At 40.3% G+C, this 70,752-nt stretch overlaps 6 protein-coding genes across 9 annotated transcripts in view; 4 read left to right on the top strand and 2 right to left on the bottom strand.

Annotated features, from left to right (window-relative positions):
- The window catches only part of si:dkeyp-14d3.1 (transmembrane protein 132C), a 141,990-nt gene extending 140,027 nt beyond the window's left edge, over positions 1–1,963 (bottom strand). The window contains exon 1 of the mRNA XM_034871995.1: positions 1,044–1,963. Within this exon, the coding sequence (XP_034727886.1) occupies positions 1,044–1,104 (61 nt within the window). The 5' untranslated portion in view covers positions 1,105–1,963. The remainder of the gene's footprint in view (positions 1–1,043) is intronic.
- An 11,733-nt stretch (positions 1,964–13,696) lies between these two features.
- On the top strand, positions 13,697–20,557 carry asb6 (ankyrin repeat and SOCS box containing 6). Of its 2 annotated transcripts, none has more exons than XM_034872067.1 (7): positions 13,697–13,768; positions 14,170–14,316; positions 15,638–15,819; positions 17,635–17,741; positions 17,839–17,947; positions 18,042–18,128; positions 19,750–20,557. In XM_034872067.1, exons 2-7 carry the CDS (start codon positions 14,207–14,209, stop codon positions 20,469–20,471), a joined length of 1,317 nt encoding a protein of 438 aa, XP_034727958.1. In that variant the 5' UTR covers positions 13,697–13,768; positions 14,170–14,206; the 3' UTR covers positions 20,472–20,557. The 2 variants fall into 2 exon arrangements, with proteins under 2 accessions (XP_034727958.1, XP_034727959.1); XM_034872068.1 differs by having other exon boundaries at positions 13,722–13,791.
- A 16,334-nt stretch (positions 20,558–36,891) lies between these two features.
- Positions 36,892–38,394, top strand: LOC117944872 (immediate early response gene 5-like protein). The gene has a single exon (XM_034872088.1). It carries the CDS (start codon positions 37,065–37,067, stop codon positions 37,941–37,943), a length of 879 nt encoding a protein of 292 aa, XP_034727979.1. The 5' UTR covers positions 36,892–37,064; the 3' UTR covers positions 37,944–38,394.
- A 398-nt stretch (positions 38,395–38,792) lies between these two features.
- On the top strand, positions 38,793–45,129 carry zgc:154046 (uncharacterized protein LOC562075 homolog). The gene is made up of 14 exons (XM_034872033.1): positions 38,793–39,014; positions 40,573–40,842; positions 40,985–41,103; positions 41,919–41,972; positions 42,066–42,231; positions 42,346–42,520; positions 43,040–43,218; positions 43,312–43,412; positions 43,501–43,620; positions 43,715–43,837; positions 43,930–44,065; positions 44,151–44,213; positions 44,312–44,449; positions 44,565–45,129. The coding sequence occupies exons 1-14, from the start codon at positions 38,988–38,990 to the stop codon at positions 44,778–44,780; spliced, it is 1,887 nt and encodes a 628-aa protein (XP_034727924.1). The 5' UTR covers positions 38,793–38,987; the 3' UTR covers positions 44,781–45,129.
- On the bottom strand, positions 45,038–59,390 carry adamts13 (ADAM metallopeptidase with thrombospondin type 1 motif, 13). The gene is made up of 29 exons (XM_034871989.1): positions 59,182–59,390; positions 58,856–58,922; positions 58,542–58,675; positions 57,178–57,261; positions 56,791–56,915; positions 56,542–56,688; positions 55,743–55,877; positions 55,090–55,240; positions 54,881–54,985; positions 54,612–54,763; positions 54,185–54,248; positions 52,927–53,053; positions 52,688–52,836; positions 52,458–52,578; positions 52,217–52,297; positions 51,942–52,123; positions 51,590–51,746; positions 51,033–51,162; positions 50,766–50,945; positions 50,404–50,602; positions 49,741–49,843; positions 49,527–49,656; positions 48,269–48,451; positions 47,992–48,196; positions 46,939–47,215; positions 46,713–46,856; positions 46,454–46,633; positions 45,599–45,774; positions 45,038–45,489 (listed from the first exon to the last, which is right to left on the bottom strand). The coding sequence occupies exons 1-29, from the start codon at positions 59,257–59,259 to the stop codon at positions 45,328–45,330; spliced, it is 4,128 nt and encodes a 1,375-aa protein (XP_034727880.1). The 5' UTR covers positions 59,260–59,390; the 3' UTR covers positions 45,038–45,327.
- Positions 59,391–63,608: 4,218 nt separating this feature from the next.
- The window catches only part of ncs1b (neuronal calcium sensor 1b), a 17,110-nt gene continuing 9,966 nt past the window's right edge, over positions 63,609–70,752 (top strand). For 2 of the 3 annotated variants that reach the window (XR_004656678.1, XM_034872106.1), the window contains exons 1-4: positions 63,609–63,871; positions 64,506–64,626; positions 65,622–65,764; positions 70,042–70,066. Coding sequence is in view for 2 of the 3 variants with exons in the window: in XM_034872106.1 (XP_034727997.1) it covers positions 65,701–65,764; positions 70,042–70,066 (89 nt within the window). In the remaining variant the exon portion in view is untranslated. The other variant, XM_034872107.1, reaches the window with a different exon arrangement.

The raw sequence follows: 70,752 nt of genomic DNA, 5'->3' as shown, positions 1-70,752 counted from the left end.
TTTTTTTGGAAATGAGTGACCTGTAAATTCAGCGTAGGTGTTTTTTTATATTTTGACTTTGAGTGCTTTCACATGCATGTAATGATGCTGAGTCTTGGCCTCAAGGCACAAAAAGCAAACAAGGTACAGCCGCTACGAGAGATGTTTTTCATTGCAGATGGTATTACAGTAAATTGAATATTTGTAGCTACCAAAGCTGAACAAATCTTTTTTTTTTAGAAACTCAAAGTCACAATGTTTAAAGTTCTATTGGTTTGATAAGAAAAAAGCAGCTAATGCCAGGTATTATACAGAGAAAATATTCACAATACTGGACCGGATAGATTTTTCAAATAAAATTTTATGTTAAACCCTTGTCCCACAAAACAGAAGGGATTCATTAGCCACCAGCTCCAGATCTGTGCATTCTGGCTGCAAGGCAGCCAAAGTAAATGTTACTCTCCTCCTTATGGCCCTTAACGGCTAAGGAAATGGCATGTGCACATTTATGTTAGCATTGTTTTAGCAAGAAGTCATATAGATAGAGGTAAATCCAGCGAGGCAAAGAGAAAGAAAGATGGATAGATTGTCAATGTTTATGTCAGGCTGTGATCTGAGCTATTATGTCTCCCCACTGCAAATCTATGCAACTTCTCCCATAAAATAATGATTGTCTGTGAGATGAACAAACTTGACAAGCCAAGAGGTAATAAAGCCACAATGTGTCTGATGTACAAGAGACAACACTGTCATATTGAAATATGCATGAAATACATGTTATTTAAGGTCACAACTGTTTTGGTTATGTTGGACAGGTGCGGTGGGTTCTTCATAATGCATAATGCATAACTGAACAGATATAACTCCCGTCGTTGTCATAGTGTATAACTTAATTAGAAATCTGTGTCTCGGGTTGGATTCGTCCCTCATACCTGGCCTGAACTCGTCCTGTGTGTTTGCTACAAAAGACTTCTACATGTCTGGCTGCCTGTTCTTTGTCAACAAAAAAACAATTCCTCAGATGAAACCTTGGACTATAAGATAAAGGCTGACATTGTGCTTACCTCCAAAAAGTAACACTGCCGAGTGAAGCGCAAGGATATGCAACATGTTTCTTTGAGTCATTAGGCAAAGAAGAATCCCCAAATTGTATGGAAGCCGAAATGGCTTAATTCGGAGAAAAAAATCCTATTTGCAGCATCGTTAGTAAAACAGGAAAAATCATCTTTTCTGGTGAAATTGTCATTGCCTCATCCAGTCATTTGCTTAAAGGGCACAGCGCGTGTGAAAAACAAATCCAAAAAGCCTCTTCACTTGTGTCTTGTCTACTTGTTTTTGTCTGAAAATTCCATGACCTGAAGAGAAGGAACTTGCGCGCAGCTTTGCATCACTCTTTGAAGCATTTTTGGAAGAGAAAGATGCTTAGGCGCCTGACAGAATGCTTGAACCCAAGCTGAAACGTCTATTGTGATAAATCTTCCCAATGCTTCTCAGGAAACTCCAAAACAATGTTCTCCAAAAAACAGCCCAAAAACGGTTTCAATCCCTTATCCTCAGTTGGTCAGTTTATCTGCTCTGTGTCCTTCGCATTACCAGACACCTGAAGTTGGTTGCTATGCAGTGCGTAAAGTCCGACACTTGGAGACGAATAGAAGCAGTTCTGGCATCATGCGTGGTATAATCTCTTAAAGTAAAGAAGTTCAAATTGCAACATAGGTCAGCGTATATCCACTCCAAGGCAAGTCCTGAGCGCAACTCTAGCAGCCACAGCAGGGCGCGCAGAGCTCTGATCCCGGAGCCAAATGTTACAGCTGCCGCTTCTAATTACACTTTAGCGCCAAGTGGCTCCAATAGACTATTAGGCGAAAGTCCGAATTCAAGCCGTCGCCCTCTGATGTTTCCGTAGACATGCAGTAGGCTACACTCTCATCGGAGCTTACGCACTGTCAGCCGTCCAATGCGCTTCATGAGAGGAGAAGAAAGCCTGTAGCAGTGACAATAAACTGGCGCTGGCACACATTGGGAGGCGTGTGGTGCTCCAGCAACGAACCATCCTCCAAGGTAATGGTGAGCATACACATAAATATTTATCTCAACTGCGGTTTGACCAACAGAATTCACAATCAAACCAAAGGCGTCTCCATTAAAGATTATCATCAGATAGAACGCGTTTTTACCAAAGCCATATCTGTCTCCATATTGGATGCCTTTCACACTTTCTCACCAACACCGGTGCCCTCTGTGGACAGAAAAGACTGACTTTAAAAGTTGTCATCGAACATGTCCAATCGACCGCATGATTGCGCCACTCGGCAGGCACTAGTGACCTCGTGTGGCATAGGAAATGAACTGAACAGAGCTGCTCAGGTGTGAAGGTGGAGGACAGAAGGCAACAGATACTTAACACATGCACAGCAGAGAGATCCAAGTAGAAACCGGTGATTAAAGTGACTGATAAAAGCATGACACTGATTACGTCTCTCTGCCATGTTATCCTGAGAGACATGCATTCAGTCACTATGTGTGTTAAGTTATGGCGGCCGTGCTGGACAGCAAGATTCTAGTGTCCTTGTTTGAGGTACTTGTATTTTACTTGAGTCTTTTCTTTTCATGGTAGCTACTTTTTGCTTCTACTACGGTACATTTCAGAGGGAAATATTGCACTTTTTATTCCACTAAATTAATCTGCTGACAGCTGGAGTTAATAGTTACTTTTCAAATTAAGATTTTTGCAAACAAAACACATTAGTTTATTATTATGAATTACATTACACAACCATGTAACGGCCTACACTTGATTGAAATCATTAGTCAATTAAACACTTGTGTCCAGTTATTAAAATGGGGGTACTTTTACTACAGTAACATTTTCAATGCAGGAATTGCACTCATAACAGAGGATGTTTACCGTGTGCAATAAGGATCTGAAGACTCCTTTCACCCCTGCTGACTTTGTATAGCATCTAGTTGTGTAATTATAGTTTGAAAGAATTTTTTTGGGACTCCACAATGTAATTGTTGTCTGATGAATAAAAAACAATTTCAGCCCAGAAAATGAAATACGCTTTATTACTGTAATATTGTTGTTAAACCGTCAGCGGAGATTTTTTTTCTTTTCTTTTCTTTTTTTCTGTGTAGGTCAGATGGTGTTGTGAAGGAAAAATACATAGACAAATGGACTATACATGTGTAGTATCTGGTGGTGGAGGGGGGAAAGGATGGGAATGGGTGTGTTTTTTGCATATTTGTTGTGTTTTAAAAACAAGAACAATTTCAAACCTGCTATCCTTTGTTATTCCCAATACAGCCTGTAATCATTTCAGAGGTTTGAGCAATAAACACATTTGGAAAAATAAAAATAGTGTCAGTAGGATTTAACAAAGGAAGGCCATGTTTCTTAATCAAAAATGATGAACACACCAAGGCCACAATAAATAACCCTTTTAAACTGAAACTGTATGTGAACAATGTTTGTAGTATGTATATTACATTCCATTCTGTGAAAACTCAAATCATCTTTCAGTTTAATTTGTATCACACATTCGTGTAATAAATTGTTACATTGTTTTCCTTCCTGAATATGTATCTGCATGAACCTACCTTGAACCAATCCTCCTTTCTTATCAATACTGTACTCGCACATAATAGAAAATGCATATATTCTTGTGAGTCTCATTAAACCTTTAGAACATGGTGATCTGAACACTGCTTTGTGTCACTTTGTTCTCCGAGCACTGTTAACTGCTTTCGGAATTAACATACACAGGTCAAGCCAACAGATGACCAAAAACCAATCATAAACAGATTGTTTTCTTACGATGTTATAGTACTTTATGTGGTACACAATACATGGTTTAATGCAAAACATTAAGATGATATATTTTAGTTACATGCACATGACTTTATTTACTGTAGCTTTAGGGCCCTACTTAAAACTCATGTCACATGCTGTCAGTCAGTTTATCACAACTGTCAAGCTCGACTAAAGCACATCAGTGAAGCAACCTGTACTTTGACTCTGTATGCAGCCGTTACGTCTAAAAAGACCTGTCAAGCAGAAAAAAGGTAATGACACAAATAGTGTGTGTTTATTACTCACATTGGTTGTTAGGAAGTTTTTAAAGGTAATAGTGAGTTTAAAATCTATCTATCTTTCACAGTTACAGCCACTGCATTTGTCCTAATATAAAGGTATACTTTATAGTGGCTTTACATTTTCTCAAGGAACCACATTATTCTTCCTCCTAAGTGTTGCGCAATTTAATTGTGGAAACATTTCCACTCTAGTACATCTGTTAAAAGCATTAGAGGTGGTGTCGAGGTAGAGCAGTCACTTCACTAGCTGTAATGGTGGGCTGAAACATCACTCACACAAAGGCTGGTAGCTGTCCAAAAGTATCCCGTTAAAGCCTGACACTCAAACAAATCCCCTGAAGCCCACGCTACTCTGAGGTCCCTTCAACAGCTGGAAATCAGAGACAGCCCCGGACAGTGCTGGAACTTGGGTTACGTTGTCTGTAGCTGCAAGTCATTAAAAAAAGTAGCCAAAGGTCTCTCCGTCCTGCATATGGTAAATCCATTTCCTGTTTCTGTGAAAACACTTGCACACAATCCATCTCCCTTAAAGGTACCCTGCTACATGTATTTCATTGTTTTGTGGTAATGTCTGAAGTTCTACAATGGACTCTAACGTTTTATGTGAACAATGCCTTGGTTACCTTGTTTCAAGCCGTTCTAGCGTGGAATAGAAAGCCTGCAAGAAGACACAGCTTGATTTGTGCCAGTTCTCATTAATATTAAATATGCTTGACTCTGGCTAACAGCGAGCCAATGACAGCCTGGCTAGCTCTTCCAGTTCCAGTGGCCTCAGGCATCAGACTGACCAGCTTTTGTAATTAGCTTGACAGCTTTTTTCTTTTCCGTTATGAATTTAGCGAAATAAAGACCCAAACGCAGAGATGACAGGCAGGTGAGTGTTTAGCTGAGGGTTAATTCTACAAAAAGAGTCCAAGGAAACAAGGATCAAAATGTCAAAAACAAAATCCAAAATTTAAAAAATCCAAAAAGGTCAAGGAAAAAGAAGAAAAAAACAAAACAGAACACAGATTCTGGTAAGACTCCCAAGGGGGAGGGAGGACTGTCCAGGGACTGCAAACGTGGAACACACAAACTCACAAAGGATCTGACAAGAAACAAAGGAAACACAGGTTAAACATAGGATGTAACGAGCAAATGAGAAACTGGTGACACACCAGTTGAATCACATCAGGGCGAGGCCGGACAATCAGACAGGCGGGAAAACACCGGAAGTAAAACTAGAAAAGACTAGACAGGGGAACAGACCGAACATACACAAGACCCACACAAGACCATGGAGAAAACATGGGGACTAACAGAAAGCAACCAATGTAGAAAAATGGGCTAATTTTCATGGGCTAGAGCTGACCGAGGAGGTAGCAGTTCATTTTCACATCCATGACAAAACATAAACACAACTGGACCTAACACATTTCAAAAACTGCAAGTTCAAACAGTTTTGTTTGGCAGGGCACCTTTAAGACGGTAAGACACATTATTCTGACAAAATGGGAGTTTTACAAAACAGGTAGAGCAGTTGTAGGTAGAATTTGAAGAGATGTCTAGGAGGCAAAAATACAAGCAACTGTCTTGACACATGTGATATTCAGCGCTGCAGACCTCTCCGAGGTCTAGTTGTAAGGCTTTGATGTTTGGAGAAAGGTCTCAAGCCTTTGATGTCTTGAAAAAGCCCGGGACGCTTTCATACCCAGAGACTGAAATGTCAGATACTCCTTTGTGTCATACTACAACATATTTGAACATTCAACATGCATTTACACTTTCAGACACCGATCATCAGATTTACTTTGGAAAGTTTGGCAGTATTCTGTCTGTTTTCTGTCAAGAATACTATAAACTAATACTAGTTTTACATATTGTGGGGTATTCAGATATTATGAATACCATATGGGTGAATAGAAACATGCTTGAGACTGTGTCTTTTAACTTTACCATTGTCACCCAATGACTTTCAGTGGGTCCCCTGGGTATACACTTTCCTATCCTCTATATTATACATAACGAATGGTCCCTTGTGTCGTCTTCTGGGTGGTATCCTTCATCTATGACCTTAACCAGCCTCCGAGGCTTGTCCTTCAGTCAGTTGGTAGACAGAAGGCCCCAAATTCATCACCACCTTTCATTCTCATCTCCTGGCCTATCTGATCTATGATAGCATTAATAATAACCGCTGCAAAATGCCCTGTCGCCCTCTGTGCCTTGCCCACTCTTGGCCTGCGCAGATTACCACCAGCCATTCACAGCCCATTAAAACTGTATTTACTTATCAGCCTCTCTGGGGCCTTCACTCTGTTTTCAAGACTGATGCCCAGAGGTAAGGCAAAGAGTGACCTTCCCATAGCACATAGTGCTCTTAGTCACTAGTCCCATAGGATTTGTACTTTTATTTTTGCTGCCTAAACTCCACCCTAAGCAACGTTAGGTAGGCCCTTTTCATAAGAAGACGTTAGTCTTATTTACTCACTTACTTACTTTACTCTGTAAATACAATGAGACAGGAAGTGTGTGTCTTTAATCAAAATGTTTCTGTTAAAGTGAAGTAAATGGTTCAACATTTGGTGAATTTTCCATATTTTCTTTCTGGTAATTATTTAAGATACAATTTTTTACACAACTCTATTATCTGTCCATAGTTTGGTTAGCTTAGCTTAGCACCATGACTGCAATGATGGGCGGGGGCTAGCTTGGCTCTGTATAGCTTTAAGAAGAAATCCATCTACCAGCACCTCCAAATTAACACATCAGTTTTGAGCAGTGAATGTGTAACCTTATTTGGGAGCAGTAACTTCCTGGTGTCTCATTAGATGCCTGCTGCCCACAATGTACAACTATTCCTTTAAATGGATTTGCTGGACTACTACTAATAGTGATGAACCCACAGCTCCACAGAGCTTTTTTTGTGTATTCGGCTCATGGTTCTGGTTTTCAGTTTCATTGCTCTCATACACTCTTTTTGATCAACAAGAACCTAGTTCTATTGCTGGTGCTGTTTCACAGTTGGTTCAACCCTTAACCTTCTCAAAATCAGTTTGCTTTTCCTATAGAGACTAAATTACACATGGTCGTTTCTTCAATAGAGGAAGCTGCAGTTTCAGGACCACAATTCTACTACAGCAATTCTACCACTCAAGTAACCAGTCGAAACTGGCATGGGCCTCTGGCACTGGTGTCAACACTTTAACCCTTGTGTTGTCCTCCTTCTGTTTAGTCTGTAAAGTAGAGATTATCACCACATTCTGTATTACATCTTTTTAGCCAACTTCATTCCAACCTATTACCACTAATGTTACACTTATTTCTGAAATTCACGTTCAATAAACCTCATTCATTTTAGCTTATACCTACTTTCAGAGTAAAAAACAAAAGCACAAATTATGAATTAATTTGAGGACAACTAGAGGATGCGGAGTGGTATATGTCAACATTAGGTCAGGAAACCATTTCAATTTATTTTCCAGTGCTATAAAGTTAAACAAAACCCCCACAATTCAATGAGAGTAATGATCTGATCCTTCGTTTTACTTGTAAAAAGCGTTGTATGGAACCATCAATGTTATTTCTGAGGCAATTTGGTTTTAAGTAACCTATATTTCTGATACAGAAACTTTGAAAACAGGTCCAATTTGACCCGAGGACAACAGTAAGGTAAATTAGCAGCTAGCTAGCTATTAAGGGTTAGGTTAAAAGACAGGGTTAGGGTTCAGTAACTACATTGTAGCATCTACCCATAAAACGAGGATCCTAGGAATGCAATCCTTCTGCTTCCTCTCTTGCAGGAACATGCTACTAACGTTTGGCCATAGACAGCCATTTTCAGGGTGGAAAACTGACTGTGTGTATGCTACACAAGCAACTTATGTGATTAGCTTGTGAACATTTAGAAGATCCAGTTATTTTTCTCAGGACTTGGAGGAGACCAGCAGCAAACAGAGCTAAAAGAAGAATTCACATTCATAAATTACATTTTCTCAGTGGCCAGAAAAATACGTCCAAATGAATGCTAATGTTGCTGCAAATCTTGATGCATAAATAGGCAAATGTTTGCCAAATCAGTGTTTTCTACAGCCCACATGGCCAAAAATGAACTTGCTACATGTTTAATGAAATGTTGCTTGTTGACTGTTGACATCTCCCACCCCCTCTGCAATTTCCACAGATATTAATTTAACATATTAACATGCTGAAAAACATAAAAGATGAGATCAAGCTATAATGACCACCACACTATTAGTACTTAATGCATTACACAAAGTATGTTAGCCAGAGCAAAGAGTTTCCTACAGTTGTGCTTGGGTTTGACTGCTTATGTGCCATTATGTTTGACTGACAGTTGAGCAATCATGATAGCATAAATGGGACAAGGTGAACTCTCCTAAGTCTTCCTTGCACAGACATTTATTTCTTATCAGCCAGAATGTGTCATGGTCTACTTTGGGTGTGCTTAACTTCCCCTGACCTTTAAAAGGGCTGATTATTTTCATCCACAATCTTCACTCGGCAATACGCTGCCAGCACAAAAGGACATTAGGACCAGACTCGCTGTTCTGATAATTCAGGGCTCTCGGTATGGAACCGAGGGAAACCAAACCACAATGCAGCGCCACTCTATTATCATTTCACTGCCTCCACCTTCACCTTCACGGCTATTCTTTCACCTTTCCCCTCAGCGTGTGCAGCTTTTTCTGCAGCAGAAGAGTTCTGTGTGTGTTCCGTTTTATTACTTCTTAAAAGTACTTTTGTGTCCACTGTAATTAACTTCTCCTTTATGCGTCACCCTCCCGGGACAAACTACACAGCTTTGCATAGCCCAGAATACTTTGTGGCTGTGTAAATCTCCTCTGTGTTGGGAGACTCCCCGTGCCCCCAGCTCCCCTGACAGCACTATTTGATGGAAATCAAGGGAATCTCAAAGGGCACCAACAGGTCTAAATATTTAATAGATTCTTATTTTACTTGTGGTTATCTCGTAATCAGAGGTTTGAGGGGGTTACATCTATCACCCAGGGAACAAATGAAAGTCTTATTGTGTCCTGTTCCCTTTCACCTCAGGAGGAAATGTGAGCCAGATAAATGATGGCCTTGTTTCAAGAGAGGCTCAATCTATTGCCAACGATTTGTGGCCAACAAAGTAATTTCGATACCGTTCTTTGTATTGATAGATGAGGCCTGAATTTGATAAAGAGCCCCTTTACTTGGGAGGGGTATAGGAATGGGACTGCAGTTATCTTCCCTCTTTTCCCCCGACTTTGCTTCCATCCTACCAATCTGGCTCAAAATTAGACAGAAGGGAAAGGACAAACAGCAAATAACGCTTTTCTTTTCACTACAACCTCTGGTACCCATGATCCCTGTGAGTTCCATTATATATATCGAGAGAGGTTAAATAACTGTATCAATGTGAAATGTTTGTGACTTTGTGAGTTGTTGAACGCTGAACACTAAGCTTTAACAGAGGACCAAAAAACTATAAGTATACCTGCTCAGTAGTTCAGGTCACGGTAACTTGTGCATTTACTCCATTTTCACAGGGGGAATATATCAGTGGCTCAGAAGAATTTTGTAAAAGCCGTTACAAATCTTACATTATTATGACCAAGGACACTTTTTTTCAAGGTATTGAGTTTTAAACGGTTTGAAAGCAATGTATTTCTGTTTATGTATGCTGCAGCCAGGTTAGGAAAATCTGCATTCTATTTCTCATTCTTTGTCTCTGTGAAGAGGTCAAGACTGGCCCTATTGTCTCTCACCGTCCACCTCTCTTCCTCTGTCTCTCAAGAATTGATTAGGCCATATCTATCATTTTGCATACATGATGCAGCTCATTGTTCCCACAGGAAAGGTAATTGCTGTCCTAGCCTTTGGGAGCCGTCCCCGCTGGCCCAGACTTAATTGGAACAAAGAATGTGTATTTAGGTAGTTTGAAAATAGGTGACACTGACTTGGATCCTGTGGCAGGGTGTGGTCTCATTTGACCAATAAGGACATTTTTCCCTTGAGGAACCACCCTCTGCTCTGGGGACTGATCTCATGTGACTTTACTAGGGAGAAGTATGGATCCAGTCCGCTGTCAGCTGCAGTGTTATTATTTTTTGTGTCTTGTTGTCTTTGTCATATCATTTTCATCATGCTGTTTCATTAAACCTTTTGTAAATTCTACATTTATACCCTAGCCTCTCTTCATCCTCATCAAATCAAAGAACACATGTTCGTTTTTTCCAACAAAGGCTAAACACTGGAAGTGTGTTGGCACCTATTGTTACTGTTATTTAACAAGAAACGGTGCTTCTGTGTGACTACATGGTGGCAAAGGTACAAATTATCCTCAGAGTGGGAAAAAATGAGATTGCTTCACCCGTGTCGGGGACACCGACAGGTGTCTGCATAAAGACTTAAGAACTAAACGCTAGCAGATTTGTGAAGAGGGGTAAAGTACATTATTTAAGAGGAAATGGCTCGTAAAATTTGAGGGTAAATTGAGCATGTTTCAAAAATAGCAAAAGAGCTTTCAGCAACATTAGAAGGATTCTGAGCAGGCTGCCATCCGTTCAGGGAGCAATGCTTTATCGACCGGGTGACTTGGATGTGAAAACACTAATGGTCTTAACAGCAAGAAAAAAAATAATGAATCAAGCTTTGATTAAACCACTGCATTCAGTTTGCCACTTCAGCAGAGGAGCTTTCAGTATGGCAAACATTTTGTCCCAGTGTTTGTTTGCATTGCCCATGAACACATTTACATGATGGCTTTGCCTTCAAGCATGTGCTGTATAACAACAGATGTGTACCATTGATTCCGAGCTCAGAGACCCACTGTGTAAAATTGATGGATTTAATTTGCTGGTAAATTGTTCTCCATCAATTTATGGTGCAAATGTATTCATTTACGGAAGGGAAATCATAATTCAATCAGGAGAGACATGTTTGCAGATATGCAAATAAGAATTATTGTACAGCTCAAATAAACTGTACAAAGTCTTTGGCGATTAGACTCCATCGCTCCACGAATCCTTTGTGTATCTTTATATAGGGGTAGAGAACAATCAGATCTCCCCAATGGAATCTAGACACCGGTGGTGGCGACCAAGGAGCCCAAAGACCAGACAGAAGGAAGCACAGGACGAGTCACCTGGAGTGGATGACTGGAGGTGGAATGGGAGGTGGAGGATTGCACTCTGTGCCTGCAACAACAGCTGAATGGCAAAGAGAGAAACAATTATTTAAAGCGACAGTTATACACAGCATGATAAATATACATTCATTAGGATAACAGCTGAATTGATTTAGGAGTGACTCAATTGATAGTTAGGTCTTCCAGAAAGAATTTACACTGAGCTACAGTGTTTTTTTTGGGGTGGGGTGCACTAGCCAGTTTTGATATTGGAGGAGTTGTAACCCCACCCCCCACCACCTGCTATAAATTACGTCTTTGGTAGGCACAGTATGGGTGCATCCCGCAGCACTTTGAATCCCTTCCTCGCGTCTTTGTCCCTCTCATCAAGGAGGCCCGGGAGAGACAGAAGGAAATCCTCGGAGGAGCGTGGCAACAAAATGTGTTTTAGAGGGATGAGACGTCCTTTCATCTTATAGCAACTCCTTCAGCTGCACAGCTTCCGGGAAAACTGCTCTCGTGTACCCTCGCCTATAGCTCCTCTGTGATCCCTACTCGATGCTCGTTTCTCTGTCCTCGGGGCAGAAATAAGAGCTTTGAGACAGCCTTCACCGAGCAGGGTCAGAAAAACTTCCGGTTCAGTCGATGACTGAGGCGTCGAGGAGCTATCAAATAAATGTGATGGGCTTCAGCCTATGAGTGGCATGTAAAGTGCTGCAAACAGGAACTGCTTATCAGTGAACACAATTTGTTTTTATGTCAATTAAAATGTGTCACTTGGTTTGGCAACATTTATCCCTAAGCTGTAACCCCATTATCCAAACATTCCGTATGTGCCACATTCTCTTTGTTTTCATACAATTCACCATATAAATACAACAGCATTTCATTTATTTTACTGGTGGTCAAAAAAGGTTGTGTCAGTTTAACTAATGTGTCAAAATCAGAAGAAAATACATTTGCATTACTTTCTAAATCACAATAAAGTATGTCAGCAAAAACATATGTTGTGTAAAAATGCAGTGTCATTCACGTATGCTCTGTCTAAAATCCGACTCACGGATGTGGTAAAAACAACATCTTCTGTAAGAGAGTACTCGTCAACACCTCTCAAAGCGAGCCATCTGTCACCAAACCCAGACACGGCAGGGGATTGTTTGCTAAACAGGACAAAGGCGACTCTTGCCGACCAGATGCTGTCAGCATAATGGAGTAGTTGTCAAAAGAACATCTGAAAGCACGCTGTCATGGACTAATGTAAGGCCAAGGTAGATTTCTTTAAAGAACTGTTTGTGTTTGTGGTAAAATATTTTGACAGTCACATTCTGTCAGTCAGAGCATCAAACTAAAAATGGCAAATGGTAATCAGTGACTTGATCTCTGGAAGAAATAGACATAAAAAAAGGGTCTGTTATAATGCAGTCAAATATGTGACAGATTATTTCAGTGTATTGTGAATTATGATCTGGGAAACTTGACATGTACGGCCAATTAACATATTATGTTAGACTGAAAACCTAATAGCATTGATAAAACCTGCTGATTTTCTTGATAACATTCATATTGTGACACTTGGGAATTCACAATTGGGAAGTCTGTTTAGAGGGGAATACTTTTTAAAACCTGTTCTGTTTCCTGAGTAAACCTTTGTAATTAGCCAAGCTTATCACCCCATTTGTAATGGTAGCTCCCAATACAGTAGGTCTCAGGTGGAACATATTTAGCTATCTACCAGATGCTGTTGAATTTTTCATGTCATGTATAGCTGATATTGCTGTAAGCCCCACAGGTGAACACCATAGTTTTATGACACCGAAACAACCTACAGAAAACTCTAGTACTACTGAATAAATGTTAAATAAATAAATATTATTGAGACATATAAGTCCTACAAGGTAACTGTTATAATCATTTTTAATGAATATGTTCATATTGTACAAATACAAACAGTGGTTACCGGATAATCAAACTTGCTTTCATAATCTTAAGTGTTATTGTTATTGTTTTACTATTTGTTTTGCTGTGCTTATGTCTGTACTTATGTCCTTTTGTACATTTTACATCAGCCTGCCAGATAAAAGATACAAATTAGCCTATGTGGCTAAATCAGGTACATTTACATCATGGACTCAAGTGCCTATGTTAATTAAGGTGCATTTTTCTTTTCTTAAATAAAAAAAAAAACATTAAAAAGAAAAAGGAAATTACTGACTTTCTGGTGTGATCAAAGGTTGATAAGCAAATTGTTAATAAGAAAGGAAAAACAACATGCCTCCCAATACCTATTGTTTGTTGAAAACTGGAGTAATACCTCAAATGTATTTGTGATTCTCTTTGTAAGCTTAACTACCCTTTTTCTTTTCAAACGCCAAACACGGTTAGGTATTGCCACCTACTGTTACTGTTAGCTGACAAGAAATAGTAATACTGTACAACATTGGTGCAGAGAGACAGAGCGTGAAGAGGAACCTTCATCGCCCTATTGGGGTTTAAAGGGGAATGAAAACACCGTCGGACTGATGTGGGCCGTGAGCTTCCTGTTTTCAAGTGAAACACTTAGCTAGCTAGTGTGTATTCGTCCAAGTGAGTTTCTTAACTTTATTTGGTTTAAGTAATTTTTCTAAAACACTTTAAATCGTAACTTTGCAATTAAATGAGTGATACATTTAGCCACCAATGCTAGCTTGCATTGTCTGCTAAGTAAGCTAACGTTAACTTTTTTTCTTACAACAAATACAATTAACGTTAAATCGGAACGTTAAGTTAACTGATGTAGCTAGCTAAGCCAAATGTAACAGTAACAAACGACAGGTATACAGTCCAATTTCATCGTGTTAGCAGAAATTACAATTCATATTCAATGAGTAGCAAAGCGTCTAACGTTACAATAGCAAGTTTAGAGTGAATAGTCACCTAATATTCATACCACAATTAAAGCCAAGCCCCTGATATGATCTGTTTTCTCTTGTACATTTGTGTTTTAGGTATTGACTTTCGACAATTGTAAATAGCGCAGGAGCCATGCCTTTCCTCCATGGGTTTCGGAGGATCGTATACGAGTATCAGCCGCTGGTAGATAACGTCATGTGTGTTGTTGGACTGGAGGAAGGGGACGGTAGTCACGAGGACAGGTAGCGCAATATTATTTGATAACTTATGTAGGTAGTTGTGTACAGAATTTAATTACAGTAACGTTCTGTTGAATCATTTTAGTACAGTATTTTACAAAGTACTCGAAAGCATCACTTTAGTGCAGTCTTGTATGAAGTATGTGAAATCAATACTTGGGTAAAAGCACAAGTATCTTACCAGAAAATGACTGGTGGAAGTTAAAGTCACCTTTAGCATATTAGTTGAGTAAAACTTCAAAGTAAAAGTCTCACATCAACAAAGAGAAAAACAACCAGAATTGTTTTCATTTTTTTGGAGGAAATATCTTTCGTTCCTACATACCAAAATATATCTTGCAAACACAGCCACATTTTTGTAGCGTTATCGTTATCACCAGCCCATTCACCACTGTTGGTGGGGCGGCCATCGTCTGTTACAGCTGTTTGGCAGAAGAGCCTGCAGCAGATGCTTCCATGAAATTATCAGTTGTTATGCTTTCTCCTCCTCCTTTTTTTTAGTTTTGGCACTTGATGCTTGGCAACAAATAGTCATGAAGTCACCAACAGGAATGGAGTGTGCATTAACTTGCAATCTATGTAAATATAGTTGAGTAAAAGTAAACGTTTCCAAAAACATAAAGTAGAAGTAAAGTACAGCTACTTTAAAAAAATCTACTCAAGTAGAGTGACAAAGTATTTGTACTTAATTATATTACAACACTACTTTAGTGAGCATTTGTGTAACAGCTGGAATAATCTCTACCTTTTTAGTAGTGCCAAAATAATTTATATTTGATCAATGACAGTGGAAAACTAACTGTTCCTCATTTCACAGTCATAACTGGAGAATGTAGTTCTGTTTTGATGTTCAGTTGTGTGTAGCAGGTTGTTGTAGTCCAGCATAAGTGTCATAACAGGACAATCTGATCTAGAACCGATTTATAAAAAATAAAATAAAAGCTTTTCCCCCAGGAAGTCAAAAGCACAAACCCTTCCCTCCACCTCCTTCCTGTGACATGTGTGAGCTATAAACCCCCAAAACTAGAAGTGCAATTACATTATGAATATACCACTTCAGCATGTTTTTTTATCTTGATTGTTTTATTTTACTATTACAATTTTGTTGTTATATTATACTTTTACTATTTTAATTTTATATTTATATAGTTTGTCTGGGATTTAACGGTCATATTGAGAGCTGCTAAACTGTGTTTTGTTGTTGAAACAATGACAGTAAAGATCAATTCCATTCAATAACCGCTGCAGAATGCATTAGGTAGAAAACACTAGTGGCATTTCATACAATTTGACTGAAACAGTGCTTCTTTCTCCCTGTGTCCAGAGTCCAAAGTCCTGAGGATGAGTCTGGTCTTTGTGGCTCCCTTGCAGAGCTTTTGGAGCGGGAGTCCCAGTCAGAAGTGTTTGTGGAAGGCATCAGCTACGCTTTGTTTAAGGTGGCAGAGCGGGGACTGGTGTATGCAGCTGAAATCCTACTACGCTATGGGGCTGATCTAAACTTTGAAGGTGAGAACTAATAATGCGAGTTAGCGAGTAAGCACCTAAAATAGGAGTAGCCAGCTAGATAAATAAACTTAATAATATGGGCTTACACTGGCAATTGCACCTTATACCACTTGTCCTACAGAGTCAACATGTTCTGTTACTCTGAAGTCCCTTTCGCACTTGCACTGCGAAACCTCAAATCGTCAGACAATTTCAAGAAACAGCGAGATACTTTGTTGTTTATGAACAAATTACGAATCGGCAACGTGACCATGGTGGAATGGTGTCAAGTCCTGCTTCCTGCACGCGCTACCAACAAACCACCCCTCACCTAAACCAAGTCGTGTATTTCCAGTGAGAACATGTGCTGTGTAGTGTCAAATCTGTGGAAAGGAAACAATGTCTGGACCTGATCTGTCAGATATTTTCCAAAGTTCATATGAGAAAATAGCTTGATTCTACAAGGGCTTGTTAATAAATTCAATTATATGCCCATTTGAACAATCAGTGTTGATTGTTTTAAACTTAAAATACAATGTAGTCCTCTTAAGTGCAGTACTATCACTAGAAATGGTTTTATGTGGTCACACTTCTCTTATATCTAGGACTTGTTTCTGTAACAGGAGGTGCAACGCTTACAAGTTGTGGGGCAATCAGACTTAGGAGGTGGTTGCAAATTTAAAAGCCCTAACTTGTAAAACATTTTTTCCCCCAAAAGGAAGTATATTTTTGCTGTGTTGGCTAGTAACTAACCTTCTACTGTAGCTTTCCTCTTGCTCCAGTTTTAATGGGTGATCGTGAGTCTGTGCTGCATGCACAACAACTTGTCATGTGAATTCAAAAGAAGAGTTATGATAGATTTTACTTAGAAATATATGGACCTGCCATTTTTACTTAGTACACAAGTAATTGCATGTTGTAAATTGGGCAAGTTGTCGGACATATACACTTAGGAGAATAAGTCACCCTTTAGCAAATTGCAGTTGAAAGTGCGCCATGTCTTGCAGCTGTCAAGTAACCAGCCAGGGCTCAGTCAGACTCTGCTGTGGGGACCTCTGGTGGAAGTAAAAATATCATTCCCCAGGGACATAATTAGGGGAGCCTAGCAGAGGCTGTTTCATTCATCTTTTACATTTCTCAAACGCCTCTTTCCTGCAAGTTAACACTGACAAATTCTCCAACATACCAAGCAAAAATGTTTAACCTTCTCTATTTCTTTCAAGTATTTGTCATCCATTGCATGTTTAAGAATAGCTTGTGCCAGCTTTCTTACAGGCAGCAACTGTGCTGAAACAAGAGTTTTAATTGTTATTATGATAGTTACTAGTCTCATATGTGGAACCTAATAATCTGGACCCTGATTACAATGTAGACTTAAAAGAGAATTTGTCGGTAATATATAGACACGCGCCAAGTAGCAAGTAACAATCAGTAACTGCCACTGTGAAACAGTACGGGTGAAGATCTGTTACATGTAAAACTGAGAATTAACTAAGATGTATTATCTGCTTTTATACTGGATTGCTGCTAACTAATTTAGAAGAGAGAACCACAACAGCTTGTGAAAACACTTGCAAACATTAACCACATTGTCAACATAAATTCTCTATTTGTAGCATTTGGTAAATGTATAAAAAATAAGGAAATACAGAAAACATAATTTATCAATATCCCTTCAAACATATGCATGTGGTTGGGGTCAATTTGCCACCATAGCATTTAAAAACTACATTAAAAGAAAATGTATTGTCAGAAAGCTTCATCTGTCTGATGTATATTTGATCTCTGTAAAACGACTTAATTGGTTTAATATGAATATGTGTTCCTGCTCTCCAGACCCAGTGTCTTACTACAATCCTCTACATATCGCAGTTTTGAGGAACAGGCCCAACATGGTGAGGCTGCTGGTCGGGCATGCAGCAGACATTGAAAAGAGAGACAGGGTGAGGCAACTGTCAAAATTGGATTCAAGCCCTCTTTTCTCATGGTGTCCCCTCTGTTTTCTTAGCATTTAATGTAATATCAATTTTCCTTTGCTAGATCCATGAGAGCAGTGCTTTGGATCTTGCTAGTGAAGAGTCGGAGAGGTTTCCCTGCCTGCTCACCCTGCTGGATCTGGGTGCTGATGTGAATGCAAGAGATAAACGTGGTAAATATTGATTCCCCGGCCTAATCCAAAAATGTTAATTCTGTCACTCGTTTGTTCGTTCTGAAAACTGGTCGCTTTGGTCTTGTCTCCAAAGGAAAAACACCTTTGCTCCATGCCTTGGCAAGCAGCGACGGACTCACTGTGCACAACACGGAGAACATCCAGCTTCTACTCCAGAGAGGTACTGACTGAACACCCTTCTTTTTCCCTGAGTTATTCAACACCCTCTCAAACAGCATCACAGTCAAACCACTACATTCAGAAACTTTTGTTGGTATGCATACCAGCAATTTGAGATCAAAGTAAACTGTCAGTGGCTGTCAGGCTAAAATATGCACATGCAATTTCTAACGCATGTGAAAAGGGAGCAGAACCAATCCTGTGATCCGGTCAGGAAGCCACTGACTGACAAGATTTTTAACTGTAGGCTTTTAACTTACATGATGTATTTTATGTCTTCAGAGTATAGAGTAATCAATCTCCATATATATATATATATATATATATATATGCAACTACAGGTTTAGACTTAGGTTCATGGTCTTCTGTTATTTTTAATATTTACAACCAGTGTACCCCACTACAAAAAAGCCACACATTGTGAATTGTCTCAAAAGACATAATTTCCTTCAACCACTGTTTTGATGAAAAGTGCAGAGGCCGATGTCCAGTTCTTGAGGGTGAGTCTCTTGGCTGTAACCATCTCAAACATGACATAACAGTAAATCAGCGCCACAACAAACACAAGGATCCAGTTCGTCATACATGTGCATCTGTCTGTCAATTATATCAGAAAACCAATGGAAGATATCATCCAAGTACTTAACAAAAAAGGTGAGTATGTGTACCCTTATCTGTCAGAGAGGTAAAAAAAGAATAAAAAAAAAAGAATGTATTAAAACATTTCATGAGTATGCTAATTTAAGAAGGTCAGTAAAGAGTATGGAACAAGCTGAGAGACAGATTGGGAAACTAGCTTCCTGCCTCCTGATAAGACATGATCACATAAAACGTGTGGTAGACTTTGAGTACTAATTAACCTGTGATAACTGGTTTACTTCTGTGGTTCTGTACGAGCTTTGTCGAGCTTGAAATAAAATCCCTTATGAGGTCATAGTGATGTCATCAGGGGTATCTGAGCTTGACTTAGACTTTAAAGTTATAACAGAAAGCCTGCATTACTAACCGGGGTGGTGGGGTTTAAAGACGTGGGCATTTACCGTTAAAGAGGTGTAATGAAAGGTGCATTATGGGAAATGTAGGTTCTAAGGTCGTTAGTCAAACTAGGGCTCATGTTTAAGCTGTAACCACCAGTAAATGCTCAGTTGCGTTAGTTTTATAAAGTACTTGAACAATTACTCAGTTGTCAGATGAGTCATTGATTGATAAGATTGATAACAATGACACAGATGCCATTTCTATTTTTTGGGGGGCTTTTCCGCCTTTAATGGAGAGGACAGCTGGGTGGGAAAGGGGGGAGAGAGGGGGAAGACATGCAGGAAATCTGCATCAAGGCATAAACCTATGTATATGTGCGCCTGCTCTACCAACTGAGCCTACCCGGCCACACTAATGAAAAGTAGTCAGTAAGTGTCATGTTAAAGATGATGTCATTGCAGTTTTACACGCCGTTGCTATGGCGAACAGTGGCGAATCCTGAGTGGGTACTATAGGTGGAAGAGTACGGGTACCATGAAAGTTGAATGCAGTAGAGCCGCACCTTACAAAGGAAGCACGGCGTAAAGCAGATGTAACAGTATCAGGTTTGATCAAAACCAAGACTGATGCTTTCTTCACTACAGGTGCTGACGTTAATGCTGCTACTGTAGATGGTGAAACAGTTGAGTCCTCGTTGGTGTTTCTGGTTAAGGAGGCTCTGGAGGCCACTATAGAGGACGCTGCTGAGATCGGTATCTTCTGCTTGAAAGCCACCCAGCTACTGCTGGCTCACGGTGTGGACCCCAGCTGCTGTCTGAACGAGGATGGCGAGCCCTCCCTGACACAGACTAGCCTGGAGCATTTTGACCTGCTCTTCCCTCTGGCTGTGCTCCTAATCCAGAGCGGAGCGTCTTTGGTTTGCTCCTATCACGGCGACTCCTGTTGGTCACTCTACAGCCTCCTTTTCCAGAGGCTACAAACAGCCCTGCAGCAGTGCTCTGATCAAAGTCATGCCTCAGAACTGCTGGAGCAGGCCGAGGTGTTGCTTGACTTAGCGAGGGTAGACGACCCCACACCGCATCTGCCTCTGAGGCTGGAGCTCCCCGTGCCTGGTCGGGACCCTCACCCTTATGCTCAGGCTCTGGTAGACCTGCACAACCGCATAGTAGAGCACGAAGTGAACCCTCCTGCTCTGCGATGCCTTTGTAGGGCATTCATAAGAAGCCACTTACAGCCTTGGCCTCTGGAAGACAAAGTCAAAGCCTTGCCATTACCAGCCAGACTAAAAGACTTTATTCTTCCTGAGCACACGTATACTCCTAAGCCTGGCTGGGACCGCTTCAAGCCCCAACATAGCCAGCGCTGACGTAAATAAGCTAGTCTAAGTCTAGTTCTTGTGCTTTCTAAATCTAAATAAAAGATTGAACAGGCCTGTAATAATTTGTATAAAATGTCTGATTCTTATTGTTGCTGTCTGTGCCAAACTTAAAGACAAATGTGTGAATGTTTACTTTAAAATAGTTTTGTCTGTACAAATTAGCCTGTGTTAAACTAAGTTTGTACTGTTATGCTGAAATTGCTGTACAGTTGAGTGTGTCATATCAATGTGTAAAGGAAGCTGCAATACAACTTAAAATCCACCAGATGGCAATGTGGCTCTTGCAGCTCAAAAGCAGCTCAGATGTCAGGTACAAATATGTAGTTATTCACAGCGCAGCCTATTACAGTTGTTCCAGCGCAGTAGGCTCCATCTATATTTCATCTCCTCAACAGGATGGTGGTATATTGTAGAATTTGAGCATCTTCTCGCTGAACATGAATGTGTACCAATAAAACCTGGCATGTGTCTCCACGTAGGGTGTCTTTATAACCCCCCTTTTCTATCCAGAAATATCAGTTTGACATTATTTTGTTTAGTTTGTCAACATGTTACAGGGTGAAAATGACAAGTTAGTGGCAGTGCCGCGCTGAATGTGACTCTGAAACACACTGGCTACTTGTTTATCGTGGAATAATTGTGTCTATATATGTACCTCATGGTTGTGTTCATACCCCCAACATCAGTTGAGTGAATACTCAAATGAAGAATCAGGAATATAATGCTACAACACCACAGAAAATGTGTAGATGATTTGACATGGTTTTACTGTGACATAGTGTAGCTGCAGTGGCTGCTGGTGGGAGAAGTTTTACAGAGCATTCTTAATGCTAATGTTTAAATTCAAATGAATTTTGGGCCCCTTTACAGCTTCCTTTTTTGCTGCTCAGTCGCACGTACAAAACCTTGCACATCCAGTCCTTGGTAATAAAAAAAACATTGTACAGTGGTACAGGAACACCACGGTGTAGATATGTGTTTGCGTCCATGTGTGTGTGTGACGTGCAAACTAAATAGGACATTGTGTTACACAACTAACCCCTTCCTGACATTGCTGGAGCTGGAGGGGCTCCAAGGCTTGCGAGCGCTCCAGCTCCTCTTGGTTATCTAGGTCACAGCCTCTGAGGAGAAGAGCCTCAGCAGCCCTGCATGACACACGCTTCACTCTCCTGTCTGTCTGGATCTTTTGACAAAACCTCAACCATGGCCCTGGTCGAATCAGGGAGGAAGAGAGGGAGGGAGGGCGGGGGTTGCAGGAGGCTGGGAAGAAAAAGGGGAAAAAAAGTTACAGAGATGGCATGTGTGGAGTGGTTGTGGGAGCACTCATGGAGGACACATGGAAATTAAAATGGCAACGTTGGATTACATTTATACGATCTGTAGGAGCATAATCCACCGAACCAACAATCACAACGCTGGCAAAAAAAACAGCCTTCTTCCATAGAGTCCAAGCCCTGCTTGTAGAGGGTGATAAAAAAAAGCTAGTTGGGGGGAGGGCTAAGGCAGCATTTATTGGAAAACAGTGCGAGTGAAGCTCGCTACTGAAATTAGTTATTGATCTATTCTCTCCCTGAAGCCCAGGGGTCTTTCCCACCACACCTGCTCATTCTCTCAATGCTTTTTCCTTTCACTGCAACCCATTGTATCTTTCAGCCGTTGCTTCGAGCTTCTGCTAGTGTTTCTGCTGGTGTTGTGGTTCTTCTATATACTTCAAATCATCTTGTCATGCGGAGAAGTCATTCCAGAATAAGATGTCAATAATATAACCTGATATCCATGAGAACGTTTGATATATACTAACTAAGATCTTTGGAAGGGCAGCACATAGCTCAAGACTTACGTTGACAAAATAACACTTATGTTTTTTAATTACCAAAGTTTACACAATAATTCAGAAACTGATCTTCATGAAACCCTTATATAACATGTGTGGTATGTTACCCTTTTTATTTGAAATTCTTTCTCTCAACAAGAAATCATTTAATTAAATGATCTATTTACCATCAACCAAGTGCTTGATATCTTTCATTCCTAATTCTTGATCTTAACCAGTCCCTGAAACCATCATCATCTTCAGCAGTACAGACGGTGAAAGCTTTAGAAGATTAAAAATGCAGTACAAGGAAATTTTAATTTGATAAAAGCAAGAGGTATTTCTTCAGAGAGATACATGGGAACTACTGCAATGCAGCCATGACCCTACAACCTGGAGAGTAAACGTATTCATTACATACATTTGGACAATAACTGCTTTTCTTTGAAACTCACTGGAATTATTTAAATAGTGCTGTTTTTTTTGTTCGTGTTGGTGCTTGTTGGGTAAGTTCCTAGTCTGGCCCTAACCTTTTCATTAACCACCACGTCACCAGCTGAAAGACAAAGTGGTCTATAGGCCTTTTCAGAATGTGCATCTCCTTGTCTTCCAGTAGACATTGTCTAGACACGGGATGATTGCAGACACCGCCGAACACTCAGCTGCTGTCTGAAACCTCATGGGAGTTGAGGTGGTACTTTGGATGGAAATGGCCAGCAGTCAGTGAGGGGGTCACACTCACACCCCTGTAGATTGTGTGTTTGCGTGTTTGCCCATACATCTACGCCATGGATGTGTTTGCTGGTGTGAAGGCAAGCGTGGATTCAGGGAGTGCGTGTGTGTGTGTGGGAGAGAGCGTTGACATTGAAACACACAGTGTTCATAACCGCAGATGTGGTGACTTCATCAGAAAAAAATGCACCCCATCCTATTGCCCTGCTAGCGTTGACGGAGCTCACTAAAATAAATGGCTGTTAATGCTAAGACCAATAAAAGCAAACTCACTGGATACCAACTTAGTTTAACGTTATGCTGGCTTCCAAACAGCATACTTTATCTCCTATAACAATATTGTTGTTCGGTTCAGGCACCGGTAAATGTGGAGCTTTGTGGGGATGTGTGTGTGTGTGTGTGTGTGTGTGTGTGTGTGTGTGTGTGTGTGTGTGTGTGTGTGTGTGTGTGTGTGTGTGTGTGTGTGTGTGTGTGTGTGTGTGTGTGCGTGTGCTTGCGTTGTGGGGGTTGTCGGTTGGTCTCTTAGAGATGGACGCAGGTCGCTAGGTTCACTCAGGGCATAGGACTAATCTCAGTGGGGGTGGATTGGAGACAGGATAACTGAATCCTGTTGGGGCAGGCCACCTTCTCCTTCTGCTCCAGGTGTTGGTTCCTCCTTTACACTGACACAAACTGACTTTTGAGCTCACCAGCCTTTTTTAGTACTCATTTAGCTCAACGCTTTAAGGGGATAGTATAGTTTGTGTGGGTTTGCTAGATAACATTTGATGGAAAAATATGTCAAGATGTAAATTCATTATTTTTTGGAAAGATGGTTAGAAATTGTCCTTTCCACAGTTAACCTACTTTTTGTCAACTTTTTTTATACATAGTTTTAGAATGTGTTTTGCTAAATGCCGGTTTTAATCATAGGTGTTGTCGTTTTTAAGATGTCTTTGGAAAAAGAACTGTTCCAACAAGTAAAGTTACCAAATACTGCAACGAACTAGTACTAACACAAAGCTGTTCTTGCTCTTTGAGGGGGAATCATTTGAAAGTATAGCACACCAGAAAGTTACGGTTCCTTACTCCGACTCCTATTTTAGAAGCACACAAATCCACCACCCTCTACATTTCTACAACTGACGCCATTTCACAGAAATTCCAGACAACTGGCGCCTGAGCTCTGCCTCAAGAAGGACATGATGAATAGGACACACCCATGGTATGCTAGTGAATGGTTGAATATATGGCTCACTGCAGTGTTACAGCCTAGATTCATTACAGCCTCTCGTCCTGGTTCTTTAGAGTGTCGTTTTCTCTGCTTTTCTCCCCCTGCGTTTCATGCTGCTCGCCTATTTTTAAAAGCTTGAATTTGAGTGAAATGCACTGAGGCACCAGTAAGGCGAGCTACAGCTCTTTCCAGCGTTGGTTCCTGATCCACCTCTTTGTTGTGGTCTATGCATGCCTGCTCTAGTCACATGACTGCGTTTCTATGGCAACTCGGGTTTGAGTAATCATTTGCGTTACGACCTTTATTCCCTTGAGGAAAGGGGAGGGGGAGGTTAGACTGAGCCTGTAGAAAGAAGGAGCAGGAGGGAAGAGAAAAGACAGGCAGACGGGGAGCGGTGCAGAGAGGCACAGGGAAGGAAAATAGGCAAAAACCAGCGGCTGTAGACGGAAAATATTTCTCTTTCTTGCCTTTATGTTTGATCTTTTTGTCTTTGTACCATATGCAACCTCTACCTCACCTTATTCAATAGTTGAGGGGGGATTGGAAAGAGAAGAAAGCTTGCCACTAAACATTGGGTTGTGTGCTTCAGTTTCACCATAATATCTTCTGGGTTGTGACTCACTCAGTGACTAGGAGAGGCGAGTGAGTTTGGTTGGAGAGGCAGCTGGCATGTATGTTTCATAAGGGCCTGCGCACGCACGCACTCACACATACACACACACACACACACACACACACACACACACACAAACACACACAGGAAAAGCAGTGCTGTGCCACATGTGCAAGTCTCAGCAGAAACAGATTCTGTATGTTCCTGTTTCTTGCTCTCCCGGCTGCGTTGTCATGGTTACCCAGCTAGTCCACCAAGGCTCGCAGCTCCTCTCCCTCTCCCCCTCCCTCCTCCTCTCCCTCTTGCTACCGTTGGGTGATTCAACCTATCAGTTGGGTTGTGTCATCTCCTAGATGGAGTTTCAAGCTCCCACATCTCCTAAATGGAGTTTTTCAGTTTGGACTTGTGTTCCAATTGGATAGTAGTTTGAAAAAATTGAATGATTGTGTGTGTTTGTTTGTGTGTGTGTGTGTGTGTGTGTGTGTGTGTGTGTGTGTGTGTGTGTGTGTGTTGGGGGGGTCCAGCATTGACAGGAGGTGGGCTGGACTGGGGGCTGGTGATAGACAATATATGGGGGTTGTATGGAGGTGGTGCTGGCTGCTTCCAGGTGCCCGCGACTGGGGCTGAATATGAATGAGGGGCCCCTGTTTTCCAGAGATGGTGGCTGGGGAGAGAACTGCTAAAACCAGAGACCAGTGGAGCCTGCCTGGTTGAGAGGCCCCCACATGCTGCTGACAGGAGCTGGAGCTAGCCATCACGCTAATTAGCGTTTTTACTCTAGCAGCAGCAAATAAGGGGGAGTGGGTTAGAGAGAGATGTGGGGGTGGTACATGACTCATAGACACAGTATGGTTTATTCATGATGGTGGAAGGGGATGTGTATGTGTGTGTGTGTATGTGTGTGTGTGTGAGAGAGAACGAGAGAGGGAGAGGAAACAGACATTTGATTTGCACACAGTGTGTGTGTGTGTGTGTGTGTGTGTGTGTGTGTGTGTGTGTGTGTTGCCTTAGTAGATCACTGATTGCCACCAAGCCAAGATATTATTTTGTCTTGAACATAATACCAGAAATTCATTGTCATTTCCATTGAGTTTTTCTTTCTATAATTTTACAACACACGTTAAGAAAAATGATCCTTTTATGTAAAAATAGATTGTTTCAGTGTTTTTGTCATACAGACAGTACATGTAGCAGTGAATGTTACACAACCCATGCTAAAATAGAGATGGTGCAATCCACAGAACCAGGAGCAGTTCCGTTGGTTTATTTCAGTTTCTACCACTACGGAGACATTATTGATCAGAGGCTTTTGAGGCCTGTCTGGGAAGCATCAGCCTGATGAAATGGGTTAAGGGTGCTTCTCTCATAGGTGACCTGACCTTGTCTCCTCTGCCTCAGCCCCTGACAGTGATCCTCATCCCCGTAAGGGATGCATAGGATCGATAGATTGGTCTTTTTTACCCACACCGATCATTAAGGCCTCCCCACTAGGTTGAGCTGAGCTATGGAGAAGAGCTGCTGCAACATAAAGAACAAAAAGATAAAGAACATTCCAGAAGAAGCGTCTCCTCCTCCGTCTGTTAGCTTGCTTCATGGCTGAACAGGGATGTGAGAGGCTAGTGTGATTGTTTGTATGTTTGCGTGTGTGTGTGTAAGAGGGTGTAAGGGTGGTTACATTACAGCTATGCAATTGTCTAATTGTCTCCTCTTATCATTAGTGACAACCATGACCTCTGTTATTGGCATATCTGCATTCTGTCTGCACTGCAGAGCCTCCACCACGCTACTCGCAGCGTTTTCTCTCCCAAGAGCGGCAGGGCCCATGCCTCATAAATACAAACACAATCTCTCCTACACCTCCTGACTGCAGGACAGGGCTCCACACATATCGCCCGTGGAGCGCAACCCATTTGCATACATATTAAAGTGACGCCTCGGAAAAAAGGAAGAGAGAGAAGGGGGGGGGGGGATGAGGGGAAGCGGGGGAGATAGAGAGAGAGAGAGAGAGAAAGAGAGACAGACAGACAGAGCGGGTATATGCAAACAAGGCTTTCATCTAATATGCAAGAACCGGCATTGCTCTGGCATAAATCTGCATCTGAGCTCAGGCAAAGAGAGTGGAGCCCATTTGACAGTAAATGGGCTAGGGATGGCTGTCAGATGCACAGGGGAACAGAGTGTTACCCCACAGAGAACAGGGGCGATTGATCAGTATGGCATGTCACATAAAAAAGTTCAACATTTAGAGAAATAATATTATAAGGGCCTTCCTGGAATGAAGAGAGCCTTGCTCTCCCCTCTAAATAAATAAAGGTGAAAAAAATGCTTGTTTTGTTTTAGTGCAGGATAAAACGTGTTAGTTTTTTAAACTTTTGATGTACTAGTAGGCCCATTTTGTGACCTTTGGACAGATCTAGCTGGTGAACATTTAAACATTACACTTGCAAAACATACGCATGTTAGCATTGTCATTATGAGCATTTGAGCATGCTGACATTAGCATTTAGCTAAAAAGCACCAAAGTTGGCAACTGGATAGCTTAGCTGGTAGAGCAGGCGTCCATACATAGAGGTTTATTTAACATAATACACATTATAACACGTTAACATTGTGAAATGGTTGCAGTTTTCTTATGTTTAGGCTCATATAAGATGTTACTTCACTTCCATTTACGCTTGTCATGCTGTAACTCTGTTTGTTCCGTAAAGTAAAAAAAACAAAAAACTTTCTGTTTACTTTTTTTTTCAAATGGGACCGAATCCTTTTTTTCTGGGTAAAAGTTTTGTGTTTTTATTTTGTGGAACTAGCCGCTCTTATACATTATCACATTACTTTCTGCATTGCCCCGGTCATAATTAACTATAGCCACTAGAGGGTGCCGCCTTTATAAATGTAAATATGAGTCTTAATTGCTGCTTGAACAAACAACCTATGGGAGGGTTTTTTGGGGAGCACAGTCTTCACAATTTGGCCAGTTTTACCTTTGGCCCCACTAACTGTTTGCCCCTGTTTCTAGTCTTTAGCTTCTAGTTAGCTACGCTAACCATCTTTTGGGTTCAGCAACATTTTCACAATGACATTAGAGTAGTAAAGATCTTTTTTTTTTAATTTCTTTTAATTTTAAACTTTTCCTTTAAGGCAAAGCATTAGTTCCCAATGTATACTGCACTATATGCATGCAGCACGATCCCATATACAGGTACTATACATGTATGTATTGTTCTCAAACAGTCAGTTATTACACTTTAATAAGAGTTTTGCACACGCAAAAAGTAGAGCTTATGATGGCAGTGCTAAAGCACCAACCAAAAAGTGCACTAGTGAAACTTTACTTGGAGTGCTGCCATGAGCTTTGGGTTTCCCCTAACTCTGTGAGTATTTCATGTTGGACACCCTTGAACTCCCTTTCCTGTTTTCCTGCCTGAGCATGTCGCATTGAAGCACGCCATTCTGTCTGTACAGGTGATCTTACGCACAGGAAATGGAAACTCTGTGCATGTGTTGTGTATACGTGCTTGTGCGCAGTGTTTGTGCGTGTTGGAAAAAGTGGAGGGGAGTGGGGGTAGAGGGTGGTGTTGGGTGGAGGGGGGGTTGAAACAGGATATGTTGGGAATAACACAAAGCACAAAAAGTGTCACATGATCTGAAACACAGGGTTGATTTATTTGGCTTCAGAAAGAATCTGTTGCATGTGGTTTGGAGGACAGAATGTTTTCCTTCTTTGCTCTCAGTGTGCTCAGACACAACACATGGAAACATTTTAAGAGAGGCCATGGGTCTGCAAAAAAAAAGGGCCAGACATTTTATTTCTTCTCCCTCTTTTTCTAGTTTTTTTCGTTCTTTCTTTCTTTTCTTTTCTTCAAACTGATTGAATTACATACATCTGCTTGCCATATGTAGAAATATCCCTTTTAATGAATATTTGCGATGCACTCAGGGGTTGCGACGTGCAATTACTAGATATGTTAATAGTTTATTTTGGTAAGAAGAGTTGTGTACCAAGTGTTGGGCTCTTCACCGATGCCATGCAAGTGTGGCGGTGATATATCAATGAACACCCTATTTACAGCCTCTATTTCAGTCTGTAATAAATACTCTTCCACTCACATGAGACTGTTGCAGGTCTGCTCTATTGTCTGCCATAAATATGCTGGAAGGGTTGGTTAAATATTGATAACACCAATTTTCTGCCTCCCCCCTACACCACACACCCTCTCTCCATCAACACCACACACACAAACACGCACGCACACACACACACACATACACATACACATACACATACACACACACTCATACCAGACCCCTCCTTCTTTCTCTCCTTCTATCTCGCGGTTATTTCACCCTCCCAGTAACCTTGCTTATGCATATTGCATATGTAAATAAAGCACCCCGCCTCCGAAGTAATTGTGTGCATCTTCTACAGAGCTGCATATCTCCGCTCTGTGTTTAGGAGGGCGCACTATGGAAAAGCTGAATTCTCTTTGTTTAGCATGTGATTCTTTTCTGTTTGGATTTATCCACCAATTCCAAAAATATAGACGTATTGAAGAGATGCTGCAAGTAATAAAAACATTTTTTTTAAACTTTTCTTCTAAAAATTTTTTTTAGAGTTAAGAAGGAGTTGGTTATGGGCGGGGCTGAGTCCCTTGTCCAGGAATTCTGTAAGATACAATAGAAATGCTTTATCAACACAAGTATCTAACTATACCATTTACAGTAGATTGAATGGAAACATTGCTCAAGTGTTCATTATTAAGAACATCTTATTAGCTGGAGTTATCAAATTGGCTTCTTCCATCATTAATATTTTATTCATTTTAGCTCACAACATATGATACATACTGTATTGAACTGTCATGTGTATTTATTGTTCATCTCACAGTTACAATGGTATTTTTTATGTCTTTACAAAACTCTTTGTCTCAATTGAGAGACAAGAAATATCTAGTGGCCATTGTAACAGTTTACTGTCCTAAAATAGGCTCACATAAGCCTGAAGATGCTTCAAAATTATAAGAGGCATCCTCTTTGTCAGCTGACTGTCTGGTTAAAAAATAAAATTAAGTTTTCTCTTGTAAAACAAAATGTGTGAATACATTAAGTCTTCGTTATTTTCTTTTATAAGCAAAACTGCACTGCAAAAATGTCATTGGCAACGCATTTATATCATCTATATACTACATCATCAGTAATACTCTATGTGTGACCAGAAAAATAGATACACCAGCATGATGTCATTCCAATCTATACTAATGCCTACCTTTCAGTTTTTGTTGAAATTTAGTTTTTTGTGTGTTAAGCCAACTCTGTGGCATGTTTTGAGGCTGTCATTTGTGGTGAGGCTCTATTGAACTACATTAAATGGAACGTGTTTCTAATATTTTGTCCACGATTTTAGAAATCTCAAGGGGAAAAAATCTGATACATGTTAAAACATCAATCATCACACAACAAAAGTAGAGTTATACTGCTACTCTATATTAGATAGAATTAGAATGTATGGTGTAGTTTTGTGTTCATATGTTATCTAAATTGGACTATTCTTAATATTAAAACAGAAGTGTATATTTCATGTATTGTGTATATCTGTATGTTTCTTTGTAAAAACAAATGTCCTATTTATCAACCTTTGTCTTTGTTTTGGTGTGGGATTGGAATGCAGCAGAATGGAGTGGAAACAAAATTAGAACAAACCATGGTTAAATTATAGAAAGTCATGTGTTTTATCTCCCTCTGTTTTAATGTGTGAACATCAAATTGCATTCAGGACATTGAACTTAACACTAACTTCAGACATATACTACATTTTACTATGTAAATTAAATTTGCTAGAATCTTTTTAAATTAAAGATAGTATAGTTACCCTGCCTTTTCAGAATAAAAACATGTTATAAGTGTCATGCAATTTATGTAAACGTAGCTTTACATTTTTACATTATTTATTTTATTTTTTCCGGCCAATGTATATATATATATATATATATATATATATATATATATATATATATATATATATATATATATATATATATATATATATATAATATAATACAAGAAACAAACAAGATCAAAAAGGTGTGGGCTGAAGCCTGAGCTTATGACACCTACCCTTTTTACATGAAATCATATTCTTTCATACGAAAATGAAAGTTACAGAAACAGTATAAACTATATAACCCAGTACAACACAATAACTCTAATACAATTTGTTTACTTTCGGTTGTCCACACTTCTGTTTTATATTTATTAATCACCTTATGTTTAAATAAATATTTTTTTCATCGGTCAATTGTGTTACACTTTTTCATGTCAGTTTTGAATTTATTCCACAGTTTAACTCCGCACACCAAAACGCAGCTTTACAATGTTTTGCCATTTATAAGTTAGTGCATTAGCTATTCATGGGCAAAAGCCATAAACAACATGTTTTAGTCAATGTACAATACACATTTGCAGTTATTAAAAATGGCCAAAATGCAAAAGTTTGTATTACTTTTAACTGCATTTAGGATTTCAGATGTAATCCACTTTTCAATACTATTACACCTTAAAATGGCAAGTTGATTTGTTTTAACGCACACTAAAGTTCAAGTGATCAATAGTAGGCCTGGACAACTGAATACCGCTATTATTTCCATTATGTGTTTTTACATTTAACCAGCTAGGCCCTTTACTGTTTTAGGAGATATATGTAGGATTACTCAAGTCAACATGAGTGTGTGCAATGAAACTCGGTCCATTTGACATTTGATCTGACCTTTGGTTGGGTCTCTCAAAGATTGTAAGTGTGTTTTTTCTCCTGTGATGCTCAATTAAATGTTCATTACAGTTTTCATTTTTTCTCTCCCAGTGTGACATTTTGGCACCTACCTTCTTGTTTTCCCCCTTGAATCTCACTGTCATTGTCATTTAGCCAACCATAATGCAACAATTTTTATTTTGTTATTTATATTTAAGTTGTTTTAATAATTTGATAACATATAATCAATTTTCAGTCAATCAGTTTTAAGTAAAATTCCAGTGAAATGTAATCCTTAGCTTCTTCAGCTTGCGCATGATTCATCATAAAGGAGAATGGGCAACAGAAAAGTCTAAACAGAGAAAAAAAATCCTTGGTGGTTTTGATCCTTTATAATTCTCTTGGCCTTATTCTTGCAGCACCTTGTAAATATCCTTTAGGCAGGGTAGGGCACCACCTATTGTATGTTCAGCTGAACAAACCCCTCTGCAGTTTCTGTACCAGGCAGTAACGTTCCCAGACAGGATGCTTTCAATGATGCAGGAGTAGAAAATGCTTAGTATTTAAGGGGAAAACTGGAATTCCTTAGGCAGTTTAAGGTGACACAATCTCTGCCTGGCCTTTCCCACCACTGAGTCAGTAGTATGCAGAGCCCAGGTCAGACCCTAGGTGATGTGGGCACGATGGTACTTGAATGGTACTTATAGCTGTTCACCGTCTCCACTGAGGACCTGTTGATATTAAGGGAGACCCAGTTTCTTACCAAAGACCACTATCATCTCTTTAGTCTTGCTTACATCTTTCAGGTCAGCCTTTTCATTGCTGTCAGTTATCAGGGCCACCACATCTCTGTCGTCAACAAACTTCATCATGGTGTTGGAGTTGAAAGTGGCCACACAGTGATGTGTGTACAGGCAGAACAGCAGGGGACTAAAAACACAGCCCTGGGGTGCTTCAGTGTTTAAGGATGAGGGTGGAAGAGGTGTGTCTGCCCAACTTTACCATCTGGGGTCCAAACCTATTACCTATACACATTGAGTTGATAGTTGCTTGCAAAGAATGTATAAGACTACGTATAAAGAAAGGCAGGTTGTTACATTAAGTATACAAAAACTTGCAAAACTATGTACTAAAATACAATGCTGTGCCATAAAACATGATGTCAATCTGCGCTCCATTGAAACTATATTCCAGAGAGAGCAAACATGTCAGACTCCAATTTACACCATTATCATAGCATGGTAACCGTAATAGTGGCTGTCCTCCTGATTCACGTATTTGGCTGGAAATCAAAGTCATATCCAGGTGTTCAGTATGATGTCAGCCATCTGTGTGTGTGTACACACAAACAGGTGTGGGGCTCGGATGACAGATAATCTCTCTACAAAGAGCTTTTACCTCACACATCTGAGTGCCGTGGCAATATTTCTATTATCAGAGGCAGTCCTAATGACACCACGTCAGGTCCAGACAGTGGACATAATTGAATGTGTGTGTGTCTGTGTGTGTGTGTGTGTGTTTTGTGCATTAAACCTATGTACTTTATTGTACTGTATGTTAAATAAGTATCTTGAATTTGGCTTTTGAGGAATTATCAGTGTAACTTAGAAAAGAATACAGTTAAAGGATATTTTACGGCCTTGTTGAATACTCAATTCTGATTTGTTTGACACAGCTATCTATGAGGTTTTCTTTCTGTATAACAGAACTTTGCCTAGTATAACAGACAGTTGCCATGCGTGGAGTTTTGATCACAGACTTTTGGGGACCTTTTTTTAAATTAATAAATTCGTTTTTAAATCAATATTCCTGCTCATACGGAGCTCAAACTTCTGATTATACCACTAATGCTAGACCCCTCCACTTTGGGTCGAGGTCCTGCATCACCGTCGGAGTCCTCATTTGCAATAATGACTGACTTGCTTTGCATTTTCCCCAACATGTAGTATAGTACAATATAGAATAGTATAGTAGGCTATAATTGTACATAGTTTTAGTATTGTATAGTTGAATGTTAATGAATTCTCCTCAGTTATCTTCTGTTTGCTCTGCTCTGTTTTAGGGTGAGAGTGTGTGCTTCTTAGTGAGGCTGCATTCAGAAGCTATGGCCTTGCTTAATAAAACAGTCATCCAGAGAATCTGACAAAGTTGTTCAGTTCCAGACTTACCAGTTTTAGTTTTTGCTGGTTTCTCGATTCTCCATTGTTTGTACTCTGGTATACTCCTAGTTTTAAGATTGTGTTGGGGACACATTTGTTTTAATTGGTGTTGTAAGCTATTCTATTACTCACTACTGCAAGTATTCTTTATTCAATTCTATTCCATTTATTAATCTCTAGTACTGTATGTTCTATTTTGCTCTAGTCTAACATTGCCAGACCTATCTCCACAGTGCTGTGGAGTATGGTCTGGCTAAACCACACACATGCATTCTGGGATAGGAGAAAAAAATGCTCTGGGTTGGTTGCTTTAAACCAATCACAATTGTCTTGGGCGTCTCTGGGCTAAGGACACAGCAACAGTGGTTGTGCAAAATAGTCTCGGGAATTTGCTCTTACCGGCGTATTGCTGTGTGTACTTGGTCCACAGCAGTCCCCGCCAATCAGCCCAAAAACATCCCAGTTAGTAAAGGAAATGCCATAAACATATTCTTTGTAAATCTTTATCAATCATTCTCCAAAAGCACCAAGCATGCTTGCCTTGTTGCACGTTCCAAATTTTATCAAAACTTGCCAGTTACAGTGTGTAACTTGCTAGCTTGAAGTTTATTGTTGTTTCCCATACCGAATGGAGTTTCAAGAAGTTTCAATGAAGCAACACACAAGATGATATGGGGGTGAAGGGGAGTTATCCAGGAATTGTAATTTAGTTGATCCAGACTACTCTTTAATATTCTATTCAAATGTCATCACACTCTACTATGTTGTATTCTAGTCAATTGTTATCATGTGTTTTATTGTTTTCTGTTATATTTCTTTATTCTGTTATTTTTTTTATTTGACTCTATTATGTTGTGTTCTATTTTATTCCTCTCAATGATATTATATTCTTCCCCTCTCTACTGTACGCTAGTCTATTTTAAAGGAACACGCCGACCTAATGGGACTTTATTCACCGGTACCCCCAGAGATAGACAAGTCGATACATACCCTTCACATCTCCGTGTGTGCTGTAACTCTGTCTGACACCCCCAGTATAAGCTTAGCCTAGCCAAGATCCTGCAAGTAACTGGTTCCAACTAGCTACTGCTCCCAATAAGTGACAAAATACGGCCAACATGTTCCTTTTTACATGTTGTGATTTGTATAGTAACAGGGTGTACAAATAACAAGGTCACATGAGACACAGCCATATTCTAACCGCATACTAACTTTGAACTATTTTCTCAGAAAGGCGAAGCAGTGCTACTTGGGCGGAGTGATCACATAGACAGTTTAATAGGAATAGGGATTAACGCACACCTTAAAGCACAGTTACTTCCTTCAACAAAACCAATGTAAATAGCTTGCTAGTAACAAACAACACTGGTGATCATGGCTGACTTTGAGGAATTGTCAGAGGATTTTCACTTGGTATCAAATCAAGATCTAGAAAATATAGTTTTGAGCCAGACTACACAGACGAGGAGTTACAAATTTTGGAAGCGGATAAACAAAATGCCAAACAGACTGAGGTCGAGGGGAAAATCAGAACAAACAAGGACTGGTGATGATAATGTGGAATCCAATTCATTAGCAAGGTAAATGCTACAGTCAGGAGCATTAGCTCTAGCATTGCTCATTTTATTCTGGGGTAAAAAAGCACATAACTGTAGCCCAAGAACAACTGCAATAGTAGTGACCACCGTATTCATATAATCATGTTGCTAAAGTTACCACTGTTACAGTAGTTATTCCTCTGAAAACATGGCACAATTGCCGTAGCTGAAGGAGATCCACTTTCTCCAGTCTGTACTATCGATGAGATGGCCGTATCCTTTCATGTTTCATGGTCCTTGTGGCTAATTCCATTTGTCATAATAATAATATTCAGTGAAATGTGCTGAGCAAACACAATGGTTCTTGAAGATGGCTACAGGTGTATTTTGGATCCATATCCGGAGCAAGTATAGCCATAGATTCAGCGGTCTGCGTTTTTGGTTGGAATTCTATGAAACATCATGGTATTACCTGGTTTCCCTTGTTAATTGTCGCAGCGAACACCCATGATTGTAGACTATGCTACAGTATCTAGTAATTGTTGACTATATTACTCCAACACTGAGCAAACTCCAGGCCAACACTCTGCTCTGTGTTGGGGCTTCTCAAGTGTTGCGGGCAAATCACTCCGCCGAAGTAGCAGAAGTACTAGTGCTTCGCCTTTCTGAGAATATAGTTCCCAGTTAGTATGCGGTTAGAATATGGCTGTGTCTCATGTGACCTTGTTATTTGTACATGCTGTGACTATACTAATCACAACATGTAACTAGGAACATGTTGACTTTATTTTGTCACTTACTGGGAGCAGTAGCTAGTTGGAACCAGTTACCTGCAGGATCTTTGCTAGGCTAAGCTAATGCTGTAGGCGTCAGACAGCGTTACAGCACGCACGGATATGTGAAGGGTATGTTTTATTATATTCTTTTACTCTCTGGGATATTCTATTCTGTCACTCTGTATATTTTCTTTCATTGTAATTACTCACTGCTGTCTCTATGCTAACACTTTCTACTCAAGTCCACTCTATTCTTTTGTAATTACTAACTGATTTATCTACTCTATTCTTTAACTCTCTATTCCATTCTATTACTGCTATATTCTACTACATTCTACTACTTTCTTTGTAGGTTGTTTTATTGTACTCCAACTTGATTACTACTCTAGATGTGTTCTATTACTCTCTAATGTTCAATTCAGTTCCTCTCTACCATATTATATTATGTTACTCTCTAGTAGCCTATGTTATGTTATATTATATAGGATATTACAGGCTATTATATTACTCTAATGTATTAACATTGCATTTTATTGTAATTACTAACTAGGTTCTGCTCTATCCCATTCCTCTTTTCTATTCTACACAAATCTATTCCACTGCTCCTTGTCTATTCTATTCTATTCTATTCTACTCTCTTTTTCCTACATAGACAATAATTGTGATGTATTTTTCCGCACTGAGATTTTTAAAGCTCAGAACACATTTACTGAAATGCAGCTGCCCGCTCCTACGTGCATTCTGAATGAGGCTAGTAGTGACATTTGCGTATAACAGAAGCACCTCCTCCCTTCTATTGGACAATGTCTACGTGAGGGCGTGCCAAGGAAAGATGAGAGTTGCAAATCCATGCCCTTACTGGGAAGACATGGAGAGCTATGGACACAGTCTTCACGAATCCTGTAGGAATCTCAACTAAAGACCTACATATTTCTTCAGTGAAGAAACAATCGTTTTGAGAGACTGAGAGGAAAGAACGGGTGGCCCGGGTGAGGATGGAGTGTGTATTTGACGCACAGAATCTGATCTCCATCTCTTTGAGAAAAATCCAAAGCTCCAGGACGCAGAGAGGAGGCATCAAGCTCCACAAGAACTTACTGGTAACGTACGTTCTGAGAAACGCTAGGCAGTTTTATATGAGCAAAAACTTGTCGCAGACGCAGAGGACGCATCACTATGAGGATGTATCTGCAGTCCGTGAAAGGCAAGACTATTTTGAATTGACTGGGAGCTTAACGGAGTTGGGCGATGACTTCTACTGCAACTTTACTGGGGTTGAGTCGGACACTTGGCACTGCGGAGCGCACCAGCCCAACGGCCAGCCTGCAGAGGTGCCGCACCAAGACGCATCTGCCTGCGCAATGCTTTCACCAAGTGACTCCGACCTCATGGTTTCGGAAGCATGTTGGAGTTGTGCGGACAAGTCATCCTGGGAGTTACCTATCCTAAACGCACAAGCCAACCAAAAGACTGTCCTGGACTTGGACACGCATGTGGTGACTACTGTCACGAATGGATACTTTCACTCAGACTGTTGCGCTCAGTCAAAACAGCCGCAGGGCGCGCAGTGCTACACTAAAAAGCGAAAGATGGACACAAGTTATCATATAGTTGATCCAGAGTTTTATTTGCCAGACTATGGACCAGTGCCGTTTAAAAGGATGAAGACTGATGATGATTTACATTCAGACTCGGACCAGTTGGACAGTACAAACATCTCCAACCTGATCTCAGTGTTGGGTTCAGGTGGACTATCAGAGTTTGTGAGTTGGCAGCAGACGGACCTTGAGCAAATATTCGCCGCTCAGACAATTTGTTTGAAACATACCCTGTTAACAGGCAGCGGTTGGACCAGAGCAATCGAAGCATTTTGATTTGTATGATTGTTTTTCTATGTATCGTTTTATTTTATTGCTTTCAAATAAACCATGACTGCAATTCTCTCTCTATTCTGTTATTTAAATATGTTGATGAAATGGCATTATGTGGAGAAATCCTGTTGATTCGGATAACTTTTTCACATGTTACACTTCTCGTGCCAACTGATTACATTTCTTAACAAAGTATACATTAATTGTACCTTTTATTTAAACCTTATTTTCTGGTGATTCATTTGTGGGTACTGGGCTCTGTCTTTGGTTTGTATTTCCTGAAGAAATGAGTTCACACTGTTTCTCTGGAAGGATGTTGGATGAGCTCCATCATGTGGCCAGTAAAGATCTGTACAGCCTTAATGCATCAGGCAGCATATCATTCTGTACCTAAATGTATTATTTAAATCAGGGCCTGCTTTTATTAATCAATAAAACTGACACCATTTAAAAACACTGATGTATTGGCTTTAAATCGCAACTTCAACTCTTGATGAATAATATCCCTAGGCCTATAAGTGTGCTCAAGAGTGGGTTTGTCACAGATGTAGGCTTCTTCTACTGTAGATGGTGCATTTGTGACCTTGTATTTGTTTCCATTGCTATCATTTTATCACTCGCGTGGCCTATTTTCATCGATTATTGATGATGCTGCCATAACAGAGGCTAGTAATACAAATTGGTTTGATAATAGGCCTAATAATTGATTTGCGCATATGGTTTTCTATGGATCACTGGGGTTTATAATTTGTTCAAATAAAAATAAATTGTAGCTACCATCAAATGAGGCAGCTTATTATTGCTGAAAGATATGTTAAATAGAGTTTGCAACGATAGTGTGTAGTGTAGCCTACCAATCAATGTATCAAACTCCACTTGGACAAACAGGAGTTTTAACGGAGAGCTCGCAGCTTGTCTTTGCTCGGTGGAAGGGGGCGGATAGCTGAGAGAGAATGCACGGTGCTTGTCCTTGAGACATGACTGCCCAAAGGTTTCCCATATATATTCCCGGGACATCCAAAGACTTCAACGTGGCTGTTTAAAAAGATGTTGGGTGTTTTTGTCAAGGCCGCGGTGAGTCTATTGCTTTTCAGTCTACATGTATTTTAAGTGCGTAGGGCCTACTAAACGCAATAAAGTTACGTTTTGTTTAACGGCATGAAACTGCGTGACGGGGGTGGGTCACAGGACAGGACAACAACAATTTGACAGTATTAAAGTTAAAACACAACTCCTACTTCAACACTGTATGATGTCAAAATGTCGGATACGCTATTTGTTATGGAATGTCATTTAGAGCGGACCCTGCATTGTGACATTATGCATAATAACCACGACATTAGCCTAGCTAACGTGAAGCCAATAGCACAACGTTAGCTTTACTGCGCGTGTTGCAAAAAGGACATCGATCAAGCACAACAATTGTAGTTGTATTCGTTACAAAGCAACTCCATTCAGTATTGTCCTTGTCTTTATATCCGTTTGTAGTGGTTTAAATTGCTCAAAAACACAACAACGCTGCAACACACGGTGGACATAGCTTTTTATTTTTATTTTGAAAGCCTCTACCGGAAGTTCTTTATTGTTTGCCCGGACACTCAGCACAGCTGAAAATGATGTCCAGTAAACTCAATGATTATTAAAACTTCATATTCATTCGTATTCCTACAGTCGCTTAATTTATGAGCATCACCCACATTTATTTTCAAATGTTATTATTAGTCTTATACTGACCTAATATTAATATCCAGCACCATGAGGGCACAGATCTTGCTTTCATGTGTGTTTGTTTTATCTACCATTTCAGAGGTTTAGCTGTGTCAACATTCGAATTATAAGGTGGTAGAGCCGACATCAGTGGGTCCAACAAATAACAGGACTGATTTGCTTTGTTGATTTGGTGTCAGTCTTCAGTTTAAATCACCTCACTGTAAAGTATAGGCTAGACCTTTGCATATTGTCAGAAATGTTCACAACACTGAACCACTATTGAGTCATTTCCTATGCGAGGCTTCGATTGCATGCACTTGATATTCGACAACATGTTGACACCTGGTTTTGTGACGCAGCATCAGTCAGACCTTTAGTCCAGTTAATCCCATAGTTCAGAGAGGGTCCATGACAGCTAGGGGGTGTCCCCCCCCCAAAGCCCATACAGTCCTCTAAGCCCCTCCTCCCACAAGGGAGAATTCATTTATGTGAATGAGCAGTGATTGACACGCTAGACAACCTAACAAGGTTAGTTTTATAAGTCTTACCTACTGCATCTTTAAGCGTAAGGATTCAACGTCAATGTTAAAACGTAATATAAATAATAAACCTTTATTTTCATTCATTTGGCCCAGTTTAATGTCAACTCAATTTTATACAATATATGCGTTAGGTGGTCCTTAATTGGTCTCTCTTTCAGCTAAGAGGTCCCTGGCCTTAGCTTTTTACCACACAAAAACATTTTCACTGCCTTTTATATCAAGGCAGTGTGCCAGTAGTATTGCCATGTAGTCATTTAAAATATTTGACCAAAGAGCAGTTGTGACACTTTCTTAGTGTTAGACCTTCTAGTGTAATATTTTGCCAGTGTAATTTCAAATGGCAAAGAAGTTTTTGTGCTTATTAAGACCATGTTTTCCAGCTGCGGCCCGGCCTGGTGAAGCCATGTCGCCTGGTCAGATCAGTAATACAGATCCCAGAGAGGACCCTGGTGCACCAGGAGGGTTTACCGAAGCTGCCCGTGCCGCCCTTGAAGCAGACTTTTGAGCGATACCTGGCTGCTCTGGAGCCCATCGTCAGCGAGGAGGAGCTGGAACACACCCGGCAGCTGGTGCAGGAGTTCCTCAATGGGGGTGTTGGGGAAAGGCTGCAGAAAGGCCTGGAGCGACGGGCACGCAAGACAGACAACTGGGTAGATACCCGGATGTATTCAGCTGAATGTTTTGGTGTATTAGACATCTATATGTTTGTATAGATGACTATAATCTAAATAAGCAATGGAGAAAATATGGAAGCATGATTATATCCTGCTTTGTGACCACTGCTTTATGTAGCTGTCAGAATGGTGGATGCAGTCAGCCTATCTAGACTGCCGTATGCCCTTGGCGGTCTACACCAGCCCGGGGGTGGTCCTGCCTCGCATGCACTTCCACGATCGGCAAGGACAGATGAGGTGAGAAAACCAGCAAAAACCATAAAACCCCAGTAACAAAGCTGTTTATCTTACTAAACAAATCCCTACCACCATCATAAAGTACCAGCTCTTCTAATGTGAAAGAGAGAGACATCATGGCTTTCAAATGAGCAAAGTTGCAGGGCCACACCCCCCACCCGCCACCTTGCCCCTCCTCTCTTATCCTCAATGTCATTTTAAGCTACAGACACAGAAATGGAACGCCCTAAGGAAAGCTCATTTTTTGACTGGCTCTTGTGGCTGTAATTCTGCACCAAGGCTGAATTTTGGGAAAGAGACTTCAGATACAGTATTAGGGGACCAATAAGGTTTAAAAGCATCCAAAACGCAGCACATCATAGGACCTTTAATATCAGTTATACACCTTAATTGTCTAAACTAAAAACTAAAAGCCCACTCCTGAGGTTGTTTCCTAAAGTGAGTTACATGTTGTTGAAGTGCAGTATAAACAAGCATTTGAAACTGGAGGTTCCAGCCACATGCTGGCTATTTTAAGCTCTTTGGCCTCCTTATAGCATTGCTCAGCTGTTTTGGACTACGGTGACCCATGGGATATGCAGTGAACTTGGTGGCCCCAAAGAGAAATACTGGAGTTAAGCCAGTGCTGAAGTTTTAGGTGTGTTGTGTACCATAGGCTCACAATTTGTCTTATCTGTTATATGAAGTGATATGATAATTAAATCTTGTGTTGTCTGTAAACCCCACATATGAACACTGGCTTTAGAACATTGATACAAAACAGACGATAGCATGATCATATGTTTGTCTATGACACAATGACGTCTTCTGTGCAGGTTTGCTGCCAAACTGATTGCAGGAGTATTGGCCTTTAAAAAAATGATCGACACGTGAGTTTGCCCGGCACAGAGAGCTCATTATCAATTTCACTTTCAGTTGGTTTATAAAACTGCAAATGTATAACGCTAGGTGCTGTGTCACAGTGATACACTGCCCATAGAGTATCTGAGTGAGAAGCCGCTGTGCATGGACCAGTATTACCAGATCCTGTCCTCCTGTCGTATCCCTGGTCCAAAGAGAGATACCGTTGTGAATCACAGTCTCGGGAAAATACCCATCACTCACATCACTGTGGTCCACAACTTCCAGGTACCCTAGATGGCACTGCTGTACTCCCTCTTTCTTATACTTCTCAACATTTAAACAGAAACATGGATATTTGGATCTGTGGCGGAATTAACCAGATCTGGCCTTTCCCCACAGTTCTTTGTCTTGGATGTTTACCACAGCGATGGCACCCTGCTGACAGAAGACCAGATTTACATGCAGTTGGAGAAGATCTGGAACTCATCCTTGCAGACTAACAAGGAACCTATTGGCATCCTCACATCACAGCACCGCAACACCTGGGGGAAAGCATATAACAACCTCATCAAGGGTGAGCAGAGTGAGGACAGAAACGTAAAGATGTACAATTCTCTAAAGCTGTAGGACAGGGTTTCTATCGCCCCCATGGGAAATTCTAAGTAATGACAACAAGACTTGTCTGAGCATCCACATGATACAAGCCTTCGATGATCGCACACCACCCCCACCCCTCCTCCATGCAGTTTCGAGCAGCTTTGTAGCGTATAACTATATTAGTGTATAACTTGTCAAATCAAGGAGAACACAGAGGAATAAAAAAACAAAAACATGATGGACTCTTTAGAAGAAGAAATGATTTTGTAATTTATTTCGGTTTAAAAAAAAAAAGGTGAGCAAAGTTAGAAAGCTATTATATATTTTATTATATACAGTTAATAAAACTGAGGGAAGGGGTTTTTATTCTGTGTGCATGGTTTAGTTTTTTTAATGAAATACTTGCGCATCATAGCTTTAAGAATCAAGACAAGTATTTGAGAGAAAATCAGTTTTTATTTGAAAACAGATTGAAAGCAGTTCTTTTCCTCCTCAGATAAGACCAATAAGGAGTCCGTCCGTGCCATCCAGAAAAGTATCTTCACAGTGTGTCTGGATGCCCCGATGCCACGGGTGTCAGACGAGCTGTACCCGAGCCGCGTGGCTGCCCAGATGCTGCATGGAGGAGGAGCTCGCTGGAACAGCGGCAACCGCTGGTTTGACAAGACAATACAGGTGGGTTTGAGGGAGATGACGTTCCACTGAGAATGATCAACAGAACCGCTGTAGCGGTCTGAGAATTTACATGTGTTTGTTAATCGTTCTCAGTTCATCGTTGGTGAAGACGGTACATGTGGACTAGTTTATGAACATGCACCTGCCGAGGGTCCACCCATTGTGTTTCTCATCGATTTCGTTGTTAAATACATGTAAGTTTCTGTCCATTCTTGGTGTTGTTTCCCCCCTATTTTAAAATGAACTCCAATGAAGAGAGTGTGTTCCATATTTGAACAACAGGCGGAGAACTGAAATAGTTCGCTCTCCCATGTTTCCCCTGCCCATGCCTCTGAAACTGCGCTTTAACATTACACCTGAGGTCAAGAGAGACATTGAGAGAGCCAAACAAAATATGAACATGTAAGTAAAGTGCAGTTATGGCTGTGATTATTATTGTCTGGTCTTTGATGTCAGACATTTTTTGTCTAACTCACTCTTTTCTTTGTTTCATCAGGATGGTGCATGACTTAGATGTTAAGGTGCTTATGTTTTCTCATTTTGGAAAAAATGTGCCAAAGCAACATAAGCTGAGTCCAGATGCCTTCGTCCAAATGGCTCTGCAACTGGCCTACTTCAGGTAAGAAATACGTTTTCTCGTAATCGAAAAAAAATGCCAGACATTAAAAGTGTATTACATGATAAATCCTGTGTGCTGTTCATGAATCCCAGGATGTATAATATGTGCTGCGCAAGCTGCGAGAGCGCATCGTTACGAATGTTCAAATATGGGCGAACAGATGCAATCCGTGCAACTACTATGGACTCGTTCACATTCGTCCAGGCAATGCAAGACCCAGCTAAACAGGTAATGATTCACTGCTCAAGTTCACAATAAATGTACAGTTTAAGGAATGTAAGAAGTCTTACAGAGCAGCATTTGTTCCCAACAGAACGCAGAGAGGCTGGCGCTGCTGCGGGGGGCCATTCAGACACATAAGGAGCACACATACAACGTGAGAGCTGGAGTTCATCAAAATGAAAACAATTCTTTTTTTTTTAAACACAATCTGATTATTCTCAGTTCTACACATTCAACTTTTAATACTTTTAGGCAATCTATGGACAAGCCATAGACAGACACCTCCTCGGGCTAAGGTTGCTGAGTATTGAAGAGCTGACCTCCATGCCCGAGATATTTATGGATACTTCTTTTGCTGTGGCTCATCATTATAATCTCTCCACCAGCCAGGTATATTTGTTTCTAAGAAAATCAACAGTCTGTTATTATTTCTGAGCAAAGGGTTATTTGTTGTTGTATTTGTTTGCTTGCACTCATCTCTCCCGTTCCTTTCGGACTGGTCCAGGTTGGCTCCAAGACAGACTGTGTGATGTGCTTTGGTCCAATGGTGCCAGATGGCTACGGAGTGTGTTACAATCCCATGGATGAGCACATCAACATCGCCATCACGGCCTTCAACAGCTGTGAAGAGACGCATGCTGCCAAGTTTGCCCAGGCTGTAGAGGATGCTCTGTTGGACATGAGAGCTCTCCTGGAAGACACAGCTACAGCCAAGCAGTGATCCCACACAGGAGCCCGCCGGGGCGTTCGGGTCCCACTGGGCTGTACAGGAGCTGCAACTGAACCAGTGCCGGAGTCGCTGGCAGAATGCCACGCTGACAGAGACACACAATGTACTGAGTGTGCTGGAGCTGAGGAGAAACCCGTTAACAAAGCTTTGTGGGAAGTGCAATGTGTGAGATTCTTCTTGATGTAAAGTCTATATTTAATATATTGTGCTAAATATCAACTTTAAATTAACATAATTTGCTAATTGGAATAGCATAAATGTTTATTTATGCTATACATGTCCCTGGTGCAATATTCAGAATGATACTGTCCTTGCTTGATGCTTAAAGACTTTGAGTGCTTTGGTTTGTTTATTATTTATTTTGGGTCGGAATTAATTGCCACATAGTAATGAAAACCAAAAGTATGTTTTTTCAGTAAAGTCTTTCTACTCAACAGAATAGAAGTACATAGCTGTTACAAAAATGTTAAGCATTATAAACTAAAGAAATGTTTAACTTTCAAACCTCGAGATAATATATTTATATTATATAAGATATTTAGTATAGAAGAGGCATAAAGGAATATTCCGCTCTGAAGCTCCCTTTGGAATGCAGGTAATCTCCATGAAATTCAATCTCAGCCATGTTTCCAGAGGAGTGCCACTGAAACAGCTGTTGGCCTTTAAACACATTGGTCTTTAAGACGTCCATGTCCCGGATCTGAACAAGAAACACAAGACAATACAGTGCAGTAATTATTACAGCTGCACTTTTCTTCCTATTAACTTATAAAGCATATTGAAACTAGTGTTGAAAAACTTGTCCGCACCATGATGTATGTAGACTGGGAGTTATTGGAGTTGAATACTAATCCTATGTGCAGCGCTTGGATTCTGATCTTCACCAAGGGAGGGGCATTGATGAGGACTCGACAGGTGTGGTTAGTGTTGGACGTTCTTGGATTCTCGAAGACACCAGTTGGGGAAAACAGCTGAATGTCACAATCTGTGGGCCAAAGACATGGTACATTTCATCTGAACAAAATACTATGAACACCTGCACAGTCGAATGCAATCCAATGCCTGGCAGTGACTATAACATTTGAGAAGCTCAAAATGGTTAAGAGTTTGTGAGATTGGGTCAGGTGCGGAATCAACTTTAGTAATTTTTTTATTTTTAAATTTGTTTTGGGAACTTTAGGCCTTTAGTTATCCAGGCGCCCCACTTTAGTCATTTCTTTGTGAATGTTTTCACCTCCAAATGTATATGGAAGATGAAGGGGACAAAATAAAAGCACAGTACAATGCAACACAACAACATAAACCAGTGTAGCTATATCAACGCCACTCTGACAATCACAAGAAAAAAATATTTTCAAGCCTAGCTATATTTTTGGCTTGAGTGTTTATTGCAGGGCTTTTATATTGTATTGCATTAGACTGTGCAAGTTTTCACAATATTGCGTACATCTCTTTAGATGAACCTTTATGTTGCAAAAGGCTCAAACATTGAGCTCAATTCACTATTGCATCCATTCCAAAAAGCAAGGAAAGCCTCTTTCATAAATCATCATCCAATCTTCTGAGCTATAGGAAAAGTCAGCCTTTTGGATTGCAAAAAAAACTTTTAAAATCCATCATGCCACCCAGACTTTGCACATGCAGACCACACAAATATTTCTTACCCTGATGGTGGCTCTTCTTCGTGTTTTTCTTGGAAGTGTAGGTGAACACAACCCCATTCCCTGGAGTGAGGAGATTTTGACGCACCAGCAGGACGTTGGTTCTGGTGGTCAGTTCACTTCCCGCTACCTGCTCACACTTCTTCACAAATGCCAGTCGGTCAAAAAATGCTACATATTCCCCTGTAGGAACACATGAACATAGTTTGTTTAGCTTCACTGGTTATGACACAGGAAATATCCTCCTTTTGATAAAACTTACTTTTTCTGCAGTTCAAGGAGCCCGATTCCACTTTAACATGAATGACCTCATCTAGTGGTCGACCTATGGATACTGTGCAGCGGCCGGTCGTGTCTTTCAAATCCACCGTGCCTGATTCTTTTAGGAGGAGCTGTCCACATGCACCTGGTTAAACACAGACACTGTAATGAGGATTGTGAAGCTGGTTTCAGCTCTTACTAAGAAAGGGTAGTTTATGTGTACTAACTTGGTTTAGGTGTTGGGCTGGTTTTTGAAGTGGCCTGTGGGATGGTGAGTGCCTCTGTTGGACTTGGAGAAGGATGGTCCAATGGGTGCTGTGGCATAACTGCAGTGGTGACATCTGAGATGGGCAGCTCGCTTCCGCAGCCAGCCATGTAGCAGCCCTGGATGGTGATGGGTTTGGGCATGTGCATACAAAACAGAGGGCTGAGGGGCTCATGCTTAGAGGGGCCTATGCAGGACACAGCTCTGGACTGGATCCCGTATCCACAGGGTACTGAACACTGGATAGGCAAGATATCCCAAATAAACAGGATTCACATCAAAGAAGAGAAAAAAATTGCATAATGTGTAAATATAAGGTTGCATGTCTGGCAACAACGAGAGGAGTGAGTCCTAGGAAAGAAAATGTTCTTAAAGGGCCATACCACTACTCTTTAATAGTAAGCTTTGTACAATTTTCCTTTTTGCTAACCATTTTGTAATGCTTCTGTACCTATTTAAAAAAGAAACTAGCAGCAAATGGCTAATAATTATTTTCATGCATGCATGGTAATGCAGTTTAATTGTACTTTAAAATGGGATGTCGGCTCAATATTGGGGATATTTATCCCGAGCCGCACAAGTTGAGTAATGAGAAAGTTTCCCACTCATGGGTCTTCGTTTTTATTTTCTATTATTAATTATTTATCTTATCTACTGATTATTTTCAATGTGGATTCATTTCCTTGTTCAATTTAAGTTTTTCTATAAAATGTCTAGATATAACGAAAAATGGAATTACAATTGTTTGTTTGGGTCAAAAAGCTATTGTTCTGTTTGTACTGATTTGAAACACAGAAACACACATTTAAGCAGCCGGAACCAGAGAATGGTTTACCTTTCTGCCTGAAAACTTATTGAAATGATTAATAGATTATCAAAATTGTTCTCCATTCATTTTCTGTCAATCGACTTTAGGATCAATTACTAATGTCACAATGACTAATGTCTAACTAGTGTCATCTTGAATGTAATCTAATCTTTATATTCCAATCCATGTGCCTCCTGTGAAATGTACCTGGCTCCATGGTTTCACCTCCCATCTAAAGGTGCAGACCTGCACTAGGCAGGGCACTCTGGTGGCTGGTTTGACAGATGGGTGGCAGCTTTCCTCCGCCACCAAACTCTCTTTGCCATAGACGAACTGGACACAAGACACAGTCCTCTGAGCTACACCAAAATCACAGGACGCCGAGCAGGGCGATGTGTTGAATACCTTCCACCTGGATGAATGACAGTGGTATTTAAATAATTTTACCTTTGCAACATTTGTATTTTAGATATGTGTTATTCACCTTGGTGGGCAGCTGTAGTCGTTACATGAAACCACTGCTGTGGGTTTGGGAAAGTCACTGCACTCTGAATCTTCCACCACCTCCTCCTCCTCCTCCCCTTCTGTTTCTCTGGCACAGTACAGCACCCGGTTGGCCACCCCTCCTCCACACGTTACACTGCAGACTCCTTGCTTAGAGCGCCACCTGGTTGACATAATAAGCATATTTCTACTGTAATTTTTTTAACCCTTATTTTAAACAGCATAATTTCTTTCTCCAAAATGGTAGTCTTGCATTGCCAGACCTATCTCAACAGCCCTGAGAAGTAAGGACAAACTCTAGGATAGGGGAATCCAATCCAGTGGTGCAGTCTAATGCATTATAGTGGGTATGCAGTACCCCATATATATATATATATATATATATATATATATATATCCTCCTCCAGGGTTATTTTGAGCATCAATCACTTCATTTCCTGCATTCTGATACACTTTTATGCACTGATTTATGGTGAGAAAACCTTTATTCATCCTATGCTATGAGAAGAAAAATACAAATGACATCTAGAATATATTTAAATAATATATAATTATATTATTTTGTGAAGACATACCGTATATCTGAAGCGAAAGTTCTGTCACAAAACTATGTTGTTGCGTACCATTGCACAATTTTAAGTGGGTATGTTGAAATCCTGGAGATTTCTTAGTGGGTATACTGCGTGTACCTGGGTATCACTCAACACTGGGAGAATCAATCCGAATTGAAGCTCTGGACGCAGTTACGGTGGCTCTGCAAAATGATCTCGGGAGTAACTTGTTTTAGTGGAACATTTGCATCCCACAACAGAAAACGCCACATACAATATTACATGAAGTTAACTGTGCACACAATACAGTAATGTGTACAGTAATTTAACTAATTTGACTTAACCTCATTTGCTTTTTACTTTTTTGTGTGTTTTTATCCAAATCCCTGCCAATCCTTTCCAAAATGTCCCAGTTAGATAGTAAATGCTGCAAGCATATTCTTTGTAAATATTTACAATCATTTCCCTAGAGAACCAAGAAGATCTGCCTTAATGCACAATCTAAGTTTTCTTCAAAACGGCCATTTTCAGCGCGTAGCTTGCTAGCTCAGAGGTTCTGGTTGTTGTTCCCCAAAGCAAACAGAGTTTAAGACTGGCAACACACACAGAGTTGAAGGTCTGGCTACATGCTTACACATACTGACATTAACACTGTGTGTTACATGCAAGTCAAGCATGGGGTCTCACGTGGCAGGGCAGGGAGATGTGTTGCACGCCTCAGACTGTGGAGGAGGTTTGGTAGAAGCATCACAGTGGATGTCAGTCACCCTCAGTCTGGTCTGGTGGTCCACACAGGAGAACCACACCTGCAGGGTTCCTACATAAGCATCAGGCTTTGTTTTGACCTTGTTTGATGAGGACTTGTTGTTTCTGATTGGTGGTGAGTATTAGTTTAACTTACCGTTGCCACAGGTCTTGGAGCACTGGCTGACAACAGGACTCCAGACATACACAGGGGCCTGTCTAGAGCGTGGCGACACACCAGACTTTGGCAAGGCCTGTTCCTGGTCAAGAAAGACAATGTTGTCACCAAAGAACAGTTTGGACTTGTGATGGCAGGCTGTATTGCTGCTCAACTGGAAGAATGCAAACAAGCCACAGAACAAACTCACAGAATAGATTAAACTTATGAAAGAGACTGCTTTCTTTGAATACTTAATAGCTAGTTTGAACAATGGCAAAGGGAAATTTACATGGTACATATTACAGCTATGGTGGCCTCCATGCTTCAAATAGACGGCCTAGTGTTCTTTTCAATAGCCTTTTTCTTTTTCTGGGCGAAGAAGAAGCCAAAATCTGGACCTTTAACGTTAAATAATTTTGAGTGTCTTTGATGTAGTTGTTTAAGTTTTCTTAAATTTTGTATTACATGTTCTTTGTGTGTTTTGTTGTTCTTGGATGTATTTGTATTCTTTTATTGTAAATCTACTTTATGAAGACTATCTGATTGAATGTGTATGGAGAGATATTAATAAAATATGAACTGACAAAAAAGAAAGACAATGTTAAGAGATGCTTCACATTTTAAAATAAGAGTGAGATTTTTTATTTTTTTATACTTTACCTCTCCCTTAGATTCCCATCCAATGGGACAAACATCTACCACACAGGGCACAGAACCAGGTGGTTTAATCTGCAAAGAACAAAAGCTTTGATCCACTTCAACATCTTGACCGTCTTCGGGCCGGACACATGACACGATGCGTTTTGCTTCTCCTGGCCCGCACACTGCTGAACACTCTCCTGGCTCGGACACACGCCATCTGTAAACACAAAGTGGGTTTCATGTAATATATATTTTATAAATCCTAACACATGACCTCCTGCATATTCTCTGGCCATAGGAAGTTATTTGACCCATTCACCTTTGGTAAATAATAAATAACCAGTTACCTAATGCTCACAAGTACAGTGTAGACTTTATACCTGGCTGGACACTGTTGCAGGTTACATTTTTCAACAGTATTTGGAGCTGTATCAGGTGGGCATTTAGAATCTGGAATTTTTTCCACATTGGCTCCATGTTTCTGAACACATCTCACAGAACGCACTCTCTCTCCTCCACCACATGAGACACTGCAAGGCCCAAACATCCCCGTATCCCACCTGTAAAACAGTTCATTATTCATGTATAACTATTTGTGTTGAGCTGCATGTGTACGTGAGAGTAACATTGTTGTGTGTGAACCTAACCTGGGGGGACAGGGTGAGAGCTGACAGCTTGTGTGGAGTGGTACTGGTGGAGGAGTTGTTTCACAATTGTGTACCTCCAAACGGTTGTTGGTATTTGCATCCACACAGACATATACATGCTTCTGTACACCTGTGAAAAATGTGTAGAAAGAACACATTAATTCATGAAACACAAAATGTTTCAAATGATTGCATTTTCTGTGCTGTGTGGGATCGTTTAAGTATTCAGTTCAGTTGACATTTGGTGGCATTCGCTTTTGAAAACGTGTGATCAGTACTACATGAATTTGGCATATTCAACAATGCAGTGTCCTTATAATAGACAGGCACTGTAAGTATGGGATAAAAGCTTGCTCAAAAAGGTCAATATTGCTGCACATTATCAAAGAAATGCCTATTTTAATATTTGCAAAACCCATTGGCTCCTGAAACCAAAGCGCTAAGACTTTAATGTACAATCAGCCTGTTTAATGATGTCTGCCATCAAATAGATTATATTATATTCAGCTGTGTTTACTCTTTGTGATTTTCCATACTTATGATTAACATTTACTTACCTGATCCACAGGAGACAGAGCAGGGTGTTGTTTGGACAGCCCATTCACCTTTAGGTGTAATGTCTGTCAACTCACTATTTCTGGTAGGTACATAGAACTGGTAGCTAATGTTTGGATTAGTTTTCTCTCCATATTCTTTTCCATATTTGCGATACACCTGCAAACAGAATAACAATTATTAAAAGTCAGATAGTACTTCCCGTTTGATTTCTGCAGAGTATTTCTTCTTAACGTTGTGTAAAAATGTAATGTGTGAAAAGCTCAATTTTTCAGGTTTCAAATGTTGGAGAAAGTCTAACTCTTAAATACAATCAATTATTTGCCCAACAAATTTACGTTTTTCTCTCCTGACCTGTACGTTTATCTCTTGTGACAGCGGCCCTGGCAGCAGCAGCTCCTCCCTCTCAGGCAAAAGGTCAGGGGTCAGGTGGAGGCGGTACTCAAGGCGGTTGTCGTCCAGTGGGGAGGGGTGGGTCGTATTCAGTGCCATGCTTCCCGTCCCAGACACAATGTACCGACCCTCAACCATTACAGCTGCAGATACAAATGTAAAAAACAACTCCAGATTTTAGTTCCTGTTAACTCTGTTGTAGAAACGTAAATCTTTATTAATGTGATGACTCTCACCCATGTGAGTGAACAGAGGTGTCCTGTTGACAATATGGACCTGTGTGGCATTCACTGGCAGAGAGAGGAAGGTGGTGTACTCTGAAACAGAGAGAATGAATCATAATTCATTGAAGATTCTCCAGCAATCAGGGCTGAAACTGTAAATACGAATAAATCTATTGATTCTTTTTGCTAATTAAACAGTTAATTACATCTAAAAATGGGTTTAATAGCTAGGCTATTTGCTGTTGTCTGCTACCTCTAGCCTGACCACCAGTGTAGGAGTCAGAGATTAAACTGCAGGATGAGCCATCTCCACCACACAGCCCGCACGCATCCCTCACTTCCCCAGAGTGCAGCACACCATCACAGCCAAACAGCTGATCAGAGACGAACAGTACATTTAATAAGGTGTAAGAAGTGACTGTTGAAGAAAAGTGTAAAAGAAAGAGACTGCATCTGCTTTGTCATCTACTTAGTCTTCTTTACCTGGCATTTCCCTCTTAGACAAGCAGCTGTTGAGCCAAAGGGAGGCTGGCTGTCTGACTCACAGCGAGTCCCATCCACAAACTGAGAGCCACGGCTCACTAGGAAGTTTTCTCCTTTTGACTCACACATATATCTGCACTGCTCATCCCCTGGCAACGACGAGAAGATATAAAAAAAAGAAATGTGTTAGAGATAAAGGTTTTGTCCCTTTACATATGAGAAAATGTCATGAGGTCCACCTTGTGCAAAGCCTATAGCAGGGATCCAGGTGTAGAAGGAGGCAGTGTTTGGTAGCAGGTAGAGGGGGAGGAGGTCTGTTTGGGAGCACTGCTCTGCTATGAAATCCAGCTGGGTGCGCTCACATGGCTGCAACATGTGTGGTAAGAAAAAGAAAAACAGGCCGGATGATGGTTTCTGTTTGCACATTCTGCCCCAAACCACTATAGAGACATTCAAGGCTCCCTTTGCCCCAGGCTCAATAAATGATTTGCCCCTCATTGTGTACGTTGTTCCACGTCAAAACCGTCAATGCTTCTGGTTTTGGAGGCTTGTTGTGGGAGCACACTCTGCAAACTGCCACCAAAAGATCCTAAAAAGCAGTGGTGGAAGACTTAAACAGATACTTTACTTCAGTGAAAGTGTTAATACCACACTAGGAAAATAATTTATTACAAGTAAAGGTCTTGCATTCAAAACCTTACTGTTAGTATTATTAGCTAAAAGTACATAAAGTATAAAAGTAAAAGCATCTATTGTCCAGTAAAATGTTCACTGTCAGTTTTGCTATTATATCTGATGTGTCCGGATTGATATTCCTGCTGCATGTAAATGTTGCATTTTACTGATTTAGATGTTTAAAGCTGTGCTGATTTTAACTCATAATATACTGTTAAGTAGTTTAATCTACAGCAATGCATCATATCATCATCATTATATTTTTGTAGCGTCACTGTCCTGCGAGAATAATGTATCTCTAAAAAGTAAACTTTTCATGGTGTCAAAAAACAGCCCTGTTTTCAGCACCGTGACTACGCATTTTTTTGCTGATCCAAGAGGCTTTGGAAGGCTTGATTAAGCTTAAGAAGTAGGATAACTTTCTCAACACATGAGGGACACTTCATCCTTCTGTTTATCACACAGATTTCAAATCACCACATCTGGAGATACTCTGTTTTCACTGGACAGGAAGGGGATGCAAATCTGTCATCTGAAAAGTAACTAAAGCTTTTAGACAAATGCTGTGGAGTAGAAAGTACAATATTTATCTCTGAGATGTAGTGGAGTAGAAGTATGAAGTTACATACAATGTGAATACTCAAGTGAAGTAAAAGTACGTCAAATCTGTACTTATGTACAACAATTCAGTGAAATGAATATATCACATTTCACCACAGATAAAAAGAAGTTGGACGATACTGGGTACATTGATCCACTGAGTAAATATTATTGACCTACTGTACTGTATGGAGGCCCAATGTAAACAGTGTAAGAACTTACCTGCTGGTGACAAAGTTCAGCTTCAATATCCGGCCCCTCACAATCATTCCCTCCAAAGGCAGGTCTGAAAAATTAGACACGAAAAAATATTATGGTAACAAGTCATGTACAGTACACTTTGGGACAGCCTTATCACATATACAAAGCCTACAGGTGGATGGTGGGGTGGTGGTGGGGCTGAACGCAGGCAGTGATATAGGTACAAGCCGGAAGCAACAATGACAAGGCAGAGATAGAGAAATGTGCAGCTTAAATAGACTGCCAAATTGAGGGGGTGTTTTGGGTAAAAGATAAGGAGAGTTAGGCATGTCACATGTGTATACAGCGGTGCCGTTCGAGTTGACTGCCTGAACTAGGTCGCAGGCCTTGCCCCATTTTCAAGATCTTCAGTACTTACTATGATTGGTGCTTGCGTCACATTTGTTACCTTGGGTTATTGCATTTCCGTGTACGGTGAGTGACTCCCCCACCACATGTCCGTGAACAGGGGCAGAACTCAGACCAGTTGGACCAGGAGCCATGCACCACCACAGAGGAGCTGAACTCATCTAGAGACACACAACGCCCCTTCAGACACCACTGGGAGGGAGGAATGCACCTCATGAAGAAACATGCCACGGCCTCCTTTTATTGAGTAACACTCAGTTCATTGAAGAATGACAGCACCAAAATGACAATCTTATGACAAAGCAGTACCTGATGAGGTGCACACTCTGTCCCGTCCAGTAGTGGGACCAGGAGACGTTTGCAGGAGCTGTTATCATCTGGGTCAATGTGACACGATAGGACACGACAAGCTGGCTGATGGAAAAGCAGACCAATATTGCAAACATGACAAAAAGAAATGGTATGTTTTATGTGATATGCCATCTGGTGGTATCAAGCTGCTATTACAGGGGACTTACCAGATCAGGATTGGTGAAAGAGCATGCTGTTGCAGTGCTACCAAAAGCTATACGGCACTGGTCATCAACTCCATAGTATAGGCCAGGCTTCCAGTCTTGTAGCGAGCCTCCCATTGCAGGCAGGTCCTTTACACATTCAGCTTTTCCTTCACTGGGAACATTAAAACAAGAGACATCTTATTTTCCATACCAGACTACAGACAATTATTTTTCACATGTGTAAACTACTTAGGGTAAATCCCACTGATAGTATACTACTATACTTACTGTAAGATATGTTAAGGTTTAAATGAATATTGGGGTTATAATAGAACATGTTGACATGCTTTATTGTTAAAAAAAAAACGTATTTTCTCATACAGTCTTTCTGAATATATCTGTATTAATCCGCTGTCTGAAACACTCTATTTTAGTGCCTGTGTCTTCAAGCACCCTACTACTACTACTAATACCTACTACTTGAAAAACCCCAGTCTGCTCTGCGTCTCTGCATCGTCAATGCAGTCGGGGAATGACTGTAACGCCACTGTATATTACATTAGCGACATTACAACTGTATGGAAGTCTATATCCTGTGCATTTCTCTGCTTCTTGAGCATTTTGATTCTTTCACAGTATGATGAAAGTGATGAATGCACAGCTGGTCGGCCCACCTGAAGAATGTGAGCAGCTCGTTTCTGCTGCAGGGAGACCAGGTCAGATCCACACTGTTGTAGCCTCCGTCAGAGGCCATTATGAACCCACTCTTGCTGCAGGTGTTTCCTACTCCGTCATGTTTGATTCCAAAACTGGGTGAAAGTAATTTAAACATACAATATGTTAAATATACTTTATTGTACACTTTAAAAATATATATTTATCTTAAGGTGCTTATACCACTGTAGAATCTCCACTACAGTAATTGGCTTCATTAAAACTGTCTGCCAATCAGAGTCCAGTATTGTTACTGTTGTACAGTGGAGGACTCAAAGTGATTCACTATAGTCTTTTTATGGCTCAGTAGTTTCCTTATAATTTATAAGAACCTTCCAGGAATGAGCCATTGTTATTAATCATGGGGAAAATAGGAATGTCCTTCAAGTAAAAGCTCCTTTTGATTTAAGTGAATATTCATTCATTGTATCTATTATTTGACATTTTATTCTCCATGTGTGTTTAATTATAAGCTTGTCTGTGTGTTTACCTGACTTGCTGTGAACAGTCTAAAATATCTGTTAAGGCAGGAATTAATTTTGATTAATTGAAGTTTACCATTTGAAAACTGTCTATACTTTCTCTATAATTAGTGAAAATGACATAGGTATTTCCAGGACCTTCTTGGAAATTATTCATAAATGACAGACCTGTAAAATGAAGTGTTACCATATAAGCCTATAAGCTGTAATGTAAACATATATTTAATGTATATTCACTGTTGATGTCTGTGCCTTTTTTTTTTTTTTTTTTTTTTACCTGTGGCCAATCTCATGAGTGATGGTGATCCCCAGGTCAAAGCCTGTGTCCTCTGTGATCACACAGCTCCATTCACTGGAGCAAGCCCCACCCAGCTGTGCTACACCCCTCACCTGGTTGTTCCCATCAGGCAACACCAGGTCATACCTGTTTGTGATAGTAGACATATTGTAAAATGGTATGTTAATTAATTAAATATTAAGAAAACATTTAACAACTCTTAAAATACAGCCAGGTTCATTTACACACCTTGTAATGTATAACAGAAGATCAGCGTGAAGTGGGTCTGTATCATTTAAGGGGTTTATCCTTCTGCCCCAGTCACACACACTTCTGAGAGAGGAGGTAATGTTGGGTGACATTTGAATCTCTGGCTAGAAGAGTGACCACAGTGGCAAAAGTAAGGCATTGATAATAAAACATAGAGAAACTGAATGTAAGCTTATTTGACAATTGCTCCCATTGAAAGACACTCTAAAAGCATTAGCTTAGTATGTATGAATTTTTAAACTACACAAGAACAATAAATTCACAAGAGCTAGTGGGATTTTAAATGACTGTACCAATACTACTTCTCAAATCTGTGCATTAAGTGAACTTCGTTTTACATTGAACTTAAAACAAGGAGCCACTCACCTCGGGCTCTGACAGGATAGTCATGCGGACCAGGTGCACCCTCATGTTGGCGCCCAGGGCCATGTCTCTCAACAGCTCTGAGGCCTGGGTGGAAATTAGAATATGAGTTGGAAGAATATATTTCAGGATGTTCAGAGTATAATGGGACTATAGTATTGCAGGGCACTGGTTATGTCAACATACAACTGATTTTTCTCTCTAACTTGTGTTTTTTTTTTAACTCTCTTCACTATGTATTTATTACACTTTATTTCAGCCTTGTGGTGCTGTAAATAGTGTTAGACTTTTCAACTTAGGGGTGGAAATACCAAATTACATGTACTCTCATTGCTGTAAAAAAGTTGTTTTTTTGTACTTTTTGAAAACTATTATTTTTACTCAAAGTGATATTTTGCCAATTTTATTTCAGCTCTGTGTCGTGTTTTTGTGAAACATGACGGACTTTTCAGAAAAGGTCATTATCTTCACTCGAGCTTCTGCGCATGAAAGTCACTGGGCAACACAGTCTTCTGAACATAGCCATACTGACAAATAGAGAGATAGTTTTTTGGAGCAGATAGTCTTAAATTTCTTGTTATCAACTAATTTGGCAATGGCTTGAATGTAACAGACGTTTAATAATATCAAAACGTTACGCACTAAAGCTTTAAGTATTTTTTCCTTATGTTTTTTACTTCAATACATTTCAAGTCGCCTCCGTAAAAACAAATCACACAAAAGTAGTTGTGGTAAACTTTGTGAGAATGGAACAAAAGAAAGGAGATAAATCAGTAGCTGAGTTGAAGCTGCTGTTGTGTCTGAGGCTGCAGGAGGGAAATGCTCCAGAGAGGTAACACTGAACTCAGGAGAAAACTGTAGAGTTTTCACTGCTTATACATCTCTAGTTTGTCTGCTTTGATGATGATTTCTTCTGCTGTTAATTTGGTGATGAGTGGCATCTTTTTGATGTACGTATGTAGCCTAATAATGCTTGTTGTACCTGCCGTGGTGTCCATAACCTATAATATCTTTGTCTAATTGTCTGAGTTTTGTCTATTTTCTGGTTAATTATAGTAATGTTCCATTCAGTTCGTTGGTTTTCTGATTGGTCATCAGTTGTGTGCATGGGCTGCAGAGTGATAGTATATAAAAAAGATTTATCACTGGTTTAGACATGAGAGCTATATGGTGTGATGTGTAATGGTTGACAAATGTACATTATTTTGTAGCCCAAGTACATTCTTTGTAGGTCCAAGTAATTTACGTGTACTTGCAGAGTAATAAAGTACTCTTTCAATCCCTGGTTCCACTACAATTTCCATAGATTTGTTTTAGGGCACACAAATGCCAATCAACAGAACGTAGGCTGTTGTGCTTTGACTTACAATGTTGAGGTTGGTGAGGATGTATCGTTCTGTATCCTGCTTGTGGACCTGCTGGACATCATGTCCTACCACGACCAGCAGTTCTAGATGTGTGATATCAGGCATCAGAGCGGACCGACGCAGTCGCTCATTCACTGTGAACATGGAGAAGACACAGCATAACCATACAGCAGTAATCTGCTTCTCGGCATAGTTCCTACAATATGCTGTTTCACTGTACATTTCACACCTAATTACACATTCACAGAAAGATTGTGTTTATGTACATTATCTTCTTCCAACTGTTTTTAAAGTTCAGCCAAACAGAGACATACCTGAGGCACTAGGAGACGAACCAGGAGAGGAAACTATTTGTCTTTTACTAGAGGAGTGGTGAAAAAGCTTAAAGAGGACACAAACAGTTACATTTGTTAGGTCCTTCAGAAAATGAAGATCTGTGGCCCAAGAATGAGAACACAAAACTTTTTTAGTGACTACCATGTACATCCAGTAAAACATAGTTATTGCTCTCTGCAGGTCGTGGGCTTTCCACAGGATGATAAACAGTTTAAAGTTGAAGAGTTCAATGTACTTTGCAGAAGTCCAGAGCAGGAGAATCACTAACCGCAGCGCTCCTGTTCAACCACAGCTTCCCACCTACCTCGTCCAATGGAGAACTCATTAGAGTGACAAAGCCAGGCCACAGTAACAGCAGACAGAGCAGAGTCGTAAAAAACATGTTTCCCCTTTTTCTGTGCGTATATGCCTGTTCTGCTTTAACACCAGGACAATATGTGACCCTCCTCTTAGGCAGGACAGAGCCCAGTCAAGAGGGTATGAGTAACGTGTTTACATAAACAGTAGGGACAAAGTTGATGAGTAACACACGTGATTTGCTAGTTTTGCCAAATTTGGGACCAAGAGGACAGCTCCCATTGGTTATTTGTTTTTTGTACTATGACTAATTTTTGTCATTTCTTGCCTTTCACCACTGACCAATGAAAGCTATTACAATCCTTTCAGACTTTTTGTATTTGAAAAATTCTGATGATGAGATACAATCAGCAATGGTAGCTGTCGGGATGCTTAATTTAGTCAAAAAAATCTACCTTTGGATTCATCCTATATTTAAATGTAAACTGTTCACAGCCGCCTCCATTGCTGAATTAATCCCTATTATATTATGATAAATAATGATGTTGTTTCCTGTTGTAGCCTTTAGAGGGCAGACATGATCCTGTAGTTGGATTGAAAGACGAAACACAAGTGCACGCACACACACACACACACACACACACAATCACACACTCACACAGACACACACACACTCCTCCATAAGAGTGTAAAAACATCCCTTATGTCCATGGCAGACATAAAACGTTATCTAATGCTAAATTACGTATTTGGAAGTCAGAAGATTCACAGTGGAAAAACTTAAACAACATAAAGCTAAAACTGACAAGATTTAAACTCTGGGTCCTTATTATTTTAACTTAACTGTGCTTGATGAGGGGCTTTTCTCTTTAGATTCAAGGATTAGTAGTGCTTTAAAAAAATATATATCATTATGCTTTATTACTTTCTTTGCTTTTAATGATACAAATGCAGAAAGCTGAGCCCAACAGAATGCGTCCTATACTTCTAACACAGCTTGCCTAACATAGGCAACATTTTCCACGTCAACCGGAATGTATTCCACCTGTTTAGATAAACTCTACAATGTTGTTTCACTGCACTGCAAAAAGAAAACATGTTTTTACTCTCTTTCTTCTCCATCCCATGTCCTTCCCGAGGGGGTACAGTTTATCTTCATAAAGCGAGGATTCAAGCCCCATCTGCCATTAGTTTGTCAGATATCGGCCTGTTGTCAGTCTGAATTAACAGCTGGGTGTCGTAGGCATTACACCAGCATCACTGCTCTTCTAAAACCTCAATACCCCGCCCCTTTACAGCACTGACTTTGTTAAGTATTGTTGGATTCTCATACCCATGTCTGTTTAGAGGAGAGTAGGGATTGTATATTTATGATCCTACATTATATATATATATATATATATATATATATATATATATATATATATATATATATATGGAATACTCAAGTGGGTACAACAGATGACGCCTCAGGAAAATGTTTTTTGGTTGCAGTTAATGAAGAAAGAGGACGTTGCTCATGGAATGAAGTTAATCATAGAAATGTAATGATCGCTTTAACTCTGTTTGATAAGGTCACATTTTTGTCATTTTCAGAATTTGTAATGTAAAGCAACCTACTAGGGTTTACATAATGCAATTTAGATGCATGTATGTAGAGTGGCATAAAGGGATTCTCGTTTATCTGCTGCCCTTTGCCATTCCCTCCATCTGTCACACCGTTGTTAAAGATTAATGTGTGCAAAAACTATAAAAAGTAAGCTGCCTCTTTCTGACAGCCCATCACTCAAACGTTTTTTCTGGTTTTGATAATATATGGAGGATAACAATCAATTCTAGAATTTGACTGTATTTGTTTGAAATAAATGTATTAAGGATGTTCACTTTAGTTGGCATGGAATTCTTGCTCTCCAAGCACAGAGTGACAGACTGAGAAAAAAAAAAGTAAATATCTGTCTTATTATCTTGCAATTGTTGGTTAAATCTAGAATGCCCTTCATGTCTGACTCATTGTAGCTGCATTTCTGTTAGGTATGAGACTATTTATAAAACTGCCAGAGTGATGGATCAGATGTTAAATCAAAGCTAGAGCAATACATAAAAATATCCTCACCACATGGTCATAACATCCGTTTTTGAAATACATGGATGTTTCTCTAATTCGTTATGCGCTTTGTTTACATATGAGAGACTGTCCTCAAGTTGTAACATAAGACAACCTGAAAACTTGTCCTCCTTCCTCCTGCTGATGGAGTTTTTACTGCCTTCTTGTGTTTCGCTGCTCATTAAGATTAATATTGTGTCGATGGTATGTTGTCAGCTTTGAGATGATGGCTTTCTATCCTGGGATGCTAAAACTCATGCACTACAAAGTATACAAATATTTTTCAATCAGTGGTTTTCTTCCACTGGTCCCCCAGCTGTTTTAGCACATGTCAGCACATCACGCATGCAAAGACACTGCGGGGGCCTTTAATGAAGCCCCTGTGCTGATGATGATTTAATGATCATAGTATGTGTGCTTTCTGATAAATGGGCAACTATCTGCAAGTAATTACACCAAATTGTTTTCAGGGGAAGTGCTTTTGTAAAGTCAGCGGTTGATGCTCTGCAATGGAAAATGACACACTTTATAATAGGATATGTATAGGATTATCAGATACATAAACAAAAAAGAATTGCCTCAATTTATGGCATTTTCTTGAAAACATCCTCTCTTGTACAGTTAATTTGTTTGAAGACACACATATACTATGTAGCACAAATTTACCGTATATTGGCCTATAAAATGGTTGCAAACTGTGCAAATAATGAGTAGTGGGTAATCTGAGTTAAATTCAGATTACCCTAAGGAGTTGAAGAAAAAATTATGTTTAGTTGATACAACATGTTCTGTATCTACGTTATAAACCTTTCATTCCCTTTCCCAGTTGTGCCACGGCCTATTTCTCCTGTGCTCAGCCTTGTTCCCTCGGTTTCTATGAGACTACTACTGCAGTTGACTGCAATAAGGGACTGCAGAGAAGAACTGTAGAATGATATTGGAGCAGCTGTTAATGGACAAATGCTATAACTCAGGAGCTGTTCCAATGTGGCTGAAGGGACCATAATTTTAATAAACTGCCCATAAAATACTCTGATTGCAAAGTTTGGAACCAAGCACAAATAACATGAGTAACAAGCTTGAGTAACCAATGTGATAATTTGAGACTTGTTGGAAAAATAACTTGTCCTTGTAAACTTAATGTAGCCTAATAAGCAATCAATACACTGCAGACTGCAGAACATTCATCTTTTGTTTCAAACCACTTAGAATGTATTTGCTTCTCCATACTGCAAAGTTTCTCAGCCTGCCTTGTGCTCTCTAAATCAGTAATTATAGAAGGCTATGTTTAGATAAACTCCACCTGAATGTTCTGGGTATGCTCTCTCAATTTGACATACCACTCTAGACTTCTCTTCTAGGACTTGCTAGCTACCCAGCTTCTTTTTTTCTTTTTCTTTTATAACTGCTGAAATACCATTACAACAACTCTTTCAAATAACTCAAATTGCGTACCACTCTTAAATTATACACATCAGCCTAATTTGAATGTAGAGCAGGCATACTTCTCAGCTTGTGAAAACAGTTGTATAATGTCTTTTGTAGCTCTGAAAGGATCTTTTTAAAGTCTCAAAAAAGGAAACCTGATGATGCCATCATGTGGAAATAATGACGTCATCAGGGTTAATTGTTAAAGACCTTGTAACCTATGTGGTGTTTAAAACACCTGAGCGCCTATATTGAGTTGTATTATGGGAAATGAAGATTTTTGGAGCTTGCCCCTTACTAAGGACTACCACTCAGGGTATCTAGGTCTCTGCTGCATCAATATTGACCATGCCTGTTTATTCTCTTATCTCTTGTGAGTCCCTCAGCTTAATGATAAATTGCCACAGGATCCCTTAAATAGCTGTATTTAAGCTATAAATATGGCCAAAAAAATCATATCATAGCCTACATCATTTTACAATAATGCTAACTAATTAATATAGATCCAACTATACATGTAAAGTCAACCAGCAGACATACCTAAGCTCAATATAAGGATAGCAATTGTCTGAGATGACATTATGCCCTCATCCATATAGCCCTTCACATAATTGTAAAGTGATGGCGTAGCCTTTATTACGTAGCTAATTTAAGCGGATCGCATAATTACAAACACTGGTGCAGTGAGCAGGCTATAGCTGATAAAAAGGTAAAGTCCCTTCAATCATAACGTAATGAAAAACAAAACTGAGCTATGTTATTCCAAATATTTATGTAACCTACAGCATTCCTGGACATAAGCTTACCATATTAGTTGGGCACACTTGTGAGCAAAAAAGTGCCAAACTCTGTCCTGAAAATAGGAATGTGCTTCAAAAAGTGGGTTAACCCGTAACTATGTATGAAATGACACGTGTAAGGCTCCTAAAAAGCATACAAAGAGTCCCTGTATGACCAATACACTGCGACGTCAGTGACTCTTTGGCACTGGGCTGAGTTACCAGCAGCAACGTCACTCCTTGACGGCGGCATCACAGAGCAGCACGGACCGCCATCCGCGCAGCAGCGAGTCGCTCCGGAACTCGGTGGAGGAAGAAAACGTTGGACGGTGGCTCTCTCCGCTGTGGGACTGACTGGTCGGCCACTTCCCGCTTCTGTAGCTCAGGTAAACAACGAAATAATTTTACAGGGATACGCTTTTTATCATTGCAAGGTCATTTTTGTGTGTGTGTTTTAGGCAACTCGCTACAAAGAACAGCGTGGGTACCGAGTGTTGCGAGTAGAATGACTAGCAAGCTTCCCGCACTGTAGCTGTTGTACTGTAGCCACAAACTGTGTGTTGCTATGGTACTGCCAGGCAACGTCCCACCTGCTGCTGCTGCGACTTTATGTTTACTGCTGTCAACCAAAATGCATATGGGAGCTCTCTTTCACATGAATTGATTCAGCCATTTATTTGTTATGAATTTAATGGAATCGATCATTCCTCGGACTTTAAGCTACATTAATTTAAAATATGCTATTTTTATATATATATATATATATATATTAAAGCAGTTTACATAGCCTATGCACTTTGCCAACACTACTCTTGCTCCACGCTGTCACTGTGCCTTGCCTGTGGGCTTTATTCAGTAGCTAGCTTTGGCAGACACTAGAATGGTCATTGTCTGTTTTGAGTGTTTTTTCAGTCGAGTGCTAATGCATCTCTGGTTCTTGGTGACAACACTGTCCATTTCAACTAAAACACAGCAAATGCATTCCTTTTGTAACGGCTGTCTGCCTGTTTATTTCCACAGTGTCTGAGTAACACCCAGGACCAGAAGGCTTGAGCGAACACAAGATGGTGATTACCAGCATGGCATCCCTTAGAAGGACATCAATGGCCATGGACAGAGAGAGCAGATGTTTGCAGTGAAGGTGCCTACTTAGTGCATACAGTAGTTTTTTATGTGGCTTAGACAGCTGCTGTGGTTAGGCATCAGTGCATGCCAACGCTAGGCCCGTGTTACACAGAAATTCCATTATGCCTGTTCTCCTGTCTACTGTGACAGAGAGGAGGAAATCACCATGCTGTCATGAGGCCAGGAAGGAGGGAGAATTATGAGTCAGAATGGAGAAGAAAAGAAAACTGTCACTCTTCAAATCCGCCTCTGTCTAAGCTTTTTAGACTGCTCGCACACTTATTTTAAGAGCAGGACCACATCTCTTTTCAGCTGGCATCTAGAACTATATGTATGTATGTTGAGACCTTGCCTATTTTTTTGCTTTCCATGAATTATTACTGAAACCTTTTACCTTTTCTTAAACTGTTATGTCTGTATAACTCTTTTCGAGTGAGTATAAAGTGCAGTGGGGTGCATGGCAGTCAACCTCTGTTCATTGTGTTTTAGTTTACACACCTCTTTATCTAAGCTGTCAAGAGGGAGGAATCTTTTCTACAGAACTAACCCAACTAACCCAGAGCATAAGCAGTGGAAATAGAGAAGGGGGGAGGAGTGAGAAGAACAGAGAATTAGTGGAACAGGGATTGAACGTGCTTAACCCAACCACTGAGTGACTCTTGTATCCAAGGTCTAAGGTAGCAACGCATTCAAATGCCACTCTTCGCCCACGGACTGCTATGAAGAAATGAGGCAAACATATAGGCACTCGAGAGCTGTCATATAGACTCAACAACCTGCTGGCCCTTCTTTACAGGGCCCCTGGGGTTTGGCTCGCCTGTCTGGAGCATCAGGGCTGATGACTGAGCAGATCATGACCGCAGCTAGAGTGAAATACACAGAACAATATATTCACTTAGCTTAAATGGGAGTTTTCTTTCTTTTCTTCAAAATAAAACAAAAGAGTGTTTCCCATCTTTCTCTGGCATCATTGCACCTAAACTGGCACCCGTTTGTGTATGTTTTTGGCAGAGGTGTAGCCTGGAGAGGAGGTAGTAACAGGTGCTGCGTGCCAAAGTGGATTTGGAGGTGTGGAGGAGAGCTGAAGATCATGGGTAAATCAAACAGCAAGCTCAAGCCAGAGGTGGTGGAGGAGTTAACAAGGAAAACCTACTGTGAGTATCTTCATGTCTTTTTCTTTGTGCTTGTGTTTTAGGTACACAAACTCTTTTCAGCTAGCCTACATGAGACAAAAAGAAATATTCTGGCCAAAGGTGATAAGACTGCACAGCATGTGATAGGAATAGGAAACATTAATAATGATATTTTCCAGCCACTGGGATCCGTACAGGCTGTACAGTACATAGCCCTGCATGCTACAGTAAGAAATAATGCAATTCTACACCTGTATCTCATTATTGACAAAACCGGTCTACAACTAAACGTCAGCTGAGAATAAAATTTACATTTAAATGTTGTGTAGCAAATTGCGATTAGTGAACGTCCCACACAAGTAGCGATTAGTATGTTTAAATCCCACTGAAGGGACTTTTAAATATGGAGATGCTGAGTTTGTATCGAGCTGGGGGTTTTAGAGATGAGGACGTGGTTTGATGCACATCATGGAACCTCCGTAGATTCTGTAGATGTAGATGTAGATGTATACTGAGACAGAGATGGATAGAGATAGATGGGTATATAATATGAACAGAGTTTGAATGGATTTGTGTTGGTCCTGTAGACTATGCATTGCAAATTGACAGCATTTGCTTTTCCCACTTTGTTAGCACTAATTTCTCCCCCTCCCCCCCTCGCCACATTTTTCAATCAAATATGAGCAGAGATCACATTTATAATTACCACAGCCATGTCTGCTCTGAAGACACTATATTAGCCATTTGCATGTTATTTTTGGAGTACAGAGTTCTTATTTGCGCAGTACAGTGTGCAGGTGTGGGTGGGAGTTGACATCCTTTGGCTGCTTAATGACAATGTTATTTGTATGGTGAGTCTCTCCACAGCAAAACCATGGAAGGCTGTTGTGGTGGCAGAAAATTGCTGTGGAGGAAGATTGGGCTTCGTGCTGGGCTGGGCTGCTTGCTGCTGTCCTCTTCTCTCTTTCTCTCGCTCTCTCTCACTCTCTCTTACCCTTTTCGCCCTGTCTCCTTCGCTTTATCCCCTAATTGCCCTCTTTGAGCTGGGAATGGAATAGTATAATTAGGATCTTATCTGGTTAGCATCGCTGAGAGGGGCACCAAGCTTTCTCTCCCAGCGTGATCATTCTCCCGTTCTCTGTTGTTGCCTGACTTGAGACTTATTTCTGCTTTCCTTCATGCTGTTGTTGCCTCTTTTTCTTGCACTCCCATGAGAAGCTCTGTCTGCCATTTTGGTCTATGCTTTGCTTCTTGACAGATTGGGGACTTAGTGAATTTCCCTGTGCCTATGTGTCATTTTTGTTCTTTCAGTGGTAGGGTGTTTTTTTATGCCCTCTGTGTTGTCAGGCAACTAACAAGGCCAGACCAGAATTAAGGCCTGTTTAGTTACATATCTGTCTTCAGCTTTGTTGTAGGTTTAAAAATATACATTAGACAATTATTATGACCTTATGCTTTAACGGTCCTATCACATGCTGCTTTTTGGATGCTTTTATATAAGCCTTAGTGGTTCCCTAATAATGTATCTGAAGTCTCTTTCCCAAAATTCAGCCTTGCTGCAGAAATACAGCCACTAGAGCCAGTCCCACAATGAGCTTTCCTTAGGGCGTTCCATTTCTGTGTCTGTAGCTTTAAATGCTATTGAGGAGGAGAGAGGGGGGCAAGGTGGAGGGTGGGGGAGTGGCCTTGACCAACTCCTATGCTTAGCTTGTTTGCAAGCCACGATGTCTCTCTCTTTTTCATGGGTGGGCCAAATTGTCTAAGCGGGCAAAGCAGAGAAAGGGGAGGTAACCTTTCCCCTAATGACGACATATAGGGAAGATTCCTGTTTGGCCCATCTGAGCTTTCATTTTCTCAAAGGCAGAGCAGGATACCTAGGGCTCGGTTCACACCTATCGCCATTTCTAGCAACTGGGGGACCATTGGGAGGCTAGGGAAACTCATATGAATGTTAAAACACCTCATAAAGTGAAATTGTCATGCCTTGGGACCTTTAAATAAAACACCTTCTGGCCAAAGACCACATTAAACTGTACCAAGGCTCTGGCTAGCCAGTGTTTGTCCTGTTCTTAGTGAAAACTGTGGACAGCCTCACCTGTTCTTCAAGAGATCGTAATTCGAAACCAAAAATGCTTTTCCAAATGACTGCTCTGGCATCACATAGAAATGCCTGCGGTCCTGTTAAAATGTCTGCAGGAAGTAGGCTAGGCCCATGTTTTGTCATGATGATTTTGTAAGTTGTCAAAGCCAAGAAGAGGCCCACAGTGACAGATCAAGCTGGATGTGTTCTAGCAGACCCTGCAGGGCCAACCAGCTGAGTAGGCCCCGCACTCTCCTGCAATGGGCTGATCACAGTATTGCCCATTTCCTCTGACTGACTTGAGTTTCTCGATGAAATGCTGAGCAGAAGAAATTGAGGCCAAGATATACGCTGCCGAAGGCCACCTGGCCTGGCCTTCTTATCAATAGCCTCCATGTGATTCTGCTACAGCGCTGCATTAGTCACACTATGGAATGCACATTGTCATGTCATGTTAAAGTGTGGAATATGTTTTCCATTAATATATGTTTTATTTCCTGAATAGTCTCCTGCAATAAAGGGTGTTTGATAATTTGATAACGTATTTTCCCCAAAGTATCTTATTTGGGACAGGTTTATGTCTAGGCATGAAACTCCCTTTGTTTCCCTGTTTTTGTACTTTTGCAGTAACTATGACTATGAGTTGTTCAAGGTTAAACATTACAGAAGAAGACATTACCAATTAACTATCTAGTGTTTTGCTATGTTTATAAGGCCATTTCTTTGCCCCAGGAGTAGACGGCATGTGTCCCCAGACTTGCAGTGGCATGAATTCAGAATGCCTATCTCAAAGGACCACCTGGTTAAACCAACGCTATTGATTTACAGTCCTCGTTTTCATTACCAGCCCTAGGGTCCCGAGAGGCTGAAAATCGCTGGGGTTATTTGAGAGAAAGTCAAGAGACAAGGGGAAGCCTGTAGGGATTTGTTGATTAGATGCTGGCAGCTAATTTTGTTTGCGTGGGCATGACAACACATCCTGCCTCCTGAACTGTTCTTTTTCTTAAAGGTGAATTCCGGTCAATTCCAATACGTAGCTCTGTTGCTTGTAAATTTTTAGTGCTGTCAGAAGAGAGAAAAACAAAAACAATCGGTGCTACTTACATTGTGTTATCCTCCTGCTAAAGTTAGCACAAAACAGGGCAAGTTTAGAACGTGTTTTTAGCCTATTAACATGTTCAAAATGTCATTAAAAGTGCCTACCCATGTGAAGTAATTCCTACCGAGTGAACACAGTGAATCAGACAGCTGTAGTTGTGACAGAAATGCACGTAAGCAGTGCTAATTCAGTTTTGTTTAGTTCTAGTGTTGAGACGGCAGTTAAAGTGCTTAGGGACAGTCTACAAACTACAACACAGAAAAAAGAAAACAAAATATGTAGGCTATCAGTTTAATGATTAAAAAAGGTAGTGTCTCCAAACTAACCTCAATTTGAATTTATAAGTTGTACTACAGCACTTACTTTAAAAAAATAAGCATATGCATATTTTTGAAAATATGTTTGTATCTCTTTTCAGTATTGTAGTTTGTAGACGGTCCCTAAGCACTCTAACTGCCGTCTCAACGCCAGAACTAAACACAACTGAATTAGCACAACTTTTATGCATTTCTTTAACATCTACAGCAGTGAGATTCACTGTTCACTGGGAAGGAATCACTTCACATGGGTAGACACTTTTAATGAAGTTTAGAGGCTAAAAGGAATTTTAAAACGTTCCCTTTTTAAGCCCGTTGGGTGCTAACGCTAGCAGGAGGTTAACACGGTGTTGACAGCACTGATTGTTTTCGTTTTTCTCTCTACTGACAACACTTGAAATAAACAGAAACAACAGAGCTACGTGTTGGAATCGACCGGAATTCTCGTTTTAATCTGTGACCGACCTTCATTCCCTCAACCTTGTTTGTCTTTTTGTGGCTCCCTGGGATTTACTGCCACTTGTCCTTGCAAAAACTATTATTCATTTTAAATATTATTCATATAGTTGGCTAGAATCGACAAATTCTACACTCAACTAAACATGGCTATTTTTTCAAACTTGCACGTTGACACTGTTGAATAGTTTTGGTAAAGTCAGATGTGAAAGGATTGGGCCAAGATGATTAATGATGCTACTACAGTACTTGGCTCCTCTGTTGTATCTAACAGCACGCTACTTTTTTTCTAGGACAGCCAACGTTTTCCTCAAAGCTAATATGTCTCTCTTTATTTCTCTTACAGTTACAGAGAAAGAGGTGCAGCAGTGGTAAGTGTATGCATTCATCTTTATTTTTATTGTGTGTGTGTGTATATATTTTTGTATTAGTTTTTCTTTTAAAGGGGGTGTACTCAATATTCAGAAATTAATATAGCAGTAAACTTCTATTTTCTATGTAAAGATATAATAGAGTAATGGCGTCCTGAGCCAAAAATAAACTCACACTACCTCTGTGTGTGTTATTCAAGCTTCTCTGTTCTTTGATTTGATAGCCAGTCGGGCAGCGCATGCATGTTAGTGCATGTGAGCTAAAGCATGGATACCTGACCTGAGCCCGACGGGCCGGGCCGGGTTCGGACAGAAATTTAGAAATTATAGTCCATATCTTTAGGGAGCTAGTTATCCAAAAGTTATTTGTTTCTGAAAAATGACTAGTTAATGAATGGTCTCTTACCAGCCGTACACGTTCATTTTTAATGAGATATTTCCATTCCTGATGCAAAGTTATCACAATCACAATTGTGTTTTTACTGGCAAAACTCACAGGACTCTTCCAAAATCCACTTTGATATGTATTTTGCCCAGGATTCTTCAGGTTTCTTGAGTCCATGAATAGTGCCTTTACATTTGGTTTGATAGTTGATTCAAAGCCATCTCCCTCACTTCTACCCTGAAGGCAGATGAGTTCTGAAAATAGAATGACTTTGAAGCCTTACTGAGACTGAATGACTCTG

This window comes from Etheostoma cragini, chromosome 5, assembly GCF_013103735.1.
Source record: "Etheostoma cragini isolate CJK2018 chromosome 5, CSU_Ecrag_1.0, whole genome shotgun sequence".
Lineage (NCBI taxonomy): Eukaryota > Metazoa > Chordata > Actinopteri > Perciformes > Percidae > Etheostoma > Etheostoma cragini.
This window is presented reverse-complemented; position numbering and strand designations above follow the sequence as displayed.

What these genes read in the sequence shown, in the direction of transcription:
- asb6 (XM_034872067.1), top strand. Translation starts at nt 14,207, where the DNA reads ATGCCTTTCCTCCATGGGTTTCGGAGGATCGTATACGAGTATCAGCCG. An exon ending in GACGGTAGTCACGAGGACAG is followed by an intron (nt 14,317 to 15,637) that starts GTAGCGCAATAT and finishes CCCTGTGTCCAG; the next exon opens with AGTCCAAAGTCCTGAGGATG. An exon ending in GAATGCAAGAGATAAACGTG is followed by an intron (nt 17,948 to 18,041) that starts GTAAATATTGAT and finishes TTGTCTCCAAAG; the next exon opens with GAAAAACACCTTTGCTCCAT.
- LOC117944872 (XM_034872088.1), top strand. Translation starts at nt 37,065, where the DNA reads ATGGAGTGTGTATTTGACGCACAGAATCTGATCTCCATCTCTTTGAGA.
- adamts13 (XM_034871989.1), bottom strand. Translation starts at nt 59,259, where the DNA reads ATGTTTTTTACGACTCTGCTCTGTCTGCTGTTACTGTGGCCTGGCTTT. An exon ending in TCCTCACCAACCTCAACATT is followed by an intron (nt 57,262 to 58,541) that starts GTAAGTCAAAGC and finishes ATTTCCACCCAG; the next exon opens with GCCTCAGAGCTGTTGAGAGA. An exon ending in ACATCTCCCTGCCCTGCCAC is followed by an intron (nt 48,452 to 49,526) that starts GTGAGACCCCAT and finishes TATGTCAACCAG; the next exon opens with GTGGCGCTCTAAGCAAGGAG.
- zgc:154046 (XM_034872033.1), top strand. Translation starts at nt 38,988, where the DNA reads ATGTTGGGTGTTTTTGTCAAGGCCGCG. An exon ending in TTTAAAAAAATGATCGACAC is followed by an intron (nt 41,973 to 42,065) that starts GTGAGTTTGCCC and finishes GCTGTGTCACAG; the next exon opens with TGATACACTGCCCATAGAGT. An exon ending in GATTTCGTTGTTAAATACAT is followed by an intron (nt 43,413 to 43,500) that starts GTAAGTTTCTGT and finishes TTTGAACAACAG; the next exon opens with GCGGAGAACTGAAATAGTTC.